The 68,133-nt window shown below is 42.0% G+C and overlaps 22 protein-coding genes across 22 annotated transcripts in view; 8 read left to right on the plus strand and 14 right to left on the minus strand.

The window, feature by feature from the left end:
• Positions 1-444: 444 nt before the first annotated feature.
• TOT_030000001 (hypothetical protein) lies at positions 445-630 on the minus strand (the record flags this gene model as incomplete). The annotated part of the gene is made up of 1 exon (XM_009692745.1): positions 445-630. One exon carries the CDS (start codon positions 628-630, stop codon positions 445-447), a length of 186 nt encoding a protein of 61 aa, XP_009691040.1.
• A 6-nt stretch (positions 631-636) lies between these two features.
• TOT_030000002 (hypothetical protein) lies at positions 637-1,890 on the minus strand (the record flags this gene model as incomplete). The annotated part of the gene is given in 5 exon segments (XM_009692746.1): positions 637-703; positions 752-1,062; positions 1,210-1,524; positions 1,543-1,653; positions 1,816-1,890. The coding sequence occupies 5 exon segments, from the start codon at positions 1,888-1,890 to the stop codon at positions 637-639; spliced, it is 879 nt and encodes a 292-aa protein (XP_009691041.1).
• Positions 1,891-1,909: 19 nt separating this feature from the next.
• TOT_030000003 (conserved hypothetical protein) lies at positions 1,910-2,594 on the minus strand (the record flags this gene model as incomplete). Its single annotated transcript, XM_009692747.1, has 3 exons — positions 1,910-2,077; positions 2,231-2,379; positions 2,456-2,594. 3 exons carry the CDS (start codon positions 2,592-2,594, stop codon positions 1,910-1,912), a joined length of 456 nt encoding a protein of 151 aa, XP_009691042.1.
• A 455-nt stretch (positions 2,595-3,049) lies between these two features.
• TOT_030000004 (hypothetical protein) lies at positions 3,050-3,208 on the plus strand (the record flags this gene model as incomplete). Its single annotated transcript, XM_009692748.1, has 1 exon — positions 3,050-3,208. The coding sequence occupies one exon, from the start codon at positions 3,050-3,052 to the stop codon at positions 3,206-3,208; it is 159 nt and encodes a 52-aa protein (XP_009691043.1).
• A 79-nt stretch (positions 3,209-3,287) lies between these two features.
• TOT_030000005 (hypothetical protein) lies at positions 3,288-3,491 on the plus strand (the record flags this gene model as incomplete). Its single annotated transcript, XM_009692749.1, has 1 exon — positions 3,288-3,491. The coding sequence occupies one exon, from the start codon at positions 3,288-3,290 to the stop codon at positions 3,489-3,491; it is 204 nt and encodes a 67-aa protein (XP_009691044.1).
• Positions 3,492-3,762: 271 nt separating this feature from the next.
• On the plus strand, positions 3,763-3,936 carry TOT_030000006 (hypothetical protein; the record flags this gene model as incomplete). Its single annotated transcript, XM_009692750.1, has 1 exon — positions 3,763-3,936. The coding sequence occupies one exon, from the start codon at positions 3,763-3,765 to the stop codon at positions 3,934-3,936; it is 174 nt and encodes a 57-aa protein (XP_009691045.1).
• Positions 3,937-4,215: 279 nt separating this feature from the next.
• On the minus strand, positions 4,216-4,416 carry TOT_030000007 (hypothetical protein; the record flags this gene model as incomplete). Its single annotated transcript, XM_009692751.1, has 1 exon — positions 4,216-4,416. One exon carries the CDS (start codon positions 4,414-4,416, stop codon positions 4,216-4,218), a length of 201 nt encoding a protein of 66 aa, XP_009691046.1.
• Positions 4,417-4,424: 8 nt separating this feature from the next.
• Positions 4,425-6,959, plus strand: TOT_030000008 (conserved hypothetical protein; the record flags this gene model as incomplete). Its single annotated transcript, XM_009692752.1, has 1 exon — positions 4,425-6,959. The coding sequence occupies one exon, from the start codon at positions 4,425-4,427 to the stop codon at positions 6,957-6,959; it is 2,535 nt and encodes an 844-aa protein (XP_009691047.1).
• Positions 6,960-8,497: 1,538 nt separating this feature from the next.
• Positions 8,498-17,947, plus strand: TOT_030000889 (conserved hypothetical protein; the record flags this gene model as incomplete). Its single annotated transcript, XM_009692753.1, has 2 exons — positions 8,498-9,156; positions 14,575-17,947. 2 exons carry the CDS (start codon positions 8,498-8,500, stop codon positions 17,945-17,947), a joined length of 4,032 nt encoding a protein of 1,343 aa, XP_009691048.1.
• A 26-nt stretch (positions 17,948-17,973) lies between these two features.
• TOT_030000010 (hypothetical protein) lies at positions 17,974-18,865 on the minus strand (the record flags this gene model as incomplete). The annotated part of the gene is made up of 3 exons (XM_009692754.1): positions 17,974-18,149; positions 18,237-18,453; positions 18,860-18,865. 3 exons carry the CDS (start codon positions 18,863-18,865, stop codon positions 17,974-17,976), a joined length of 399 nt encoding a protein of 132 aa, XP_009691049.1.
• A 2-nt stretch (positions 18,866-18,867) lies between these two features.
• Positions 18,868-23,424, minus strand: TOT_030000011 (uncharacterized protein; the record flags this gene model as incomplete). Its single annotated transcript, XM_009692755.1, has 1 exon — positions 18,868-23,424. The coding sequence occupies one exon, from the start codon at positions 23,422-23,424 to the stop codon at positions 18,868-18,870; it is 4,557 nt and encodes a 1,518-aa protein (XP_009691050.1).
• A 2,238-nt stretch (positions 23,425-25,662) lies between these two features.
• Positions 25,663-30,948, minus strand: TOT_030000012 (uncharacterized protein; the record flags this gene model as incomplete). Its single annotated transcript, XM_009692756.1, is given in 2 exon segments — positions 25,663-29,643; positions 29,659-30,948. 2 exon segments carry the CDS (start codon positions 30,946-30,948, stop codon positions 25,663-25,665), a joined length of 5,271 nt encoding a protein of 1,756 aa, XP_009691051.1.
• Positions 30,949-32,268: 1,320 nt separating this feature from the next.
• Positions 32,269-37,553, minus strand: TOT_030000013 (conserved hypothetical protein; the record flags this gene model as incomplete). The annotated part of the gene is made up of 2 exons (XM_009692757.1): positions 32,269-37,171; positions 37,459-37,553. 2 exons carry the CDS (start codon positions 37,551-37,553, stop codon positions 32,269-32,271), a joined length of 4,998 nt encoding a protein of 1,665 aa, XP_009691052.1.
• A 534-nt stretch (positions 37,554-38,087) lies between these two features.
• On the minus strand, positions 38,088-41,036 carry TOT_030000014 (uncharacterized protein; the record flags this gene model as incomplete). The annotated part of the gene is made up of 1 exon (XM_009692758.1): positions 38,088-41,036. The coding sequence occupies one exon, from the start codon at positions 41,034-41,036 to the stop codon at positions 38,088-38,090; it is 2,949 nt and encodes a 982-aa protein (XP_009691053.1).
• A 310-nt stretch (positions 41,037-41,346) lies between these two features.
• Positions 41,347-46,678, minus strand: TOT_030000015 (conserved hypothetical protein; the record flags this gene model as incomplete). The annotated part of the gene is made up of 3 exons (XM_009692759.1): positions 41,347-41,424; positions 41,451-41,591; positions 42,371-46,678. The coding sequence occupies 3 exons, from the start codon at positions 46,676-46,678 to the stop codon at positions 41,347-41,349; spliced, it is 4,527 nt and encodes a 1,508-aa protein (XP_009691054.1).
• An 874-nt stretch (positions 46,679-47,552) lies between these two features.
• Positions 47,553-50,269, minus strand: TOT_030000016 (uncharacterized protein; the record flags this gene model as incomplete). Its single annotated transcript, XM_009692760.1, is given in 3 exon segments — positions 47,553-50,022; positions 50,137-50,164; positions 50,176-50,269. 3 exon segments carry the CDS (start codon positions 50,267-50,269, stop codon positions 47,553-47,555), a joined length of 2,592 nt encoding a protein of 863 aa, XP_009691055.1.
• A 70-nt stretch (positions 50,270-50,339) lies between these two features.
• On the minus strand, positions 50,340-55,084 carry TOT_030000017 (uncharacterized protein; the record flags this gene model as incomplete). Its single annotated transcript, XM_009692761.1, is given in 5 exon segments — positions 50,340-50,428; positions 50,483-50,603; positions 50,614-50,742; positions 50,780-50,899; positions 51,059-55,084. 5 exon segments carry the CDS (start codon positions 55,082-55,084, stop codon positions 50,340-50,342), a joined length of 4,485 nt encoding a protein of 1,494 aa, XP_009691056.1.
• Positions 55,085-56,879: 1,795 nt separating this feature from the next.
• TOT_030000890 (conserved hypothetical protein) lies at positions 56,880-61,532 on the plus strand (the record flags this gene model as incomplete). The annotated part of the gene is made up of 1 exon (XM_009692762.1): positions 56,880-61,532. One exon carries the CDS (start codon positions 56,880-56,882, stop codon positions 61,530-61,532), a length of 4,653 nt encoding a protein of 1,550 aa, XP_009691057.1.
• A 225-nt stretch (positions 61,533-61,757) lies between these two features.
• On the minus strand, positions 61,758-61,916 carry TOT_030000019 (hypothetical protein; the record flags this gene model as incomplete). The annotated part of the gene is made up of 1 exon (XM_009692763.1): positions 61,758-61,916. One exon carries the CDS (start codon positions 61,914-61,916, stop codon positions 61,758-61,760), a length of 159 nt encoding a protein of 52 aa, XP_009691058.1.
• Positions 61,917-61,983: 67 nt separating this feature from the next.
• TOT_030000020 (uncharacterized protein) lies at positions 61,984-65,886 on the plus strand (the record flags this gene model as incomplete). The annotated part of the gene is made up of 1 exon (XM_009692764.1): positions 61,984-65,886. The coding sequence occupies one exon, from the start codon at positions 61,984-61,986 to the stop codon at positions 65,884-65,886; it is 3,903 nt and encodes a 1,300-aa protein (XP_009691059.1).
• A 408-nt stretch (positions 65,887-66,294) lies between these two features.
• Positions 66,295-67,112, minus strand: TOT_030000021 (40S ribosomal protein S5; the record flags this gene model as incomplete). The annotated part of the gene is made up of 4 exons (XM_009692765.1): positions 66,295-66,433; positions 66,465-66,698; positions 66,814-66,950; positions 67,041-67,112. 4 exons carry the CDS (start codon positions 67,110-67,112, stop codon positions 66,295-66,297), a joined length of 582 nt encoding a protein of 193 aa, XP_009691060.1.
• A 735-nt stretch (positions 67,113-67,847) lies between these two features.
• Positions 67,848-68,133, plus strand: part of TOT_030000891 (ADP-ribosylation factor) — a gene marked incomplete at both ends in the record, with an annotated part of 754 nt that continues 468 nt past the window's right edge. Inside the window, 2 exons of the mRNA XM_009692766.1 lie at positions 67,848-67,947; positions 67,986-68,095. Coding sequence (XP_009691061.1) covers positions 67,848-67,947; positions 67,986-68,095 — 210 coding nt within the window. The remainder of the gene's footprint in view (positions 67,948-67,985; positions 68,096-68,133) is intronic.

The following is a 68,133-nucleotide window of genomic DNA, read 5'->3' on the forward strand; positions in this document are numbered from 1 at the left end:
CCTAAACCCTAAACCCTAAACCCTAAACCCTAAACCCTAAAACCCTAAACCCTAAACCCTAAACCCTAAAACCCTAAAACCCTAAAACCCTAAAACCCTAAAACCCTAAACCCTAAACCCTAAACCCTAAACCCTAAACCCTAAACCCTAAACCCTAAACCCTAAACCCTAAAACTAAAACCCTAAAAACCCTAAAACCTAAACCCTAAAAAAAACCCTAAACCCAAAACCCTAAACCCTAAACCCTAAACCCTAAAACCCTAAACCCTAAACCCTAAACCCTAAAACCCTAAACCCTAAACCCTAAACCTAAACCCTAAACCCTAAACCCTAAACCCTAAACCCTAAAACCCTAAACCCTAAAACCCTAAACCCTAAAAAAGCCCTAGAGGTCATGTGTCAGGTTGTTCGAGTGATATCGGCTCGTTGGCTATGGTTATGTGTCTATTCGGTATGGTATTGGTGTGTTAAGTATGGTGTTGACATGGTTTCTGCATGGTATCTTAGTGTTTGGTACACTAAAGGAGTGATATCAGTGTGTTCGGTATGGTATTGGTGTGTTCTGCATGGTATCTTAGTGTTTGGTACTCTTACTGTAACATATCTGAAGGTTATCGGTGATGTTTGCATGGTATCTTAGTGTTTGGTAAGGTTTGGGCATGGTTGGAGGAAGATGTGTGACGTGTCGGTACCGTAGCAGCGCCTTACAGGTAATGTCAGTGTCGTATCAGGGTGTTATGTACCCTGTTACAATGATAACTGAACGTTGTGTGTGCTATCAGCATGATATACAACCCTTGCACATGGTGACGGTACCTTATGAGGGTAGTAGGTACCTTGATGGACTGATAACAGGGTGGTAGGTACCATGTCTGTGTAGTACCAGTGCCCTATGTGTGCTATCAGTGCCGTGTCAATGCCCTTGGTAAAAGTTATGTGTGTTGACGGTACCTTATGAGGGTAGTAGGTACCTTGATGGACTGATAACAGGGTAGTAGGTACCTTGTAAGTGCCGTACCAGGGTGGTAGGTACACTGTTACAATGATAACTGAACGTTGTGTCTGTTAAAGGTACCTTATCAGGGTAGAAGGTACACTGTTACAATGATATCTGAGTGGCAGTGATACCCACTCCATCACCCACATCTCCCTCGCTCACATAAATCATCAACATAAATCAACTCACACTCATATTATAATCACACTCACCAACGACTCCCTTGGCTGGGGTCCGGCATGTTTAGTTCGACTCAGGCATGTGTAGTTACGGTCTGGCATGCCCATAACACGCATGGCCCTGTGACACACCCTGGCTACCAGGTGCCATGACCACTCACCCGTATATACGAGGTGACAACATGGCCCTGACACACCCTGGGTACCCGGTGGCATATACATCAGGGTGCCAGGCGGCCATGTGACATGACATACCCCTTGTATATATATGGAGGTGGCGAGTAGCTGGTCGACCCTGTATATACACGAGGGTAAGAGATGGCCAGGGTGTATAAACATAACAAGGGACTTAGTGGATTAAGTTACGGTTATTGTGGACATAACGGAGCTGTTCAATGACATTAACAAGCTGATATTGACAATAAACTTTAGGATATCGACCATGACCCAGCCAGAGCTATCATGACTTAGCCAGAGCTATCATGACTTAGCCAGAGCTATCATGACTTAGCCAAAGCTATCATGACCCAGCTGATACGGTGGCAGACTGACTGTTGTTGACAATGGCAAATGGGCAGTTGAACAACAATTATTGAACGTTTAAGGGCAATTTATAAACGTTGTTAAGAATTGACAAACGTTGATAAGAATTGATAGACGTTGATGGTTGATAGGCGTTGACAAGCAATGATAAACGTTGATGTTGACAAACATTGATAAGAATTGATAAAAATTATGGACGTTGATAAACATGGAAGCCTGTGCTGGTGGCAACAGGGTCTACAAAGGTGACTGAAGAGGCGACGAGGGTCGGTGGTAGCTGATAAGGTGCCACCAGACCATAACACTGGTTGTGGCAGGGTAGTACTGGGTATGGATGGGCACGGAGTGGGCTTATGGCCTACCCGGTGGCACTATAGAACTGGCTACTAGGGTAAGCTGGACGGCAGGGCACCGACTACTAGGGACAGGGTAACACCAGGGCAGTTACAATAGAGAAACGGTAACACTATGACACTGACTACTAGGGTAAGGAGACGGGTAGGCAAGTTACAATATAAGTAAGGTCATCACCAGGGCACCGATTACTACGGTACGGTGGCCACCAGAACAAGTAGTAAAATACGACACGGAGAACGTTGAATAACAAGGCCTGGAAAAACGAAAATAGGACATGTAAAAGGGCATTTGTGGCTAGGTTTACTAGGAATAGTTAGAGAAAAAAGTAGGGGGGTCCACGTATTAACAGTGGTCAACGTAGTAGCAAGGGTTAACGTACTATCAAGGGTTAACGTAGTAGCAGTGGCCATAGTACTACCAAGGGTTAACGTAGTAGCAGTGGCCATAGTACTACCAAGGGTTAACGTAGTAGCAGTGGCCATAGTACTACCAAGGGTTAACGTAGTAGCAGTGGCCATAGTACTACCAAGGGTTAACGTACTAAAACTTTAGTAAGTTTGAGGTGTTAATGTTGACACATAAATGGGTCAGACGAGTATGCCTGATGAAGCTGGTTATAGGGGTTTTGATAGTAAACACTGACGGTACATTTTAGTTTTTTAGTGTTTCGAGGTTTTTAGGACGAGATTTATTATAATTTCATTGACAATTACTAATATAATAATAAACAGATAATAAATCAAAGTGATAATTGACCCCATGGTTGAGGAATCATAATACCCAAACACGAACTTCCATATTCAAATATACACGAATGTAGTTAGTGAACCTACACATCTAACTAATGTTATGTAAAATATATAAGTGTAGTATTTCTGTAGTTTTTTAGGACCTATTAAACATTATACACACCTAGTCCTAGTACTCACATTTCTGTAGCTAAAAAGTTTTAAAATGGTCAATACAGACAAAAATGGATTTAATAAAGCACTCGATTCAAATGATAATTTATGTCAAATTTCTAATTTTTGTATTTCTATATTCAATAACATATGATAATTTGACTATTGAATACTCCACTGATACATCGTCTACTGATACTCGGAGTAACGAATCAATTGATTCGAGATAGGTTGATAACAACTTACTACATGGATAATCGACTGATGATGTTGAACACAAATTGAAAGCTGTTGGACCGAGATTATTAGATGAAGTTGGACATAAATCAGAAACTGGTTCAACTGACACAAACCATGATAAGAAATCTAGACTCGAATCTGCAGGCGGTTAAAGCAATAAAACTTATGACACCAATGCGGATATGGCTTTCACTTCATCGGCTGGCGAACGTTCATGTTCTGAATTTTCCTCGTTGTTTAGAGGCCGTGCTAAAAGACCAAAGTGTTCCTTAATGAAATTTGTTTGCAAACTAGTACGTAATTGTAAAGAGGAAATCACTGATAGTTATAGTGAAGATGTGTCGCCAGGTTGTTCCAGTTGTTTTTGCTGTTGTTTTTGTTTTTGTTGATGTACTTGTTTTTGCTGTTGATCCTCAAAATCATCATGAAGACGCTATTGACTGTAAACAATAATTCTTGAACCTTGACATTCATGTCTTGACAAATTTGATTAATAAATCATTAGACAGTAGTATGTTGAACCATCAATTATTACATAACACCCATGTCCAGCACACATAAGGCCAGTATACTGAACAGACCAGTCACACCTAAGAACGGGTGTGGATACACCTCAACAAGGCGTCAACATATCAACCATGTCACAGAACAACCGGAGTGGATACACCTCAACAAGGCGTCAACATATCAACCATGTTACACATATCAACGGATGTAGATACTCATACATTAAGTCACAATCACTGCCATCACCGACTATCAACACTTATGTTCATAACACATCAATAACATGAACCTGGCCAACCATCATCAACAGGTTGGCCATCTCATAGCACCGATAAGCCAGACTATCACACATTATCCTGGGTAAAACCGACTAAAAACACTCTTCAACAATCGCTCATAACATTAACAAACGCACAGCAACTGTTAACATAACACAGCCGACACGGTATGCACTAATGCCTTGACCCATGCCATAGACAACATGTGTCATCTACTGGCTGTTGTAGGCGCCTGTCCCTATACCTGGTGTTTCGACAAGAACATGAATCGCATGAGACTCTGCAGGACCCTTTTTCGTAGTCGGTAAATGCAATACACTGCCAGTGTATGTACCTGTTAATTGGCGTAGTCGTAGTGGACTGACCCCAGCACCACCCATGGTTGAGCCCGGCGACCCTGATCTCAGTGACATTCTATACCATGAAGATTAATACCATTAGTACATACGTGTTGGTATACCTCTTGACAAACGGCCACTGGAATCTCATGGTCCCAGTCAAAGCAGATGGAGGTTCAACAGGCGGCAGTGATGCAGGCTCAACAGCCGGTAGTGATGCAGGTTCAACAGCAGGTAGTGATGTAGCCGAAGTTTCAACTTTGGGAACTGACGGTTCGTCAGCCAGCACTGATCCCAATGCCAATGCCAATCTTTCAAGCGGTACTGACGGTACTGTTGCAACACCAGCCAACGAAGCCGACGGTAGCTCATCAGCTGATGGAGCTTCGACTGATGCAGATGCCAGTCTTGCATCTGGATCATCCGGTGAATCAGCTGATGGAGCAGCATCGGCAGATGCCGATGGCAGTGTTGCTGTACCAGCTAAACCAGCTGAGGAGTCACCGTTGCTTAACGGATTGTACCCTGACTTATTTACATCAGGATTATATGGCCACAAAGATTACTCAGAAACAATTCCGGCCTTAGTAGCCCAAAGAGAAGAAGCTAAGCTTTTAGTCGAAGATGCGAGAAAAGCAGCAGACGAACTCATTAATGCGGCTTTAAAATTGTATAATGAAGCCCGGGAACTATCTGCAGAAATAGAAAAACCAGACAATCTTGATGAACTCTCTGCTAAAATTGTTGCTACAACTGCCAAGGTTAACGTGGAGATGAAACAAGCTGACATGATAGCCCATGAACACGACATGTTATACCATAGTGGATTCCCTAATGGTTGGCACGCTGAACATGATCCCGTGCTTGAAAAGGATGCACTGTTAAGGAAAACCTTGATGTATAGAGATAGTTTCCCTAATCCATGGCATGACATGAACTGGTCAATGTTAGACGAAGCAAATAAAATCAGAGAAAAGAAGTACAAAGAAGACAAAGAAGGAATGAAAGTCAAAATTGACGGCAAGGAGGCCCAAATTGTCTTGAAAGAGGAGCAAATTGCAAGTAAAAATACAGAATTGTTGGTTAAAAAGGAAGAGTTAGAAGATAAAAATGAGGAATTAAATGCCAAAAAACAAGAAGTGTCTGATATGAAAGAACTCATCAAAGAGCTCCAAAAGGACTTGAAAAAACTAGAGGCGGAAGCTAGAAATATCGCTTCAGAGCATAGTACACTTAATAGAGAACTCCTTGTACTTGATCTGGAGATGAGGAAGCTAGACGACGAACACGCAAAACTTAATAATGAATTCTTAAACTTGTTGGAGGATGATCGCAAGATCGTAAAAGAGTTTTATGATACGACAGGAAGTATAGGCCATTTACACGACAAACATGGAAAAGACAGATATGGATTATACAGTGAGACCGATCGTCCTGTTGATACTAGAGACACATTTACACCGTATAATGTCGATGTGCAGGGATTGAAACACTACGATCCAACTATTCCAACCGAAGTTACAAAAGCATACTTAGGTGATTTATATCCTGACATGGGCGGAAGCCTTGTAATTGTTAAAAAACCAAAAGAGCTTGAAGTACATAAGGATGTCAAATTTAATCCTGTTGACAATTTTTCGGAATATCCAGCAATTATAGGTAGGGGACATGAGGCAAAGGCATCGGAAAGTAGTGAAGTTGGTAATGATAAAACTAAAGTCGCAGCCCCTGCTCCTGAAGGTTCGGTTGCACCTCCTGCCGTACCAGTTTCTGGATCCACTGAAGCTAAACCTGTGGAAGAATCAGCTGAAGCCAAGGCCCCTGAAGATGGAGCCAAGGTGGAAGAGGCAGCTCCTGTCTCTACGGCTGCTCCCGCCCATACAGCTGGTCATGCCGCTGTTCCTGGAGCCAAGACTGAGGCTCAGGCAGCTCCAGCACATACAGCTGGTCATGCCGCCGTTCCTGAAGCCAAGGCCGAGGCTCAGGCAGCTCCAACTGGTGTTAAATTCTACAAGACAGGTTCAGATGGTTCCATGGTTGAAATGGTTGAAAACACCGATTTTGAAAAGAAAAACACTGTAGGTGATGATAGATTTGATTTTAAAACCAATGCCAAGTGCGAAAAGATAACATTTGATGGTCAAGATGTATGGAAGAAGGGAGATCAGGATGTTAATGAGCCTAGGTCTGTAACTTATAGAGACTCATTGAAGGTAGTTGTTGTACGTGACAATAATTGGACCGTGAATTACAAAAAGGATAACAGAGAGGGTGTTTGGAAGTTAGAAAGTAAGACACAAAGAGCTGCAAGAACTGGATCAGCCAAAACTGGATCAACCCCCTCCACTAGAACTGGACTAGCATCACCAGGAATGGCTAGAGCTGCAGGCGGATCAACTACGAACCTCGCAAGCAGTAGAGATAAACTCGGGGGATCAGTGACAAACCTTGATACAGCTTCAACAACAGGATCCGACGAAGGTAAGTCTACCGGATCATCGGACGTTGCTAATCTTAAAGAAGTTGAAGATGATACACATGTCTCAGGTTCATCTGGTTTAGCCGGAGCAACCACCTTAAGAGGCACAGGAACAGCAGCAGGAAAAACAGCACATTAGGACAATACACAGTTGTAGCCATGGAATAGCCTGTAACAACCAAGGTACAGTCAGTCATTAACAGCCATGGAATAGCCAATAAAAAACAATGGCTCTAATTGGTCAACATCAGCCATGGAGCAACCAATAACCACGAACAACCATAAACATTAATATAACCACTAATAACCAAAGGATAATTAACCATGATAGACTGGTGTTTGAGCATTAGAATGGTCAAACTCGTACAAGATAGGGCAATACCTATGTTATTGTAAAGCCTATGTTATTATTACAGCCATGTCGTGGTAAAGTCTATGTTATGACAATAGCCATGTTATGGTAAAGCCTATGTTACGATAACAGCCACTCGAAAATCAGCAGAAGGGACTATTATCCATACGGAATAATGGTACTTTTGGGGGCTTGATTAAGGCTATGTTTTCAGTCAGTAGCTACCACTAATAAAAGTACCATTAACATCCGTATGAGATAACAGCATCCCCTTGTTGTACGAGGCATCAAAGGAGTGCCTTTTAAGTTATTACATAATTACTCAACAATGTAGTAACAGTGTAATTTCAATGTAGTATTGTTTATATGTGTTAATAGCCTAGGATAATATGTGTGTTCGCAGTTGTGTGATAGAAGATTGACAGTTCATCGACTAATTGTTAAATGTAGCAACCTTATATGTTTGCACATATACTATTTTACTTAACAAATGAATAAAATTGACAGAACAAATACAAAGTAATAAATAAGAGATAGCAAATGGATGACGGTAAGATAATGTTAAATTATTTGGAGTAACAGAAACATGGTACAAAGTAAAAAAATAAACACCAATTTTTAAAGTAATAATAAATTATAATTTAAGTTTATTAATTTCACAACAATAAATGTTAGGAAGAATGGTAATTTCAGTATAATAAATCTACATATATAACCTGTTACACTCAATAATTTATTTGACATATGACATTAAATCTAGGGTTTGAATCACATTATTTACAGGCATTTGGAGATTTCACAGTATGGGCTTGTAATTCAAAATTGTTAACAAATTAAAAAATATATTGTATAAATCATGATATGAATTGGAGTGTATGTACAAATATGAAAAAGAGTATGGATTTAATTTTTCTTAAAATATATAAAAATAAAGTAAGTAAATAAATATATAAAATGGAAAGAGCACTTAAAAGGGTGTTGTAATACGACTAAGTTATAATGAATATGAGATTCACAAACGAATAAAATCGGAGGATGGACACACATTTGACCGAGTATGACATAAACAATTGCATAAAAAATCAAGGTGATTTTAAAGCATCGGATAAATAAGGTAGGTAGAGGCCAAAAGAATTTCTTAGTAATATTTGTATGAAAGAATCTCCCCATTGCTAAATTAAAAAACTCGATTTTTGAGGCCAATCAGTTACATTCAAGCACATAATGAACAATGAGGTTCATGGATAAATTTATATTTTGTAACTGCTTGATTGTAAACCTAAATAACGACATGGTTGGTTCAATAAGATAGGTTATCAATCTTTATGCGAAATGTTTGGATTATCGCATCAGTTGTCGTTGCAATTGCTATTTGTTTATCTATCGGCTTGACTGTTGGATTCCTGCTCAAGAAAAGGAAGGGTACAGGTGGTACAGTCGCTAATGTTAGTATTTCGCCTGTACGCTTAGCAAACGATGCCGACTTGAAAGTCAAGGATACTAGCGATGACATTATTAAGATTGACTTTTTAAAAAGAGAAAACTACTCCGTAGGTGGAAATAATGCCAGTGTCAACAGTTTTAATCACGATTTTCCCACGGCTAAACTCACTGGTTGGACTCACACCTTTCAACTCCCTCTCAGGATACGGAAATTTATTGTTGGATCCATTGAGGTTGCCGTTTCGAAAATTACTCCCATTTCTGGTTTCACTGTGTTCAATAATCAAGATGCAGGTGATTTTGTAACAATTTGGCATGATGGCGACTTTCATCACTACTCTAAATCAGGTGAACTTATTTCAGTTGGAGCCTTTCCATTTGCCAATGGAGATGAATCAATCCATCCAAGGAGTCTAAAAATACCATCAAGAATTTCTGAAGATGACCATTTAAACGTTTCAACCACTGATGGTATTGACAACGAACGTAATTTGGAAGATATAGGTGTATTAATTGAGTCAGAAGAACCAATTGTAGAAAAGTCAATAATCCCTAATCTCTATCAAGAATTAACATCAACTGAATGCTCTAGTGACGATTTAGATGTTGAAAAATCAAGCGTACATGAAGATTTAGAATTTCCTGAATCTGGAACTACATTGGAATGGGATGACAGTGTGTTAATTGATGAGCCAAAAGAACCAGAAATTGAAAGTTTTACTTTTAACCCTGTAAGTGGTTTTCCTACCGGATGGCACGACAGTGAGTTAATTGAAGTTCCAAAACCTAAACCTCAGTTAAATGGTCTATATCCAGACACTATTAGAACTGGGTGGGCTTTGGATGATTTGGATATTGAAGAACATGACCCACTTTTCAATGGTCTTTATCCAGATGCAATATCAACTGGTTGGGCTAGAGATGATTTGGATAAATCCAAGAAAAGGAAAACTGTGTATACCGACTTCGATCCCTCTATCGGATTTCCCTCTGGTTGGCATGATAGAAGTGACCTAGTTGAAATACCAGACCGAGAACCTCAGTTAAATGGTCTATATCCAGACACTATTAGAACTGGGTGGGCTTTGGATGATTTGGATATTGAAGAACATGACCCACTTTTCAATGGTCTTTATCCAGATGCAATATCAACTGGGTGGGCTTTGGATGATTTGGATATTGAAGAACATGACCCACTTTTCAATGGTCTTTATCCAGATGCAATATCAACTGGGTGGGCTTTGGATGATTTGGATATTGAAGAACATGACCCACTTTTCAATGGTCTTTATCCAGATGCAATATCAACTGGTTGGGCTAGAGATGATTTGGATAAATCCAAGAAAAGGAAAACTGTGTATACCGACTTCGATCCCTCTATCGGATTTCCCTCTGGTTGGCATGATAGAAGTGACCTAGTTGAAATACCAGACCGAGAACCTCAGTTAAATGGTCTATATCCAGACACTATTAGAACTGGGTGGGCTTTGGATGATTTGGATATTGAAGAACATGACCCACTTTTCAATGGTCTTTATCCAGATGCAATATCAACTGGTTGGGCTAGAGATGATTTGGATAAATCCAAGAAAAGGAAAACTGTGTATACCGACTTCGATCCCTCTATCGGATTTCCTTCGGGTTGGCATGATAGAAGTGACCTAGTTGAAATACCAGACCGAGAACCTCAGTTAAATGGTCTTTATCCAGATGCAATATCAACTGGGTGGGCTTTGGATGATTTGGATATTGAAGAACATGACCCACTTTTCAATGGTCTTTATCCAGATGCAATATCAACTGGTTGGGCTAGAGATGATTTGGATAAATCCAAGAAAAGGAAAACTGTGTATACCGACTTCGATCCCTCTATCGGATTTCCCTCTGGTTGGCATGATAGAAGTGACCTAGTTGAAATACCAGACCGAGAACCTCAGTTAAATGGTCTATATCCAGACACTATTAGAACTGGGTGGGCTTTGGATGATTTGGATATTGAAGAACATGACCCACTTTTCAATGGTCTTTATCCAGATGCAATATCAACTGGTTGGGCTAGAGATGATTTGGATAAATCCAAGAAAAGGAAAACTGTGTATACCGACTTCGATCCCTCTATCGGATTTCCTTCGGGTTGGCATGATAGAAGTGACCTAGTTGAAATACCAGACCGAGAACCTCAGTTAAATGGTCTATATCCAGACACTATTAGAACTGGGTGGGCTTTGGATGATTTGGATATTGAAGAACATGACCCACTTTTCAATGGTCTTTATCCAGATGCAATATCAACTGGTTGGGCTAGAGATGATTTGGATAAATCCAAGAAAAGGAAAACTGTGTATACCGACTTCGATCCCTCTATCGGATTTCCTTCGGGTTGGCATGATAGAAGTGACCTAGTTGAAATACCAGACCGAGAACCTCAGTTAAATGGTCTATATCCAGACACTATTAGAACTGGGTGGGCTTTGGATGATTTGGATATTGAAGAACATGACCCACTTTTCAATGGTCTTTATCCAGATGCAATATCAACTGGTTGGGCTAGAGATGATTTGGATAAATCCAAGAAAAGGAAAACTGTGTATACCGACTTCGATCCCTCTATCGGATTTCCCTCTGGTTGGCATGATAGAAGTGACCTAGTTGAAATACCAGACCGAGAACCTCAGTTAAATGGTCTATATCCAGACACTATTAGAACTGGGTGGGCTTTGGATGATTTGGATATTGAAGAACATGACCCACTTTTCAATGGTCTTTATCCAGATGCAATATCAACTGGGTGGGCTTTGGATGATTTGGATATTGAAGAACATGACCCACTTTTCAATGGTCTTTATCCAGATGCAATATCAACTGGTTGGGCTAGAGATGATTTGGATAAATCCAAGAAAAGGAAAACTGTGTATACCGACTTCGATCCCTCTATCGGATTTCCCTCTGGTTGGTATGATAGAAGTGACCTAGTTGAAATACCAGACCGAGAACCTCAGTTAAATGGTCTATATCCAGACACTATTAGAACTGGGTGGGCTTTGGATGATTTGGATATTGAAGAACATGACCCACTTTTCAATGGTCTTTATCCAGATGCAATATCAACTGGGTGGGCTTTGGATGATTTGGATATTGAAGAACATGACCCACTTTTCAATGGTCTTTATCCAGATGCAATATCAACTGGTTGGGCTAGAGATGATTTGGATAAATCCAAGAAAAGGAAAACTGTGTATACCGACTTCGATCCCTCTATCGGATTTCCTTCGGGTTGGCATGATAGAAGTGACCTAGTTGAAATACCAGACCGAGAACCTCAGTTAAATGGTCTATATCCAGACACTATTAGAACTGGGTGGGCTTTGGATGATTTGGATATTGAAGAACATGACCCACTTTTCAATGGTCTTTATCCAGATGCAATATCAACTGGGTGGGCTTTGGATGATTTGGATATTGAAGAACATGACCCACTTTTCAATGGTCTTTATCCAGATGCAATATCAACTGGTTGGGCTAGAGATGATTTGGATAAATCCAAGAAAAGGAAAACTGTGTATACCGACTTCGATCCCTCTATCGGATTTCCCTCTGGTTGGCATGATAGAAGTGACCTAGTTGAAATACCAGACCGAGAACCTCAGTTAAATGGTCTATATCCAGACACTATTAGAACTGGGTGGGCTTTGGATGATTTGGATATTGAAGAACATGACCCACTTTTCAATGGTCTTTATCCAGATGCAATATCAACTGGTTGGGCTAGAGATGATTTGGATAAATCCAAGAAAAGGAAAACTGTGTATACCGACTTCGATCCCTCTATCGGATTTCCTTCGGGTTGGCATGATAGAAGTGACCTAGTTGAAATACCAGACCGAGAACCTCAGTTAAATGGTCTATATCCAGACACTATTAGAACTGGGTGGGCTTTGGATGATTTGGATATTGAAGAACATGACCCACTTTTCAATGGTCTTTATCCAGATGCAATATCAACTGGTTGGGCTAGAGATGATTTGGATAAATCCAAGAAAAGGAAAACTGTGTATACCGACTTCGATCCCTCTATCGGATTTCCCTCTGGTTGGCATGATAGAAGTGACCTAGTTGAAATACCAGACCGAGAACCTCAGTTAAATGGTCTATATCCAGACACTATTAGAACTGGGTGGGCTTTGGATGATTTGGATATTGAAGAACATGACCCACTTTTCAATGGTCTTTATCCAGATGCAATATCAACTGGTTGGGCTAGAGATGATTTGGATAAATCCAAGAAAAGGAAAACTGTGTATACCGACTTCGATCCCTCTATCGGATTTCCTTCGGGTTGGCATGATAGAAGTGACCTAGTTGAAATACCAGACCGAGAACCTCAGTTAAATGGTCTATATCCAGACACTATTAGAACTGGGTGGGCTTTGGATGATTTGGATATTGAAGAACATGACCCACTTTTCAATGGTCTTTATCCAGATGCAATATCAACTGGTTGGGCTAGAGATGATTTGGATAAATCCAAGAAAAGGAAAACTGTGTATACCGACTTCGATCCCTCTATCGGATTTCCTTCGGGTTGGCATGATAGAAGTGACCTAGTTGAAATACCAGACCGAGAACCTCAGTTAAATGGTCTATATCCAGACACTATTAGAACTGGGTGGGCTTTGGATGATTTGGATATTGAAGAACATGACCCACTTTTCAATGGTCTTTATCCAGATGCAATATCAACTGGGTGGGCTTTGGATGATTTGGATATTGAAGAACATGACCCACTTTTCAATGGTCTTTATCCAGATGCAATATCAACTGGTTGGGCTAGAGATGATTTGGATAAATCCAAGAAAAGGAAAACTGTGTATACCGACTTCGATCCCTCTATCGGATTTCCCTCTGGTTGGCATGATAGAAGTGACCTAGTTGAAATACCAGACCGAGAACCTCAGTTAAATGGTCTATATCCAGACACTATTAGAACTGGGTGGGCTTTGGATGATTTGGATATTGAAGAACATGACCCACTTTTCAATGGTCTTTATCCAGATGCAATATCAACTGGTTGGGCTAGAGATGATTTGGATAAATCCAAGAAAAGGAAAACTGTGTATACCGACTTCGATCCCTCTATCGGATTTCCTTCGGGTTGGCATGATAGAAGTGACCTAGTTGAAATACCAGACCGAGAACCTCAGTTAAATGGTCTATATCCAGACACTATTAGAACTGGGTGGGCTTTGGATGATTTGGATATTGAAGAACATGACCCACTTTTCAATGGTCTTTATCCAGATGCAATATCAACTGGTTGGGCTAGAGATGATTTGGATAAATCCAAGAAAAGGAAAACTGTGTATACCGACTTCGATCCCTCTATCGGATTTCCTTCGGGTTGGCATGATAGAAGTGACCTAGTTGAAATACCAGACCGAGAACCTCAGTTAAATGGTCTATATCCAGACACTATTAGAACTGGGTGGGCTTTGGATGATTTGGATATTGAAGAACATGACCCACTTTTCAATGGTCTTTATCCAGATGCAATATCAACTGGTTGGGCTAGAGATGATTTGGATAAATCCAAGAAAAGGAAAACTGTGTATACCGACTTCGATCCCTCTATCGGATTTCCCTCTGGTTGGCATGATAGAAGTGACCTAGTTGAAATACCAGACCGAGAACCTCAGTTAAATGGTCTATATCCAGACACTATTAGAACTGGGTGGGCTTTGGATGATTTGGATATTGAAGAACATGACCCACTTTTCAATGGTCTTTATCCAGATGCAATATCAACCGGCTGCGCATTGGATGATTTGGTATATGAAGAACGTCCACCATTGGTTAATGATCAATATCCAGATTTAGTATTTACTGGTTGTCTCACATATGATTTGCAAGTTGAACCGGATCCTGAGCCAATTTTAAATGGGTTATATCCTGACACATTGAGAACTGGGTGGGCTCGAGATGATTTGGATTTAGATTACATTTTTACTTTTGTTAACGTTCTTCCAGAAATGAATCTTGGCAATAAGGATTTAGTATTTGATTTTTCCGTTATCACTCTTGCTACTGAGGATACTCCATTCAAGATTTTACAGGGTGATGATGAAATGGTTATTAAGAAGCGTAGGATTGATGATGTTTTTAAGAAGTACAGTTGTACTCTTACTAATGAAAGGTCTTTTAGACCACAGATTAGGTATTTACTTTCCAATTTCCAGCTTGAAGTTGAAGACATTTCCGAATTTGAGCTCTATGTTGGTGAATTCGATGAGCCTTTGTTGATGAGAATGAAAGATTCGTCCGGATTTAAGACCTTTGTGCATAGAGGGCGCAACAAATGGGAAACTCCTTATATTCCATACTTGGATATAAACGTTCTCGATAAACACTATCTTTTGTTAAGGGGTGATATCACAACGATTGATTTTTCTAAAAAATCCGGGCATTACGAATTTGGTAAATACAAAATAAAAGTAACTGAACCTGACTCAAGTGATAGAGTAGTACAAGAAGGTTTTAAAGCATATATTCACACGATTTACTATAATTCAGAATACAACAGCGACTTCGCCAGTGTGAAGGTTCACAGGTTTAAATATGACAACGTTGGTCTTTCAGGTTTTATACGTTACCACTCAATTCGTAAGGTTTACGTGTTCTTTTGGGAACACGATTTAACAAAACCCGTTTATATTAGGGCTTGTGCAGATCATGGTTTCGCAAACTACTTTGGTTATCCTGATTACATTATGCAAACCGATGTTTCTATGTTCCCTTATTTCTTAACCCTTACTAATTTTGAAGTGAATAATGCTGTAGTTATCAACCTAGCAAGACACGAATCATATGATTTTGAGGGTGGCATTTCAGCTCATTTAACGAGAAACCTAATAACAGTCAAGTCTTACGAAAATTCTCCTATGCAGCATTTCAGTAGATACGTTCATACCCTTACCGTCCGTGATACCAATAAACCATTTAGCGTTCTACGTTTCGTCAACGAGATTAACCTGAATGTTGATCCAACCAAAGTTTCGTCCGTGGAAGCCTATTACCACAATAAACATCTAAAGAAGCCGCTTTTGTTCATTATGAATGGTTCAAGCAAGCAGACCTTCTATAAGCTCGAGAATGATAATTTTGTCTTGATCGATAGACTCATCGTCAGTCTTGAAATAACCTTAAAATACTTGGCATATTATAATTACAATTATGTCACAATTGATGTTTCAAAACAATCCACTTATCATTACACGGGAGCCCAAATTCCATCCTCTATGCCCGATTCCAGTATGTTAGTATCTGTGGTTAAGGAAGAAATAAGCGAATTCATCAAGTATTCTCACATCATTAAGGTGAACAACAACCCATTGAAATTCAAATTAATGGCTCTGGACGGTGTTGATATTAGTTTAGATGCTCCCGAGGTCACGAGTGTGGACGTCTACTTCTTTAATGAACACAAGGATATTCCTATAGCACTCGTTCTTAAAGGAACTACCGATGTCGTTTACGTTAAGAAAGACCAATTCGTTAGGAAAACCGTCGGAAACTTGGATCAATCATTGGAAACTTTGAGAAGACTGACTCAATTCAATCTGGGCATTGTGTACTTGAGATTGGACCTAAAGTCCAATTACTACAACTCTCACGACGATGGATTTAACATAGAAGTCTCTCGTGGTGACAAAAGGCAGGACGGATTTGCTCACTACGTTCACACGTTCCCAAGTCACAAGGAGGTGAGATTCCTCAATGGGAACGAGTGCTTTCATCCCAAGGTAGAGGCAGGTCAATACGAAAAGGCAGACGTTTTTTTCGAAAACAACTTCCCTTCTATTGTAACTCTGACTGACACCAAGGGAGCTTGTTGCCATTTTATTTTCCAAAACGACGGTTATAAAAAGGCAAAGGCTGAAAGTGTAGATTCTAAACTTTCCCCAGGAGGCAAAACACCAACCCAACCTCAAGCCGCAACCCAAGAAAAAGAACAATCGCAAACGCCGCTGTTAAAACCAGCTTCAAAGCCAATTGAAGAACAAACGCCAAAACAAGAAGAGCCATCACACACACCGCTGTTAAAACCATCCATTAAGCCAATTGAAGAACAAACGCCAAAACAAGAAGAGCAATCACACACAACATTGCTGAAACCATCTCTAGCGTCGACTCCTCAGGTTTCACCACTCCCGCAGGTAACACCTCCGCCAGTTCCTGAGTCACCGGTTTCACAGTCGATAACGCCTCCGCAAACCGAATCACATACACCGTTCCCAAAACCATCTCCAGCGCCGACGCCTCCGGTATCACCACTGCCGCAGGTAACACCTCCGCCACTTCCTGAGTCTCCGGTTTCACAGTCGATAACGCCTCCGCAAACCGAAACACACACAACGTTACTTCTGAAACCAGTGTTAAAGCCAATTCAGGATCAAACCCCAAAACAAGAAGAAACACACACAACGTTACTTCTGAAACCAGCGTTAAAGCCAATTCAGGATCAAACGCCAAAACAAGAAGAAACTCACACAACGTTACTTCTGAAACCAGTGTTAAAGCCAATTCAGGATCAAACCCCAAAACAAGAAGAAACACACACAACGTTACTTCTGAAACCAGCGTTAAAGCCAATTGAAGATCAAACGCCAAAACAAGAAGAGCCATCACACACACCGCTGTTAAAACCATCCATTAAGCCAATTGAAGAACAAACGCCAAAACAAGAAGAGCAATCACACACAACATTGCTGAAACCATCTCTAGCGTCGACTCCTCAGGTTTCACCACTCCCGCAGGTAACACCTCCGCCAGTTCCTGAGTCACCGGTTTCACAGTCGATAACGCCTCCGCAAACCGAATCACATACACCGTTCCCAAAACCATCTCCAGCGCCGACGCCTCCGGTATCACCACTGCCGCAGGTAACACCTCCGCCAGTTCCTGTTTCGCCGGCTTCACAGCCACAGTCGTCGACTCCATCGCAACCTGAATCGCAAACATCACTGTTAAGACCGTCTTTATCGACTAAACATGAGCAAATACAATCGCATACACCTCCACCGCTGCCGAAAGCCCCTCCGTCACTAGATCATACGCAAGAACAAACGCAATCGCAGACACAATTGATTAAACTATCGCAACCGCAGGTGGACACTCAATCGCAAACTAAATTGATTAAACCATCGCAGCCGCAAGCGGAAACACCAGCACTATCGCATACTAAATTGATTAAACCATCGCAGCCGCAAGCGGAATCACAATCGCATACACCTCCACCAGTGCCAAAACTTCCTGGTGAATCTAATGACAGTGACTGAGTCAGGACTCCATCTGATATCAGTTTTTAAATTGTGCAGTTACACACGGCACATCCAGACCACCTGGATTTCCACACACTCTGGATTACACACCAGCCTATAATCGATAAAGCGTTATCGAGAAATGTAAAATAGGATTTAATTTTGCAATGCAGTCTGAGAATTTGGATCATAATGTGTCGTTGGCTCTTTCCAATATGGACTAGGGCCAATAATACACTTATCACGCCAAATTTGTCAAGAAGTCACAAATTTCAATGTAGTAACTATAAATATGTGTTAGTTATACTCAGGTGTTTATGTTGGACATGTGTAGATAGCAGATTTTGTGCAATGGCTCTGTATACCACTTTGTTTTCCGAGTAGGAAATTTCATATCTGTCGTCTGATAACACTTGCAGGTCCAGTGTGATTAGGCTTTTGTCAGCCGGTGGCACTAAGTTCACTGGTGGTTGAGTTGGTCTGTGCACTTCGGCTTGGAAGTTAATGTGCTGCTGCTCTACCTCCTAGGGGCTTTATAGTTTAGGATACAGTATTAAAATAATAGGAATTAGACAAAATGTCAAAAAAGTTAATACATATAGACAAAAATTAATAAGGAGATAAGAAGATTTTATAAGATATCTTAAGTTTAATATTAGAAAATATTAGTAACAGTCTGATGTGTTTTATAAAATATAATAGATTTTTATACATATTCAAAGATTATTATACTTTATTTATTGTTAATTAACAGGAATAATGGTCAATCATTTATTTGTATAGCGCCACACATTATTACATAATAGTCAGAATATTTACACACTAACAGTACTTATATTACATAAAGTGCAATTAAAAAATTACAGTCAAAGTACAATAAACCGTAGAAGCATTCCATTAAACTTTGATCAATGAATAACAAAATTTAACGACCATAATTAAATCCTTTTCACGTATTGCTCTATAATTGGTGCAATTGACTCATTTGCTGATACATCACTGGCTTTACAAGTTTTAACTACACAACCCTCATGTATCACCCATACAGAGGTACAAGATTTTAATACGTTAACATCGTGTGCTGTGACGAACGTGGTACAATGGCTAAAGTTTTTCGGCAATAGATCGTAAATTGCAACTGAAAGGTCATCCTTTCTGACATTTGCTTTTTCGGAATCTTCCTCGGGAGGCTCATCTACAATAATTATTCTAAAAAAACGCCTATATAGAACTAATCTGGCCAGTGAAAGGGTTCTGAGCTGGTTGTTTGACAGTAACATGTCACTATCATCTCCAGATTTAGCCAATTCGAGGGACTTGGATTTCCTAAATTCCAACAATCTGAGTTGGAAAGCTTTTGATTTATTGTAGTATAGAAGAGGTTGCTCTGGCGATAGAACAGTATCCAAATTTTTACCCCCAGGAAGGCCATTAACGAATTCAGAAAGTCCACATTTGCTCAATGCTACGTTAATCTGATCGTCTGTGAACAACTTTCTGGGATCGAGGAATCTACGAATGGTCCATCCCTTGAAGACGAAAGGCAGTTGTGGTAACACACCTATAACCTGTCGAAGGACAACCTTGGGAATATCATTTAAATCTTTACCATCCAATAATACATGGCCAACTCTATTAGAAACCGTGTTATTAAATACTGACAACAAAGTTGTCTTACCAGCACCTGTTCTGCCAACCATGCCGATTATTTCAGACCGATGGGCTGTGACCGTGAGGTGTTTCAAAATCATACTCTCTGGAGTGAGAAGAGGAGAAGTATATACACAAACATCTTTCAGCTCAACACCGGAATGTTCTGGAGACAGGTAGCGACCAACATCAAGAAGAGTCAACTTAGGACTAAAGAAAAGCTTCCTCAATACATAGAACTTTTTGTTTTCGGCCTTGAACTCAATAGCCCTTCTCCTTAACAATTGTTTCTTATCCATGTCACTAACCTGTTTATTCACAGGATTAACTAGGTATTCTTCATGAGTGTTGGGGCTTTTATCGAATTTAAGTTTTTTACCCAGAGGAATGAAATATCTAAACCGATCAATAGAGCTGATGACCATTTGAGTGCAGGCGTACATAAACGAAAAGTTGCTGAACGACTTGATCACGTTAGTACACAGCGATAGCGCTAGGCCGAAATAGCCGACAGTCATCTTGTAATTCGTGTACCTGTCAAGAATAATAGGTAGAACCAGTATAACGAATGTGGTTAATGAGAAAATCCAAGTACACAATATTGTTGACCACGAAACGGCGGCGGCAAAAAGGAACTTGGTTCTAGCATTATAGTCCCTGTGTTCCAGGAAATTTCCTAGCAAATCTGAATTTCTATTGTAGCTTCTGTACACAGACCATCCTGAAATAGAACGCTCAATCACAGAGTTCATTTGGGTGAGCGATTCCATGAACCCAAAGTTCAAATAGACTGCAGTCTGAATATACCTCTTTAAAATGTAAAAGTATATAATGACCACAGTGAGAAGGATGAACGGTATGGAGATGGGAATCAAGTAAAACAACGTAAAAATGTTTATGATAGTCTGAATTAATGAAAACAGCAACAATGAAATGCAAAATCCAGTAATATCATCAGTCATCATAAGGTCTCCGTACAGGAAGGTGATAACTTGACTAAATTGCTTCTTTATTTTAACTAAGGCTGAACTGTAGTTGAAAATTACGTTGAGGGAATACTCGTGAAGCTTGCGACATGATACGATAGAGCCTGCTGTAAGTGCTACTGTGGCCAAAAACGACAATGTGATGATAACTGAAACAAACATTATCGTCACTTTCAGTGCCGAATTACTACGTGATTTAATCTCTGCGAGGTCGACTATGATCCCCTTGTTGTGGTCGTTGATGTTTTTGGTGATGTAGTCTGATAAGTTGGTCGACAAAACTAGTTTAACGTAATCCATGGTATTTAATGCCACCGTCAGTAATATGTAAATTGCGAAAGATACCAATGCGGGCTTCATGAACACAAAATACGGGTTAAACCTGGCGTTTCCGAAGTGTTCTTTGACGTATTTTACAAATGGCTCTTTGTAGAGCTCTTTGATAACTTCGGGGCGGCCTGATCTGGCATTTGAGCCTGATGCGCACAGAGTAAGCATATCGTTGTTTAGACAGCTCAGGGTGTAAGGGCCGGCTTTAGCAGACGTTAGATACTTGAAGTCGCCTTCGTGCTTCTTGTTCTTGATAAAGTCACTAAGATTAGATAAGAAGTGCAACTCCTTGTTTTTAACGTTATAAATTGCTACGTTTGGGAATTGGGCTGGGTCACAAGACTGGGTGCACGTATCCAGATTCTGTTTCGACGAGGTCAAAACAACGGATAAATCTTCTTTCACTAGTAAGCCGGATTTAACGTTAAACAGGTTATTGAATATAGTTTTGGACACGTAGGGGTCGAGACCATGGAACGATGCGTCCAAACACATCAAGAACGAACACTGGCTGCCGTTGTACTGTTTGTTGACGTGATGGAACACCAAATAAGCATATACTGCACGAGCCAACTCCATTCTTACACGTTGACCGCCACTAAGTGAAAGTGCATTATCAGATACAGTCCTAAGGTCACGCTTATCCCATGTAGATATGTCGTTATCAAGTTCAACTGCACTCAAAACGGTGTTGTACAAATATTCATCAAAACGATGACCAAATACAATGTTGGATCTAATAGTACCCTTTTGTAGAAATATATCCTGTGAGGCATAAAATATGGGCATTGATGTGTGTAATGGTACAACAGCCATAGAACCCCCAACCAGGGTCATCTCACCAAGCATTGATTTGATAAAATTTGATTTACCTGATCCTTTGGAACCGGTGACAATGGCTATTTCGCCCCGTTTCAACTCAAAGTTTATATTTTTCAAATGTGTGTCAAAATTTTTGTTAATAAGGTCATCACGTGTGTAGACCCATGTGAATGAAGCGTCCTTGAAGTAGACTACAACGTCATTGGGGAGCTCGTTAGTGACCTGAGCTAAGTTTGAGCTGACATTGGCTGAGCCAGTAAATTTATTATCAGCGACATAGAAATTAGGTGAACATCCAGAGAGATACTTGTTTAACCTTCTATAGGAGGCGTATGCCATTCCGACAATGCTTATGGCCCTCGGAATTAAAAACATTGAGGTGACAATTCTCGTGTATATATAAAACGTTGTCATGAATCCTGCAGTGTTAATATCGGTAACAACACCCGCATCATTAACGGACTTCACAAAGTACATTTTAATAATGTAAAATGAGATGTTAATGGAGGTGCTGTACAGACACATGTTGATGAACGTGATTAGAATCTTAATAAAAATTAACGAAAGCTCGTCGTTCCTGGTCCGAGTAATAATATTAAAACCAATGTCGTCTAACAACATCTTCTTAATATTACTTAGTGAGCCAAGGATATTTGTGTACTTCGTTACTTTATAATCTCTCATGAACAGGATTAACTTGTATATGTATGCGTTAAAAATCTCGAGGAAAACCATAAAAACAAGGAACAAAGCCCCGGTGAGGTACAACATCCATAAATTAGCCTTGACGTGTCTCGATAGGAGATATACTCCGTATATGAAATTCGCGAGGAATTGTACTATGAACTTGGTGGACTCGAATGCCATGGCGATGTAATACGAGTCGTAGAACACGTACGTGAATATTTTGGGTGTCATTTCCTTGTTATGATAGCGGAGCGATGGGCAGAACAATGGGTTTTTCGGGCACTGTGACTCTGGCGAACAGCTGTGTAGTACCTCGTTGCACGTGTTCAACGGGTTGGAGCCATTTACATTGTTAAAGTACAGGCGCCTGTGAGAAATAGCGTGTCGATAAGGGACGATGCCGTACAGGTAATGCAACGTGTATATCATCCTGTACACATAGAAATTAACATTTTCGAGGAGAAGTCCGTCCAATATCTGAAATCCCACGATGGCTAGCAGCAACAATAATGTTTTCGCCACATGGATTGAATGGCTGTTTACGATATGTAACAATTTTTCGATTAAAATGGATATGCTAAGGCTCAAAACGTTTCCTACAACGAGTGCAAAAAACAAAACGAACGACTTTTTCCACGACGTTAGTAGAATTGCGCGGAGCAGAAGAGACCTGTATGGTTTAACGGGGTTCTTACTGGACTTCGTGGCCTCGTACAGGTCCAATCGCGCCAATCCGTCGCTAACATGTTTAGAAAAAGTTGGTTCCCACTTTAAAATCTGGTCTGAAGCCTGCAAAGGGTGTAGCTTATAAGGCTCTAGATACTTTATTGAGAGTGCCAAGGCCCATTTGTCAAACCAGTGGTAGAACAAATACCTGAAAATTGTCGCATCATCATAATAACTGTATCCATTTTCCCTTTTGTTCTTAAAATCTGATTTGAGATAAGGTTCACTCTCCCAGAAAGTGGGATTCGGATCCTCGTCGAGCTTTACGGATTTATCTACAGAAGGTTTGTTCATCAGTCTTTAAAAAAAATAAAAAGCCTTCCTGCAAATTCTAATTAATTAAAAATGTGTTTTTATTGATTTGCAAAACGTTGAATATGAAACCTGAATAATCGGCCATTTGGATAGTGAACTAAAATTTATATCTCAAAGTATCGAATATCGAATAAACGCTACAAATTTTTTACATGATTTTTAATTCACCCTGGCTCAAGTTTGCTCAGATTCATAATGGCAGATGATGTGTTACGTTCCCCATTTATAGGAAGACCTGCTACAATAAGGTAAAATATTTTATATTATTTGTTCAAATATAAGGTCCTTTATTATTATTTTAACAAAAATTAAAGCAATTTTCGAGTGTTTTGAAAATATGTGCTGGAGGTTCCCGGTACGGAATACAATTTTCAACTTCTAAATGAAATACTTTGTTATCTACAACAATATTATCTATGATATACAACAATTGAACGGCTAATATTTAAATTAAAATCGACTTGTCTATCCAGTGCGTTATTTCAAATTTAATTTGGGATTTAACGCACTGTAAATTCAATTATACTCGAATTCTATTAATAATAACCGTTCAATTTTGTCGTTTACTTAATTATTCGCCTATCTTTACGGTTTAGAATTGTTGAATTCCATTTCGCTTGTTGTAAATAGGAATCTTCTCCTTTTCCTATGTTAACCTTATATTTATTTTATTATACATTTAGACCATGTCTAAAGTATTCAAAACAACCTATAATCATGGTACATAGATGGAATCATATCCCATAACACGTCGCCCCATGTTCCTCAAACGTAAATATTTATTATTATTAGCGCATTCTTTTTATTTCCGATGATATTGGAAATATTGATTTAATAATTACGTAAACGTTCCAAACATGGTATAATATAAACATCATCAGACAGTATTACTTTTTAAATCAGTGGGCTTACATGGGAAAAGGAATAATATTTAGTTAGACACTATGCAACCTTTAATGGTCCAAGTTTGAAGATAGAAAAGTTAAGAATACATAAAAAGATATATTAAAGTTCTATTAAAACACATTTGTATCCAAATACCTCCTTTGATTTTATTGTTACATTAAGATCCCCTAATATTCCCTTTTTATTGACTATCCTATAGCTTTTCAGTGATGAGAATAATGTAGTATTTCATAGATTATATTTCATTCTTTTTCTTAGTAAACTTAATTGGCTCAATAAAATAGGATTTATCATACCAATCACCATAAATATTATTTACCCATTAAGAGCATTAATTTGAATTACTATAACCTTAACGGTTAATTATATAATTATAATAATGCTTAAATAAGAGTCAACACAGATTAACTGTTAATATATAAAAGTATCACAAAATACGTTTTCACCGGCCACATAGTTAGCAAGATGCCCTTACTTTGCTTCGTTAAGCTGTTTAATTTTGGTTACCGATAATTTTCCAGAATCTAATAATTTTTGTTTTATATGGAATTTATAATTGCTTTTATGTGTGTATGTTTGCTATAAATCATGGGCTAATGAGTTATAATGTGAGTTAATACACCATTTAAATACTAACCACCTAGTTGAATAAATAATTGTTTCATTCTAGTGGTTTTTAATCCTGTATTTACAGTATACGGTAGCCTTCCACAATTAAGACCGACATTTACATATATTATTGACAATTTACTATCTTCTTTTTAAAAAACCTTTTAATCTAGTTTTTATACTACTTTTTTGTTAAAAATATTAAAATTTCTCCTTGTTTGTTTTTTTAATCATCTTCCATTGTATTAACATTCAGGCTTATTCCACTTTGTTTCCACATTATTTTGCCTTCAACTTATTTTTATTTAAATTGATCACATATCGCTGTAATACTATTGGTTATTAACTTTAAATAAGTATGTAGAAGCAGTATGAATAGTAACTAATTGGATAAGAGTTTAGTTTTTAAAAGATTGAATTACAAATTCTATGTTACAAACAGCTTGGTTAGTGTGTGTGAACCATACTGTTACAATAAAAGTGTGTCTCAACGGTACACATTACATAATGTGTACAACAAATTAATAACTCAAGCTCTGCAAAATTCTAATCAGTCGATGGATGAACTCAATACTGTGCGTGTGTAGAATTTAGATTCGGAAATGATGACTGTTGACTTGGATCGCACGGATGGTGTTGATGTCGAGATTCGATGGTTGGCAAAGTTCACTGCAGACTACTGTGTGTGGCTGCATAGGCAAACTATCGTCGTTCGCTTCTTATTTTTCCCAGAATTGGACTCTCGTCTGTTGGGAAAAACACCTTCAGCTTATCCTTGCCGTCCACCTCCTTGTAAATTACTTTATAGGGATATTCGTTTCGGCTTGCCTGCCATAGAATATCATTGCCGCTCTTAACCATGCGGAACAAATTGGGAGCCCTGGCTCTGTAAACAACTTTGTTTTCCGAGTAGGAAATTTCATATCTGTCGTCTGATAACACTTGCAGGTCCAGTGTGATTAGGCTTTTGTCAGCCGGTGGCACTAAGTTCACTGGTGGTTGAGTTGGTCTGTGCACTTCGGCTTGGAAGTTAATGTGCTGCTGCTCAACATCCTCAGGAGGTTCTGGCATAGAAGGGATTTGGAAAGATGGGTGTTCATTCAAGAGGGGCTGCACTTCGTCCGTAATTATCGCCATTCCAGGCAGGTCGTCCGGCTTATCAATTTCGTTTTTGCATACGATTTTCCACATTTCGACGCTGTACTCGTAGACGTAGTACCAGTTGTCAGTGAATGACACTATTAGGTAGCCCAGGTGGTCAAAGTAGAGTTTATTAGGGTAGCGCGTTCCATACCTTATAATCTTGTGCTTCCACACGATCTTATCGGCGTACTCGACCTTAATCAGTTTTTCGATGAAGTCGAAGGTCGACACGAGGTATCCTTCGAGCAGGGTGAAGTGAGTCAGGTTGTGCACGAAGGGCTTATCTCCAATCATCGTGGTCACTCTGATGTTGGTCACGAGAAGCGGGCACGAGAGGGCGTAAGTTTTCGGGGTCTCAGGCTGCGTCTTCAGGACCGTTGGGGTCGCTTTAGCGTACTTGGCTCTCGCAATGTCCATGTCCACGAACATCCAGCGGTCGAAGTACTTGATGTAGAAGCCGTTGTTCGCGATGTTCAGGTAGATCCCTCTCGGGAAGCCTCCGCGCGGGTTGTCGCTGTACTTCCAGATCGGGAGGTTGCGGTACCTGATTTCCAGACACTCGACGCCAGGGTTGAAGGTGTACCCGTAGAGGAATGCCAGGGAGTTAATCTTGAACTCGCCCGACTCAATTTGCCTGTATCGGCCGTTCATGTCCCGGCCCATAGTGTACATCTTAAGGTTCAGGAGCGAGTAGCGCGTGTCCGTAGTGTTTCTCCAGTCGACGTAGTCCTCGAACTCTTCGAAGAACGTGAAGTTGCCGTTGAGGAGAATCAGGGCCATGCTTCTCTTCTTGTAGGGGTTCCAGGGGTTGTTTCCCATCACCACTCTGTAGGCGTACTGGTATGCGTCCGCTGCGTTCCAAATCGCGACGTCGAACACGTTTGACTTGAAGACCACGTTGTCGAACACGATGTTGTGTTTCGGGACGTACGACACGATAGGGCCGTTGACCAAGTAGTAGAACTCGTTGGTGTTCTTCTTGTTATCGATGTTGAGCGTGACAGGAATCTTCAGGCCGTCGGTCATACGCAGCGACAGGTACTTGTCGGTGACGACCTTGTCCATTGACTCCTGGTCGAGGTCGATTCCGTACGTCTTGAGGTTGTTAAAAGAGGACAGGTTCGTGGACTCGTCACGCCAAATTTTTCCCTTGTGCGACCTATAGAACAACTTGTAGCCTCCGCCTATGAGGTACAGGAGAAGGTACTTTTCCGCTTTTTTGGTGCTCTTGACGACTGCCTTCCTTGCGAAGTCGCACTTGCTCATGGCGTTCCAAATGTCCACGACTGACTTGTTAAGTCCAGTTAGTCCCTGGGTCCTCTTGACTCCCTTGAACAGGAAGTGTCCCCTCGGCGTGAATGTGACAATGTCATTCCTTTCGTCCTTTGCAACATCGTACTCGTAGGTGGATTGCGTCTTCGAGATGTCAAGCAGCGTTGCCGGGTCCACCTCAATCCACCTGTCGTTAAGGAGCGTGAAGTGCTTCACGTTCCCGTTGACGAGGAAGAGCGTCACGTTGAACGTGTTCGACAGGATGCCGATCAGATCGATGAAGACCTTGGAAACGTACTCATCTTCTGACTCTGGGCACCAAATCTCCACGTCAGAGCCGATCATGCGTCCGGCCTTAACCAGCTTGAATATGAAGTTGTGCTTCGGCGTGTACATACCACACTCTGAATTCCTTTTCGAGTACTCGTACTGCTCTGTCGAGTCCTTCTTCTTAATATCGACCAGAATTGGCATTTTCTTTTGGGTTGAGTCCTCTTGCTCGTGAGGTTCCTGCTCAGAAGCTGGCGCTTCAAGAGGAATCAAGACGTCGTCTGCTTCGGGTGGTCCACTGGGCTTTTGACCCGTACGCTCAAAGATCTCTTTCTCAATAATTTGTGCCTTTTCTTCGTCCGCGAGGTCTTCCTTTTCGGGAATGAACACCTTAAGAAACGGCTTATTGTTCAAGTTTTCGATAAAAATGACTCCAAAGCCGTAATTATCGTTGGTCGCCTTCCAAAAGACGTAGTCGTCCATCTTCACTTCACTAATGGAATATGACGGTTTGGGCGTATAAATATGCGTTTTCGTGATTACGTCGTAGGAGTAATTGATGAATCTCGTCGTTTGCGTATCTTGGATGTCGAGGGACACTAGTTTAACAGGCTGCCTGTGTACAAAGAGTGTGTCTTCGTCGAGGTCTTTAGGCTCTAGGAGGAATTCATCGAAATCACCCTCTTCCGGGTCTCGTTTGGGCCGAGTAGGACGACGCAACTCTGTAACCTCAATGTCGCCAGTGAGATTTAAATCTACGCCGTCTTCGTCGAATGCAGTAGTTGTGGTAGGTTGTTGTACTTGAACAGGCTTTATGAATGGCGCTCTTTGCCTTCTAGGCTCAGCTGGTTTTGGAGTCTGTATAACGGACGCAGAATCAGCCAATTCAATGTCACTTCCAACATCTGTGTCTGGTAGATCGTGTGTCGATCGAGGAGGGGCAACCGAGGCCGGACCTTCCAATTCAGAATCGACGATTTCAATTGTTTTACCGGAGGAAGCCAGAGGAATCGACTTTAGGGAAGGAGAACTGGGTGTTGCTGGCAAGGTAGACGGCAGAACTGGCGCGTCCTGCATTTTCATAACCTCCTCAGGGCTCTTCCACTCATCGTTGTGATTGATAAAAACGTGCGGAGTATTTTGAATGAAAACACTCATGATGATCGGCGAAATTACATCGAAATAGAGAACCGTTGGGAAGTTGTCTCCGTATAGAAGGTTATCATAGCTCCAGGCCACCTTATCGTTGTACTTTACCTCCGTGCACAGGTGGTTGTGCTTAAATCTGTACTCAAACATCAGGCCGTAGTGAATGACGTCGTAGGCCTTGGAGTTGTTGGTGTACAATTGTCCGTAGTGCTGAGTAATCACTTTTATCTTGTTGTACACGGCATAGAACTCGTCGTAGTGTATGAACTTGAACTTGTTTTCTACGCACCCGTAGAGGTAGTAGCAGCCTTCGAACTCGAACAGAATCACAGGGGTGTCTTTACGCAAACATATAGACTTAGGATAAACGTTTTCAGGATTTGCGCTGTATTTCCATACCTCCTTACCTCCGTATTTAAGTTCCACGCATCTGTTATTGTTGGTGAACTTAAACAGGAACCCATACGTGTACTCTTCGAAAGAAAATTTGGTTCGGTCGTTTACAGAAATTAGATTTGTTGGCGTGGAAGTTGTAATTTCGACAGGTTCTGAAATGTTAAGCCTGTTTGGTTGAAATTGAGCGGCTATTTGTGGATGAGCTTGAGGTTGCGCTGGTCTTGCTTGAGCCTGGGGCAGTTGAGCTTGAGGTTGAGCAGGACGGGCCTGTGCCTGAGGCTGTTGGACTTGAGCTTGAGGTTGCGGTGGACTTGCTTGAGCCTGCGGCTGTTGAGCTTGAGGTTGAGCAGGACGGGCCTGTGCCTGAGGCTGTTGGACTTGAGCTTGAGGTTGCGGTGGACTTGCTTGAGCCTGCGGCTGTTGAGCTTGAGGTTGAGCAGGACGGGCCTGTGCCTGAGGCTGTTGGACTTGAGCTTGAGGTTGCGGTGGACTTGCTTGAGCCTGCGGCTGTTGAGCTTGAGGTTGAGCAGGACGGGCCTGTGCCTGAGGCTGTTGGACTTGAGCTTGAGGTTGCAGTGGACTTGATTGAGGCTGAGGCTGTTGAGCAGGACGGGCCTGTGGCTGTGCCTGTTGGACTTGAGCTTGGGGTTGCGCTGGAGGACTTGGAACTGAGAGGTCTATATCGCTTCCAGCATCAGATTCGAGTGGAGCTGAGGCAATAGTATCAATTCTCGACGGCTTAACAATTGGTTTTTTAGAAGGTGCTTCAGGTTGGGGTACTGGGTCTCGCGTTCCTTTATCAGCCTTGGAATCCTGTTGAGCCTTAGCTTCAGTGGGACTAGCAGGAGAGTGAGTATCGTGAAGGTCAATATCCGTCCCGCTTTCCGCATCAGTTGTTGAGTCAGTATCACTCAAAAACTTAATGGTTTGAGGAGAACTTGTAGAAGGAGAGGCAGTTGCAGATGGAGTTGCAGTTGCAGTTGGAGTCTGTTGTTTAGGTTGATTGCCGATTGGAGCTGCTGCAACCGGAATGGCTTTAATTTGCCTTGAGCCCTGATCTGGAGCCGGACCTTGTTTTGGTGGCTGTTGTCTAGGCTGCGGGGTAGAGGTAGCAGATGCATCAACGGGGACAGCTTTGACCTGTCTTGTAGCTTGTGCCTGTGGTTGTCCTTGAGGTTGAGATTGATTTTGAGCCTGAGGTTTCATATCTTCGTCATCGTCGAGTGATATTGAAACTTGTTTTGGAGCACCTTGAGAGGCTCCAGTTTGAGCCACTCGTTGTCTAGGCTGCGGGCTAGAGGAAGCAGATGCATCAACGGGGACAGCTTTGACCTGTCTTGTAGCTTGTGCCTGTGGTTGTCCTTGAGGTTGAGATTGATTTTGAGCCTGAGGCTTCATATCTTCGTCGTCATCGAGTGATATTGTTACTTGTTTTGGAGCACCTTGAGACCCTCCTGTTTGAGACACTCGTTGCCTGGGCTGTGGATTTGGTCCTGATGTTGAACCACCCCTAGGTGCTGCCTCTCGAGGTTCATCGTCATCAACCAAACTAAAAGTAGTTGAGGACGATCCAGCGCTCTGATTAGAATTTAAATGAGCATGAGGAAAACTTAAACTTTGTTTTTGCGATAAACTTGTAGAAGAGTCTTGTTGCGATAATACTTTGGTTTTTTGGCTTTCATTTGCGTCTATGAATTTCTTTCCGTAACATAACAACAAAAATAACAATAAGGACTTAAAAATGATACATTTGTCCATTCATTTGTTGTTATGTTGAATTTATATGGTTAAATCCTGTCTCTATAGTAAAGGAAGTATCAAAATCTCATAATTTACAGCAAAATTTATGCATACGTCTAATAGATTATATAGAAATATCAATAATGGATATAATCAATAAAATTTCTATAATAACCCTTTATCAATTTATTTTTACAAAATTCGTTATTTCTTAAGGGGAAATCGAACGTAAAAACATGTAGTCCACCACATGCAAGGATTCCTAGTTTTTATTAAGTTAAATCTTTGAATATCGTTGATGTAAGCTCATTAATAAATTAAATTAAATAAATATGCAATGTTCAAATGACTGATTAAATATTAATGTGAGCCTGTTCTGTGAGCAGGTCATTTGATTGTGCTACGTATATGTGTTAGATTGCCTACGGGTACGCCTCGTACAAATATTTTATAATGATTGACTTTATATGCGTTTATATTTAATAAAAAGCCATTGACGTCCTTTACAACTGTGTACTCTGGTTTAATATGGGCACTACATGGGTGACATGTATATGTCAATTTTGCCTTTTTTTTCATATTAATTATTCATTAAAACCACTACCAATATATATGATATATTTGTTTATGTTTATTTGTTAATGTTCCACTGCCACATAGTAACCATAAACACAACTTGATTAAGTGTGTTAAGTGTACCTATATACATAGATTCCTCTTATCACATACATTTATGTATTTTAATTTATGTATTTAACCCACCCATGTTATGTACTCAATCAACATCCTATTTCACCTTGTGTGACTGTACGGTATTGTTGATAATATCCATGTTGTATATCATGATTCTTATTACTCATGGGGAGCGTATATACATATATTACTGTATTCTACGCATATTATTCATCTAACATATATTGCTGTACTCTTAATACACCTCATTCAACATTATTGTTACTCTACTCTACACATACCACTCATCTAACTTGTTTGTTGCTGAACTCTACACATACCACTCATTCAACTTAATTGTTACTGTACTCTTAATACAGCTCCATCACACCGACTACCACACCTACTTGCTAACTTACGCATCAAAGTCTGCTACTCAATATAACTACCTACGTGGACGGGAGCACGGATGGTAACTAGTGGATAGGGTTAGTTTTACAACATTGAGTTGCACATCTATGGTACAAACAGCGTGATTACTGGCGGTGAATCTTACTGTTACAATTTAAATCCCGAGTTAAAACTGCATTTGGTTCGTTCTGCTCACATTCCACTTTACACTTATATCGATCTTCCGTGATTTAATCGATTTACAAAGCTACATTTTTAATAGTATGACGGTGTCTTATCTTCGATTACGAAGTTGTAGACATCGTCGGAGAACTCGAAGAAGTACTTGTTCGTCTCAAGGTTAAACGTGATTTTGGTCGGGTGGTTTCCGCTGAGCTGCGGGTCGACGTTCCACAGCTTTCGGTTTCTGTGTCTCACTTTAACGCATCGCGCGTTTTGGTAGAAAACCACAACGTACTTGTAAATTCCTCTTAGGTTAGAGCCTGGTTTCTCGACCTTCCAGTGTGCGTAGATGTCGAACTTGTTGTTGTTGTTCAGCTCGTAGTTGCCGAATTCGTCCATGGTGATGATTTCTATAACATCGGCAATTTCAGAGGTCGTTTCCGACCATCTAACTTTTGCGAATGGCCTCAGGATCATCGTGCTCAGGTATGTCACTTCGCAGCCGTTGATGAAGTGGATCGTCACCTCGGTATCAGTTGATATTTTGCTGAAACGATTTACCACAACTCTGTCTGCGTAGTTCGTCGGGTTATCGGTCGACCAAATATCCGTCGACATACAGCGGTACTTGTTCGCGTACGAAATTTTAACCTTGTTGAAAAGGAATCTATCCATGGCCATGTACGTATCAACGTTGTTCTTTCTTGAGAACAGGAAGCTGTCGGTTGAGCCTTTTTTAAACACGTCAAGTTCGGCGATTCTTTCTACGGAGGCCCTGATCCTCTTCCACTTGTACCCGTTAAACTTGTAAATGTGGAAGTGGTTCCTGTTGAAGACTAAGGAAATCATTAGGATGTCTGAGTAAAACTTCGCCGATTGCGGATATGGGTCGTCCGGCTGTCTCCTCCAGATAGTGGATCCGTTACACCGCACTCCTGCCACCTTTCCTTGGTCGTAGTCGTACTGGATCTTGAACGGCTGCGAGGGATCATAGAACTCGGCTGGAGGCTCTTCGCGCCTGTGCGTTCTCGGCTCCATGGACTCCCTAGGCTCCCACGGTTCTCTAAATCCATATTTGGACGGCTCATGTGATCTGTGATGCCTGTGTCTATCTTGGGGCATGTCATACCCATCGTGGTATCTATCGTCGAATCTATCGTATCTTTCATGATACGTATCTTGGTGCTTATGTTGATATCTGTCGCGAGACTTATGGTAGTGTCGGTCTGCAGGTCTGTGTCTCTCTGCACGTGTGTGTCCTCTGTGATGTTTGTCATGTGTGCGTGGATCTCTAAATCTTGCTTGATCAAGATCTGAGTCGAATGACTCAGCATACTTTGCTTTACGTTGGGCCTGGGGTGCTCTTGGGTCATGCTGGGGGAAGTATACTCTAAACTTGGATTCACCGTATTTGTCCGTCTTCACCACCACTTGGTCTGGATAGTTTCCGTCCTTAGAGAACCAAACGGTATCCATTCCTTGCTTAACCATATAGAATAGGTAAGGTTTCCTCGCGGTGAAAATATTGGCGTTCCTGCGGTGGTCGAATCTGTGCTTGACGATGTCAGTTCCACGTCTGTTATTCACATCAAGGATAATTAGGTTATCGTCGATTCTTCTATGGCTCTCGTCTTCAGAGAAGCTGGATAAGGCCACGTCTTGAACGTGAGGGGCCATAACCACGGTCTTGGGAACGCCTGGGTCCTTAATTTCAAAATCGGTGCCACTAGCTTGAGTCGGTGAGTGTGCAGGCTGAGGTCCGGTGAATGGTCTGGAGTCAGAGACATAAAAGTCGGCTCCTTGTTGCTGAGGCCCTGCTGCATGTCTATGTGCGTCGCCTTCGCCTTCAGATTGGAGCGGAATTGATAACACAGACGTTCTGCGTTGTCCCGCTCCTTCGGGACCACTATCCAAAGGAATGCCCGCGGGTTGTGGCCCTCTGGCTGCTCTGGGTATATGTCCCTCGCGATCCGAGTCGAGAGGAATCGCTGTGACATCCTTTTTGACAGGCGCTCCTTCAGAATCAGTTCCAATAGGGACGCTGAGTGGTCGAGGCCCCCCTACAGATCTGGGCGCCCCTGCTTCGGTATCTGTATCAAGGGGAATTGCGGTTGTCCTAGGGGCTCGAGGAGCATGTCCCTCAGTGTCAGTATCCAAAGGAATTGCTGCTTTAGCTCTAGCGATCATAGGTGGAGCTCCCCCCTCGTTATCGGTCTCAAGTGGATGTGCAGCCCTGGGTCTTGCCATGACCCTAGGCGCGGCACCTTCGTTATCCGTCTCAAGAGGTATTGCAGATTTAGCTCTGGGGATAGCTGCTGGAGCTCCTCCTTCGTTATCTGTCTCAAGTGGATGTGCAGCCCTGGGTCTTGCCATGACCCTAGGCGCGGCACCTTCGTTATCCGTCTCAAGAGGTATTGCAGATTTAGCTCTGGGGATAGCTGCTGGAGCTCCTCCTTCGTTATCCGTCTCAAGAGGTATTGCAGATTTAGCTCTGGGGATAGCTGCTGGAGCTCCTCCCTCGTTATCAGTCTCAAGGGGATTTGCTGCCCTGGCTCTAGGCATTACACGAGGCGCTCCTCCTTCGTTATCGGTCTCCAGAGGTATTGCCGCTTTAGCTCTGGGCATAGCTGCTGGTGCTCCACCTTCGTTATCAGTTTCTAGTGGCACAGATACAGCTTTCGGTCCTTCAGACTTACGTCTTCTTCTTCCTCCGTATTCGGCCTCTGACATAACCTCCTCAACTTCCATTGCAGAACCGTCGGGTAGTGCGACTTGTTTTACTGAAGCTAGAGTCTTAAGTTTTTGTCGAGACCCGCCCTCTTCAACGTCAGAATCTAGGGGAATGCTAACGGACTTCGGTCCTGCAGTAGGAGAGGACCTTGGACTTCTACCGTGCACAATTTCAACATCCGTCTCCAGAGGCGCTGTAGTTTTGGCCCTGGCGGTTCTCAGCATAGCTCCTTCATTGTCGGTCTGTATTGGGGGAGCAACAGCTTGCTGTCCTTCAGCCTTTCGTCTTCTTCTTCTACCGGCATCTTCGGCCTCGGACATTACCTCCTCGACTTCCATTGCCGAACCGTCGGATAGTGACACTTGCTTGATGACGGATGTAGTTTTCATACCTGCCCTGTTTCTACGTACTCGTCCTTCTTCGATATCGCTGTCGAGCGGGGGGTTGGGCTGACCCATTTTAGATAGATCAACCAATCTATTTGGGTCGGGCTGATTCTTATCGCCAAAGTCTACAGTGCGGGACTGTAATGCGTTCAGGTCTTGCGGCGGGTTGTTTTGCGATGTTTCTTCGTCGGTTTGCACGGGGGGTATGTTTGCTGGTTTATTGGTTTCATCTTTGTGCACAAGATACCACTTGTCGGCCTGTTGATCAAAAACGTACACATAGTACCAGTTTGGATCGAAATCGACAAAGAAATTTTTAGTTTTAATGTTATACACAATTGATTTTGGGAAGTGCGATTGGAAGTCATTCCTGCGGGCCCATACAGGCTTTTGTTGATACCTTAAGGAGATGCACATTGAACCAGGTACAAACTTATACTGTCTCAAATAATAATGCTCTATGACTCTGTACTGTGACGCATCGTTTACGTTGGCCGTATTGTTCTGTGAGTCGTACGTCACCAGTTCCAGCTGGTCATCATGGAAATCCTTGATGACTTGAGAGTCAAATTTCCACATGTTATCGAACTTGTACACCAGGTAGAACGAGACAAAGTCCACAACCACCATCATGACGTCTTTGTGGAAGTAAATTCTTTTCGGGTAGTAGTTTCCGAAATTCGCTGCGTACTTCCACAGATACTGATTTTGGTAGATGACGCCAGCGCAGAATACATCTGGATAGAATTCATAGTAGAAGATGTTCAGTTCATCAAAGGTTTTAATAGAGTATTTGGTTTCGTCCGTTAATGTTTGAGCACATGTTGCGTCTGTTCCAATTTCAATTTTCACGTTTGATGGGTCCATCTGACTCTTGACGTTGGTGATGTGGGATCCCAGTTGCCATTTCCTGTTAACCAGCCTGTACGTGTATGTCTGGTTTTTGGTTGCGATAAGTACGTGTGGTGGCGCTGTAATACTGAACTCGACATTAGTTGGGAAGTCTTGCATTTCTCCCATCTTCCAAATAGTGTTGTTTACAAACTTTACTTCTACACATTGCGCCTGGTCGGCGAAGTTATATATGTAACCGTCCTGGCCTACGTATATGCTGTATTGCGAGGTATCGTCCACGTTCATCACCCCGTTTGTCGTAGTGACAAAGTGGAGGTTTGCGTGGAAATTTTGATGCGATGGTCCAAGGCGGTCTTGTGTAAATACTTGCCCTGGTGCTGTGAATGAGGTTACTGCTAAACGACGATCTGGTGCTAACGATGCTGTTTGAGCTTGGCCGAGTTGCGGGAGTTGCGGTTGCACTTGCCCTAGTTGCGGCAGTTGAGGTTGAGCTTGGCCTAGTTGAGGCAGTGCGACCTGCGTCCCTCCTGATGAAGCTAACGGCTGTTGAAACAGAGGAACGGCTGGTCGGGCTCCCATCTTAAAATCCTCGCCTTCTGTGGACGCAGATGTTGCATATGGATACACCATCCTGTATCTATCCGCTCCAGCAGCCATTGTGTTGACTATCATCTGCTTTCCGGCCGGCCCACCACCCGAAGTCCATACTAGTTGGCCTCCTTCGTATGCTTCAGTAAACACAAACTGATCATTTGCAGTGTATGTATCTATTCCGTTTTCAGACTTATACAGGTATTGATTCGTGTTGAACTTATTGTCTATAATTAGTTGTATAGCAGTGGGAATATTTTGAGCAGTTTGGTTAAAACTTTGAGGAACTGAACCTTGTGTATATACAGCTCCTCCGGGATTTAAACTGGGTTGAAAAGCCCCTAATTTCGGGACCGCGGCACCTAATGTAGGAAGGCTGGCTAATGGAACATCGACTGCAAATACTGCAGTTTTTCCGCCATGCCCCCAAAAACTATAAATTAATAAATAGATTAATATACTACATAGGCTCATTCACTGTCATATGCGACATTTAAATATAAATATGAATTTTCGGTTAAGATGGGGGTGGAAGTCAAGAGATTTGCAAAATTTTACAAATAAGAAGTGTTCGAATACATTTCTATGAATTTTGGCTGTATAAATAAATTTAAAATATTTATATGCCCATACTACCACATTTATTTATTAATTTTCCCCTCGAAGATATAACAAAAAATTTCTTAATTGCCTTCATGCCTACCTTCCTACCATATTTACACCTTTTGGCTCTTTATCCTTGAATTCCAACCGGTTTTTTGTATTTTTATATATTTGCCACATAGAACCTCCTTAAGATCAATCTGTATTCTCATTTACTCTATTACACAGTTTTGCATTAGACATTTATAAAAAATAAACCTGATGATGCCATAACTTCGATCCATCTAATTAATTCCGACTCATATTAACATTATATATCAATTTCATCTCTAAATTAAGGGGAAAACGGCTTATAATAGTACATAAATCGACACATCTACAATATTTATTAATGCAGTTAAACAGATATAATTTTAAAAGAAATTAAAAAATCTCTTAATGAAATTTACGCAAATGAATTCTTCCTAAATTTCCAGTGAATTGCGAATGGATTAAATTATCAACTGATTAAGCCCAACATGGCGATACCTTTGCATCCATGGAATCCCTTTCAAGATAATCATTTCTCGACAGCCATTTCTAGAGACGAACGACTATAGTGGTCAATTGTCCTAGCAATAAGGGTTTTGTCTAACTTTCGAAATGTTGAAGGAATTAAACTTTTGGCGTTTAAGTCCACATTTTAGTGTCAATGTGGATTAAGTCGCCTTTCCTCAATTTCTTTGCTCTCAGTATCGTATGATGGGTTAACGTTTCAAGGGAATCCAATCCGAATGTCCTGAATGGTGTTCGTAGTCGGAGTCCTCGCTCATCGAGGTTCCGCTATCTCTGTAGGTCACTGTTGACTCTTCGCTCTGGACTATTTCGCGGGGGTCGCGCGGGACATGTTCAACAACCACCTTTCTGACCGTCTCTTGAGTGCTCACAGGCCCCGAAGGACCGGCACTTCTTCGCGTGAACTGCACAGGCTCTGACGCCTGTGTCATATTTCGAAGGTTTGGCGCTGTGTAGTTGGCGTTAGGGTCGCCTGGTAAGTGGCCGTCTAGACTTCCGTGCACGACTTGAATTCTATCACCGCCCAGGCTGGGGTCTCCGGTGCCCTCGGTGACGGACAGTTCTGACACGCGGGTGCCTTTCTTCTGGCCTTTACGGATTCCGTAGTACTTATCGTCGGAAATGTCGACGCCCAGGAGCTTAAGGTTGCTAACGGTAGACGGGATGTCTGACTCGTCTTTCCACATTGAGTTCTTGCCTGATTTGTAGAAGAGCTTGAAGGTGCGGTTGAGAAGGAACATGGCGACGTACTTCTCGGACTGCTTGCTGGTGACGACCACAACCTTGGTGCCGTACTCGAGCGGGTCGTTAGTCTCCCAGATGTCGATGTCGGCCCTGGTACACGAACTTCCGACGCTCTGCTTAATTCCCTGGAACAGGAAGTGGCCCTTGGGGGTGAACGTTTTGATGTGGCCCTCAGCGAAGACGTCGAACTCACATGTGGTCTTCTTGCTCTCGATGTTGAGGATTACGGTCGGATCAATTTCAACCCACTCCTTCTTCAGGATTGTGAAGTGCTTGATGTTGCCGTTGGCCAGGAACAGAGTTGCGTTGTTGACCTTGGCATTGAAGCTGACGCCGTCGATGACGACCTTGGTGACGTACTCATCTTCGGAATCTGGATGCCAGATGTCGACTTTGCCGCCAATTCTCGTAACGCTGCCCTTCACGACCTTAAAAATAAAGTTGTGCTTAGGAGTATAAGTACCACAGTCGTCGCTCTTCTTGGAAAACTCAAATTCGTTGGCAGACTTTCTAGTATCGATGTCAACGATAGCCGTGGCTTTATGGGCCAGAGGGGTCACGTCGCTTTTTGGCTCAACTGCGTTGCCTACGTCTCGGGGATACGATTGGTTATATTTGACGCCCAGTTGGTCGTTTCCGGCACTATACTGATGCGTAGCGTTAGTCCAAGTGTTGCCAGTCTTTTTGCAGTGAACGTACGCAGTACCAAAATCGATGACGAAGGTGTTATCGGATCTGTTGAACGCAACAGAAAGTGGGAAATGTTGCTCAGCTTTCCAAACAGTTTCTCTAAGATACTTAACCTCAACACACTTGGCGTCGTTAATGAACTGGTACTTCAGGATGTTCAAGTGTCTCGTCAGCATGAAGTGATTAAAATCGTTGACTCTCAAAGTACCTCTCATGTCGAGAGTTAAAATGTTAACATCAGGTGCAAAGGTTTGACTTTGGGCATGTTGTGGTTGAACATGTGGCTGAACATGTGGATGAACAGGTGGATGATCTTGACGTTTGCTAACATGAACTGGAATCGCCTCAACATCACCATCATCCTCAACAGGCTCCTCATGAATGAACACTTCGTAGCTGAGTTTGTTATCCTTTTCGATTTTAACAAGGACTTTGTTGGCATAATCGCCAGGGTTTTTAGGCTCCCAAACGACTTGATTGCCATTCTTGACCTTGTTAAACAGGAAGTTCTGCTTGGCTTTGAAAATGACATTATTAGGATTTTCAATCATATCGTAACCCAGGTTGTCTCCTATCCCAACGTCTAAGACGATTATATTCCTAACTTCAGAAGTGACTGGACCATGTTTCGACGGCCTCGGAATTCTACTCCTACGACCTCTGCTCCGATCGGAGCCGTCGCTGTACCCGGAGCTATACAGAGGTTCGCCCTGTGATCCTATCGTAAATTCTTCGTAGTTTCTTCCACGACCATTTCCATTATAGCTCCCGTCAGAGGAAGCTGGTCTTCTTTTTGGACTGTGGTTTAGGAATTCCATGTCACTAGTCTCGTTATCAATGCCGTAATTTTCAGAAACATAGGAAGAATCAGAATTGCCACGTCTAACTTCGACGTCATCGGAATCAGCGGAACCAGGGGAGTCGTTGCGGTCTACGATAAAAATGTCGTTAAGGGCAATATCGCTATCAGGAACAGGGTTTTCTTGAGACGGCATAGGAGTATGGAACACTTCTTGGACAGTGTGCTGAGGAGGCTGTTGTTGGAACAGTTGTTGTTGCTGACCCTGGGGATGTTGTGGCTGGGCAGGTCGGGCCTGTGGCTGTTGAAATTGAGCGGGCTGAGCAGGTCGTGCTTGAGGCCGTGGCTGTTGAACTTGAGCAGGTTGAGGTGGTGGTTGAAAGTTCTGAGGTTGACCGAAATCGTCGTCATCAATGAGGGCTGTTAGCTTAGGCCTTCCTTCATAGTTCTCGATGAATACCATTCCATAGGCATAAGCACTGGTCTTGGGTACCCATACAACAGTGTTATCCTTTGTCACCTCATTAATTAGGAATCCTTCCTTGCAGATGAAATTGTGAGTTCCATCTTGTAAGCTGTAATTGACCTCATTTGTGCTTCTCCTAATGTCAAGGTTGAGAGAGATGAGATTAATGGATTTGCAACGCGCAGTTCGGTTAATCTTAATTTCAGTGAAGTACTGAGATCCCTGCTGTACCCCCTGGTTTGGCGCAGATTGTTGATGGAATCCTGTAGATTGATTCAACGGAATTGATTCATTCCTTCTTACAATCTGTGGTGGGATTATACCAGAATTTGGTTGCGATATTGAGCCCGGTTGGTTCCGTTCGTTCGCGTCTACGAACTTTTTGCCATAACATAACAACAAAAATATTAAAACGGACCTAAATACGGTATATTTGTCCATTCATTTGTTGTTATGTTAAATATATAAGGTTAAATCCGGACTCGATAATCAGAGTGATATATCTCGATATATCTTACCGTTACCAGAGAAGTATGTGCATAAATCCAAATTTTTACATAAAACTATTCATAAAATTCATATTAAATTATTTTAAAAAATTAAAATTATTTATATATTTATTTATTGGTTCTATTCGCCTCTTAGCCGATTCTTCGTGGATTCTCATGTATGTGACCCCATGCAAGGATTCCTAGTTTTTATTAAGTTAAATCTTTGAATATCGTTGATGTAAGCTCATTAATAAATTAAATTAAATAAATATGCAATGTTCAAATGACTGATTAAATATTAAGGTGAGCCTGTTCTGTGAGCAGGTCATTTGATTGTGCTACGTATATGTGTTAGATTGCCTACGGGTACGCCTCGTACAAATATTTTATAATGATTGACTTTATATGCGTTTATATTTAATAAAAAGCCATTGACGTCCTTTACAACTGTGTACTCTGGTTTAATATGGGCACTACATGGGTGACATGTATATGTCAATTTTGCCTTTTTTTTCATATTAATTATTCATTAAAACCACTACCAATATATATGATATATTTGTTTATGTTTATTTGTTAATGTTCCACTGCCACATAGTAACCATAAACACAACTTGATTAAGTGTGTTAAGTGTACCTATATACATAGATTCGTCTTATCACATACATTTATGTATTTTAATTTATGTATTTAACCCACCCATGTTATGTACTCAATCAACATCCTATTTCACCTTGTGTGACTGTACGGTATTGTTGATAATATCCATGTTGTATATCATGATTCTTATTACTCATGGGGAGCGTATATACATATATTACTGTATTCTACGCATATTATTCATCTAACATATATTGCTGTACTCTTAATACACCTCATTCAACATTATTGTTACTCTACTCTACACATACCACTCATCTAACTTGTTTGTTGCTGAACTCTACACATACCACTCATTCAACTTAATTGTTACTGTACTCTTAATACAGCTCCATCACACCGACTACCACACCTACTTGCTAACTTACGCATCAAAGTCTGCTACTCAATATAACTACCTACGTGGACGGGAGCACGGATGGTAACTAGTGGATAGGGTTAGTTTTACAACATTGAGTTGCACATCTATGGTACAAACAGCGTGATTACTGGCGGTGAATCTTACTGTTACAATTTAAATCCCGAGTTAAAACTGCATTTGGTTCGTTCTGCTCACATTCCACTCGTAAACACATAAAACGAAGCTTGATCAGGTTCAAGCTTTACTACATTCAGCTGGACACTAAATATGAAGGAATTTTTTCTTCGAACACATAGTTGTAGACGTCGTCGGAGAACTCAAAGTAGTACTTGTTCGTCTCCAGGTTGAACGTGATTTTGGTCGGGAAGTTTCCTGACAGGTTGGGGTTCGTCTTAAAGATCTTCCTGTTTCGCATTCGCACCTTCACGCATCGCGCGTGCTGGTAGAAGACGACTTCGTACTTGTATATTCCCTTCATCGCTGATTCGGGTTTGTCGACCCTCCAGTGGGCGTAAATGTCAAACTTGGTCACGTTGTTTATTTCGTACCCTCCATGGTCGTCCAGAGTCATGATTTGAATGTCGTCCGAAATCTTGGACGCTGTTTCTGACCACCTGTACCTGTAGAAGGTCTTCATGAGGCCAGCGCTCAGGTATGTCACTTCGCACCCATTGATGAAATGGATCGTCACTTCGGTTCTGGTCGACAGTCTTCCGAAGCGGTTGACAATGATCTTGTCCGCGTACTCTGTGGGCACATCTGTCGTCCAAATGTCAGTTGACAGGGTGTGGTAGCCCTGCAGGTACGAGAGCTTCACTTTGTTGAACAGGTATTTTTCGACTGCAATGTACGTATCAACATGGTTCTTGCTTGCGTAGTAGTAATTTTCCGATGACGACTTCTTGCTGATGTCAAGCTCAATAATTCTCTCAACCGATGCACGTATCCTGTTCCACCTGGTTCCGTTGTACTTGTAAATGTGGAAGTGGAACTTGTTGAAAATGATTGCAATCATCAGAATGTCCGATATGCATTTCGTTGACTGTGGATATGGATCGTGCCTTTGTCTTCTCCAGATTGTGTACCCGTTGCAGAGGACTCCTACAACTTTACCGTGGTCGTACTCGTACTGGATTTGGAAGGGTGCGGATGGGTCGTAGTGTCTCGACGACGGGTGACGGCCCATGAACTGCTCCGACTCACTGAAAGATTGTGGTTCCTTGTGACTATACATTGGCGAGGCGCGAGACCCGAACTGTTTGTACGCGTCTGTGGGCATTTCGTAGTAATTGTGTGCGGGCACGTGTCTCTCCGCACGGTTGTAATAGCGATGATGTTGTGTGTGTGTGTGTGGACCTCTAAATCTTCGGTGTTCCGTTTCGGAATCTACAGTTGATTCATCGTATGCTTGCATACGCTTATAATGCGATGTTTGTTCCTCCTTGGGGAAGAAGACTCTGAACCTCGACTGTCCGTACCTATCTGTTTGCACCACTACCCTGTTGGGGTAGCGACCTCTTTGTGCTTGCCACTTTAGTTGACCTCCCAGCAGAACCGATGAGAAGAGGTAGGGCGGCCTGCTTGTGAAAATGTCACAGTGACTGTGGCGGTCGTATATGTATGCAACGAATCTGTTGCTGCGCTTATACATGACGTCAACATGTACCAAATTGTTGCCGCGAGTACCAAAGTCGTATGAGTCGTATTGTCCGTGAGAGGAGTGACCGTAACCGTCAGGGACGTAACGTTGGCCTGGCATTCTCCTCTGCGCGTAGGTCTGGTATTGCTGGTGCAGGTTGTGGGTGTGGTAGTCGTAGGGGCTTCCGTAGGTTGGATGATGGAACTGACCTGGATCGTAATATTGATCTCGGTGACGGTGGTGATGATGCTGGAATCTGTGACCGCGAGCATCATGAAGTCCTCCATGAGTGTAGTGATGACCGTGACCTCCATGAGCGTATTGATGACCTTGAGGTCCTCGTGTCTTGAAGTGCGCCTCCGAAGCGTCGGAGTCGAAGTCTCCGTGTCTCACTTCACGCACCCTCATCCCTGAGGAGTCCGTGTTGGAGCCATAACGGACCTCCTCAACGTCAAACTGTGATGCGTCCGAGTCGTATGCTCCACGTCTGACCTCTCTGACGTCAAACTCGGATGCGTCTGAGTCGTACTCGCCGTGCCTCACTTCTCTCACCTCCATGCCCGATGAGTAGGAGTCGTAGTCTCCGTGACGCACTTCTCTGACGTTCGACATTCCGCGGGCAGAGTGACCTCCTCTGTCATCAATTTGAAAGTCTGAGTCGTCGGAGTCTTTCTGGCCTCTCCTAATCTCCATCACATCGATGTCAGACTCGTCCGAGTCGTACTGGCCGTGCCTCACTTCCTCCACGATTACGTCAGAGTCGTAGTTTCGCTTCCTTCCCACTCTCACCTCCTCTACGACCATGTCTGATCCCAGGGAGGTGTGTCCGCCCATCCTGACTTCCTGGACTTCAATGTCCGACGTGTTTAACCTTTTTGTACCCTTGACTGTGGGAATGTTCACGTCGGCAGGGCGCCCCTTTTGTGCTTCCTTTCTAACGAACTCCAGATCCGAAGCGTCAGAGTCGGCAGCTCCTGCTCTGACTTCGTGCACTTCTATGTCTGAGCTTTCAGCCTTCTTCCTTGGGACTGATGCCTCTTGTACGCTCACTCCTCGACCGATTGACCCGTGGCTTCCACTTCTTCCTGCGCGCGCTCCCTCTGCTGGATCCGAGCCCATGGACCCTGATCTCATATCTCTTACGTCAATGTCGTCGCCTTCCTGGTCACTAACTCTTGTATTCGGGTTCGCGTTCTGAGATTGGTTTGCTTGCTGTGGTGGTTCAATACCAACCGCCACTTCGGGCAACTCTGCAGGCTTTTTTGATTCGTCCTTGTGGACTGGGTACCATTTGTCAGACTCTTTATCAAACACATACACGTAGTACCAGTTCGCGTCAAAGTCAACGAAGAAGTTGCCTGTATTGATGTTATAGACAATGGATTTTGGGTAATAATTTCCAAAGTCAATGTTGCGGGCCCACACTTCCTTCTGCATGTACCTCAGGCTAACACACTTAGCAATTGAGCGAAACTTGAACTGGCGCAAGTAGTAGTGCTCAATCACTCTATACTGCGTGAAGTCGTTTATTACCTGCGAGTTATTCATACTCTCAATGGTGACAATCTCAATCTGGTCTTCTTTGAACTCGTTCTTATCGACTTTAGAGTCAAATTTCCAAGCCTGATCGAACTTGTAGACTAAATAAAATGCTGCGAAATCTACGACCACAGTCATGACGTCCTTGTGAAAATATATTCTTTTTGGATAATTGTTACCGAAGTTTGCATCGTACTTCCACAAGTACTGATTATCATAAATAACAGCGGCGCAAAATACGTTGGGCATGAAGTCGTAGAAGAAAATGTTGAGTTCATCGAATGTTTTAATCGTGTATTTATTTTCGTCAATGACCACTTGTGCGCAACTTGCGTCCGTTCCCATATGAATAGTGATCTTAGAAATGTCCAACATACTCTGGGTATTGGTGAAGTGCGACCCCAAGAGCCATCGGCCGTTAATAAGTCTATACGTATAATTCTGATTTTTGGATGCGATAATAACATGCGGTGGCTCGCCAATACTGAACTCCACTCTATTTGGGAAATCAGCTGGCTCACCAATTCTCCAAAGGGTGGCGGTCCCGTGTTTCACTTCCACACACCTTGCTTCATCTTTAAAACCATAAATATAACCGTCCTGTCCGATAAACACTTGATATTGAGTCGTATCGTCCTGTTTGACATCGTTATTAGTAATGGTTGAGAAGTGCAGGTTGGCTGCGAAGTTTTGATGCGATTGTCCCAGGTGGTCTTGCGCGAGAGCTTTACCTGGCTCTGTGAATGATGAAACTGCTAAACGACGTGCGGGTGTTAAAACTGTAGATTGAGATTGTGTAGGTTGAGATGGCTGTGGTTGTGTGACTTGAGCCTGTTGTGTTCGAGCTTGTGGAACCGGTGCCGACATAGTCGGACTTGCGGTATGTGTTTGAGCGGGTTTTCCAGGGTCTTCAATTTCCGCATCTGAGGCTTCTGTAAGACCAGAGGTGGGAAACAAAATACGTAAATCTTCCTTATCGTTGTTTTTCGTGATCGTCACCTTGTAAGGATACTTGGGGCTTTCAAAAGTATGTATTACACCCGTACCCTTACGCAACTCATTAATCAGATAGTTATCCTTAACCGTATATGTACGATCATTTCCGCTTTGTTCAAACGTAAATTGATCGGAAGATGTATTGCTGTCTATATCTAATGGTACAAGAACTACATTAGGAGGATCACTTGGGTTTGAACTCTGCGTAGTAGAACCTTGTTGGCTTACAGATCCTTCGGGACTCGAACCTGTTTGATTTGCCCCTGATTTCGGGACAGAATCACCTGATGTAGCAACAGTACCGGCTTGGGCATCGTCTGCAAATACTGCAGTCTCTTTGCCATGCCGTAGGTAAATACAAATCAATAAATAGATTGATATACTACATAGGTTCATTCACTGTCATATGCGCCATATAAAGATAATTATGTGTTTTCGAATCCAATGGGGGCAAACGCCTATTCGTTTCAAAGACAATATCAATTTTTCCTTCCTTACGACATTTATATTTTTTAAAATATTTTAATTAGGCTACAAATATTTATATGCTTCTATTAAAATATTTATTTGTGTTTATTTAAATCGATATGAACGCAAACATCTTAATTGAATCTCTTCATTAATTTCTTCCTTCCGTAAATTTCCCTTTCAACTTTATTTTTTTGTGTTAATCATTTATTCTATATTTTTACTTATTTATTACGCGTCCACGGCAACTTCATGCATATCTATATAACTTTTCTTTTCATCTTATGTTTCTTACAGTCTCCACCCGTATTTCTCGTACATTTACTGAATAAGTACTTTATATTGATTTTATTTCACATATTTCACATTTACAATATACTTTCACCGATGTATTTCCACTCTGCATCTCACCTACACCTATCATACACGCTCACGAACACACTCACGAACACACTCACGAACACACTCACTTTTAACTACTGCATACTTATTTATGGTTACATTTTATTTTACATTAAAATGAAAATTGTTCAGTCCATCTCTTTGAAAAAATCGTTATTAAAACCCAGGTGATTACTCGGTTGAGGTTGCTATGTAGAGCATCGCTTAGAGGCTAGCGTTAAATCTTAAATCTTAGAGGTTCGAATGAAATTGTGTGACTTCTTCTTCTCCTTCTTTCCTTCGCATCATTCGATTCACAATAATTATACATGATCTAGAGTTTTAACTCGATTACCGATATGCAGAGACCGACTTGATAAAATACAATGACTTCATTTTAGTTTACAACAATATATAACACTTATACGCTGACCACTTCGCACCACTTTTTGTTTCTTCCCACCTTCACAAATTGCTTCTGCGTTCCGTCTACTAGATGCAGGAGCACGTCGTTGATGTATCCTGGGTCGTCGCTTCTGTCAATCTCCACCTTCGTCACGAACTCGTCTATGTCCTTCGCTACATAAATCTTATCTTTGTCTCCTGGCGACGCACCCACTTGTACTGATTTGAATTTATGTTCCTCCTTGACTTTGTATATCTCCTTGTCGTCCTTTCTTCTGAACGTGAACTTGTCTGTTGACTGTTGTTTCGACAGATCCAGGACAATGCCCTTCACCTTCGCCTTGTCATCTTCGACGAATATGTCCTCTTCCTCCTTCTTCTTCTTCTTCTTCTTCTCTTCCTTCGGTACCTTCGGCTTAACTTCCATCCAAGGTTGTCCTTCGTCGCTTCTATTGAATTGTCGCACTTTACCGTTCTGTGAGAACACAATGACGTCAAGTTTATCATTCAGTGTTAACACTCTTACTCCGTACTCTTTCGGGTTGTCTGTGTGCCAAATGATTCCGTCTTGTATCACAGATCTCATGAGGAATCCGTGTTTCGTCGTGAACGACTCTGTCTTCTTCTCTGCATCAGCTTCGTACTCGACGTAGTCTGTCGAGAACGTATCGTCGAGATCTAACTCGAATGGTGGGAAGCCTTCTCCTTTCACCCATCGTCCTCCCTCTCTGTTAAAGTATAATTTTTTTCCATTGTCCAATACGATTGCCATTTTCGTTGCCGGTATTGTGTTTCCATCTCCGTTCATCATGACCATTTTTGCGTACTTTTTCTTCTCGGCTCTCCAAATGTCCACCGAGGACTGGTGCACTCTTGTGAACACAAAATTGTAGTTTGCGCAGTATGATCTGATTTCGTCGTATCCTGCGTAGTAGAACTCGTAACAGCTGTCCTTCTTGTCAATGTCCAACTCTAAGTACGGCTGCGTCAGAGTCCAGAATGACCCTCTCTTCTCGTAGTGGTTGATTTTGTTCTTAGACATGTGCACTGACACGAAGCTAGGTCTGTTTGTACATAGGTTTAGGTATATTACCACCTTCTTGGCGTACTCGTTTTTTGCTGCGTTCCAAATGGGCGTCATGTTGTCTGAGCAGAATGCTGCACAGCAGAACGGTCCCACGTACACGTCCTGGAAGACATTGTCAAATTTTGCTGTGAATGTTCCCACATCGTGGTGCTCCAGGTAGTCGTAGAATAGCGTCGGGTACCTCTTAGCTACGTCGAGGCGTAGTTTAGTTCCTTGTAACGACCATACGTTTTGTGTTCTTGATAAGTGCCTGAAAGTTCCGTCAATGAGCTCAATTGACACATTTTTCACTGAGGATGTCAGACCGAGCCCATCAAAATGCACCTTTATTGCAATTTGTGTTTTGTCCTTTTGCGACCATATCCTCTCTTCGTTTCTTGACACGGAGCTGAAACCGAACGACTCTGTCGCTGTGTATGTTCCTATGTCTCCTTCCTTCGAGAAGGTGTATTGTGAGTTTGTCTGCTTGGACTTAATGTTGAGTGCAATCGGCATTCTTTCCTTCAAGAGCTGCCGCATATCCTCTACTACTAATCCAGGGAATGCTACACCCTCTTCTTCCTCCTCCGACATTTCTTCTGCCTCTTCCAGGATCTCATCCTCATCGCGTTCCTCCTCCGTCACCACTCTTGCTGGAGGTGCTACTGGCGCTTCTGGGAAGAACACCCTCAAATATGGTTCATCGTTTTCATCCTTTAGCACCAGGGCTTTATTGGGGTACCTGCCATCTTGGGTCTCCCACACTACGTGCCTGCCTTTGTATACGATGCCGAACAGGTATGGGCGTTTAGCGGTATACGTGTGTACATCTTCTACTGAATCGTAATCATAATCATACTCGTCAGTCGTCTCTTTATTTTTGACGTTGAGAATGATAAGATTCTCGGTATCAACCTCAACGGGTACATGCTCCTCTCTTTCTGGAGCCTTCGGTTTACCTTCGTCTTCGGTTTCCGGGGTATCTGCTGCGAAGTATACTCTGAATCTTGATTCCCCATCCACCTTCCTGATTACTACCTTCTTACCGTACTCTTTTACATCTTTGGCTTTCCAAAATGTAACTCCGCGTTTTGTTGCGGCATTAAACCAACAATTCTCTCTAGCAATAAATCTATGAACATCGTTGTGTACAGAATATGTGTATTGGTTAGTGTTTTGTTTTGCGTTGACGTCTAAATTTATAAGTTCTGACTCAGATCCGGGAATTGATTGGGAAGAACCTTGTCTAGCCAGTTTTACACTGCTTGGGCCTTTAGTTTTACTATACGTTGTGCTGGCCACTGATTTCGTGGTCTCTTGTTCAGTTCCGGACTCGCTAGTATCGGAATCGGCATTTACTACTGTACCAAACCTCTTCCCATGCCATAGAATAATATATATCAACAAGTAGGGTGATATACTACATAATTTCATTCAGTGGCGCATAGGACAAACAAAGTTTATTATAAATCTTCGACTTCCATGGGGGGAATTAGACAAACCATAATTATTGTCTACCTAGATCTTAACAAACCCTTTTTTCATTACTTTTTGGCCTTCTGCTAAATTCTACTTTTTCTTATGTCCTTAATGGTCCCGTTATTTCCGATTTTTACCCCCGAATTGTCATTAAACCGTCCTACAACTTTCGACACATCTTCCTTCATCATAATTCCTTTTACCAACTTTACACTATCGAGTTAAAGGGTTTGACTATATTTTTATGTATTTATGATATTATTTTAATATGTTATTCCATATCGGCCCATCTTTTCTTTTTCTTGTGTGCCGCTTACACCCTTCCCACTTACCCATCTGCACCTTTACTGTGTATACAATATACATTAATTTTATATTATATTATGTTAATTTTCATTAACATTTTGCGATTTCATGGATTAACTCCATCTGTGCGCGCTCACTTTTTGCGATACACAGTATCCTGTGTATCTTCACTGGTATCGTGGAATTCTGGATTCCATTAACCAACATCGACCTTTCCTCATTTTACAGCCGTTGATCTAATTCCTCTGTGTGATTTATGTTGTAAACTCGGTGTTCGGTCGATTCGACTGAAGCTGATCCGACGATCTGCTTTAGTCACAATTTTCCCTGTTTTGTACGGCTTGAAACAGCCATACTGTTTAAATCTATATAACAACTTAAATCTTTTTTACCCTTGATTCTTCGTGTGTGTGAATCAAATGAACTTTACGAAGCCCGCTGCGTTGACTGTTATACGGACCACACATAGTTTTAGTAGGATGCTTTCTCCCACGCTTCATTTTCGTATACATCTCTTTACTACATTTTCAGGCTCTTTTTGCGGTGTTTTAATTTCAAACATCCGACGGCCTTATTTACACAATTGTTGACTTACAAATCCTTTTCCTTCGGTCTTGAGATTAATTCTTGTTCAGGTAGTTACTAGTGCTTTAGTTTCGTTAAAATGCCACTTCCTTCCACGTTTTTTCGTCCGTTTTTGTGAAGTGCTTCTTCTTTCCGTTCACGAGCTCTATGTACACAAGCTTCGCGTTCCTCGCAGGCTCCACCTTCAGTTTCAGGATGTAGTTGAAGAAGTCGTTGGTGTCATGTATTTTCACGTTTCCGCACTTCAGCGGATTGATCGAGTAGTGATGTTTCGGCTCGTAGGTCGCGTACGACGACTGGTCGTTGTACTCGATTTCGTCCATCGGCTCGAAGTCTTCCAGGTCGACTTCCAGCGGCACTGGTCTTCTGCTGTAGATCAGGTTCATTTCCTCCTTCGGGCCGTATCTGAAGAGCAGACCCGCGATGTCGAAGTCCACTATTACCAGGAGCTTACCCTTCATGAAATGTATCTTTTTCGGGTACAGTTCCCAGTACTTCTCCTTGTCGTATTTCCACAGCGACCTTGCCCCGTACTTAACCTCCAGGCACTTTTTGTCCTTCTTCAGCTCGTATATCTTGTCTTCTCCTTCCTCTTTCACTTCATATCCGCTTTCTTCTCCTTCACTCAGGCCTTCCACTGTTATATGCACCTTTTCATGGGTGAACGTCTTCAGGAGCTCCTCGTGCATTCTCTTCATCTCTTCCATCTTGTTTTCGTCCAGGTTTTTCGTCACGTCTATTGTCTTTATTGCTGATTCGTCTGTTGCTTCCACCCACGGGTTCTTCTTTCCCTGTTTTCTGAATATTCTCGGTCCTGATGGCAGGTACAGCGTCAGCTCCTTGTTTTGCGTCCTTGCTCCTCGCAGCATTGCTCTTTTGCAGTAGTTCGGCGTCTTTGCTTCCCACAGGACCACGTTTCTGTCCACCACCTTCTTTATCTTAAAGTCGTGGTTCGCTACGTAGTATTGGAACTTTCCTTGCAGCGTGAAGTCTATTTGGAGCGTGCTTTCTATCTTGCTTATGTCCAGTGCCACATCCTTCGAGATCTCTCTCCACTTGCTGAAGAAGGTCGGCCTTGAGAAGTGTCTGATCTGTCCGTTGACCAGGTATATTGTCACGTTGCTCGGCGTCGAGTTTGCTCCCGTTCCGTCGATCACCACCAGGATTGCGCACTCTTCTTCCTTTTCTGCGTTCCATATCACTTCTCCTTCGCTGAACTTCCACACGAGCGGACTTTGGTATATTCTTTTGAAGACGAAGTCGTACTTCGGCGAGTACGTTCCCGTGTCGTAGACCTTGTATTCGTATCTGTAGCACGTCTCCTTCACGTTTACGTCCAGGGAGATTTTATGCGAGATTTCTCTCCACGGGTGGAACCTCGACTTTCTGTAGAAGTGCTTATAGGTTCCGTTTTCCAGGTACATTGAGACGTGCTTGATTCTCGCCATGAACGCCGTTCCGTCTCTGATGACCTTTTTCGAGTACTCTGCTTTATCGTGCGAGGTGTGTATTTCCTTTGTTGTTGGCGTGCACCATGAGAGTACCTCGTTCATTGCCGTGTTGTCGCTGATTCCCTTGAATATGAAGTTTGACTTCGGCGTGTATGTTGCTTCGTCGAAGCCTATGTTATAGTCGAACTTAAAATCTACTGAGGTTCTGTTTATGTTAAGCTGTATTTCCGGGTCCATTTTCCTCCAGCCCTTCCGCGTCTTATTGAAGTGTATGATTTTTCCGTCCGTCAGGTACACGGTTACATTTTTCGTTGTAGTCATTAGGCTCAATCCGTCCATTATGACTTTGTTTGCGTACTCCTCTTTCTCTGACTTCCTCCATATTTGATCATTTCCTGATGTTACTAGTTTAAATGCCTTTCCAGCCTTTGGCAGGTACGTTGCGATATTATCTTGGACCAGGAACCCTAATTCTTCTGTTGTTTTCTTCGTGGTTATGTCGAGTATTATTGGCTCGGGTGGCTTCTCTTCCTCTTTCCTCTCTATGATCTCCATATCTTCTTCAGGTTCTACCTTTGGCACTTCTGGTGGTGGCTTCACTTCTGGTTTTGGCACCACTTTCGGCAGTTCTCGGGGCGGCAACGCTTCCGGCACCTCTGGTATCGGCTTCACTCTGGGCACTTCTAGCTCTGGCTTCTCCTCCGGCGGGTAGCTTACTCTAAACACTGGCTTTCCTCTTCGGTCGTACAGCATCATTATGTTGTCAGGGTACCTTTCCTCTTCTTCCTCCGGTTCTCTGTACCTTTTACTCAGCACGTACATTTCTTCTCCTACTGCCATTTCTACCTTTTCTCTTCTGCGGGGGTCTATGATGTGCAACGTCAGCTCTTCTCGTGGGCCCAGTGTCGGCGGTTTTGCTTGTTCCAGCTCCTCTTTGATACTTCTTACTATTGCTGTTGTTGCGTGTTCGTACTCTCTTTCATAGTCTCGTGGGTAATACACTCTCAGTACTGGACTTCCTTTTTCGTCATGTCTTATAAGCACTTTGTCTGAATAGATATTATCCTTCGCCTTCCATAACACCTTTGTACCGCTTTTAACTGTATCTATTAGGTGTGGGCTAATTGCTGTGTATATGTTTCTATTTCTTCTAACATTTCTTATGAATACTATCCTCGAACTACTTCTTTTTTCATTTATATCTACTGTGACATATTCTATTGGTTCTTGTCTTCTTGTCTCTATGTATTCATATACTTCTGTTAATTGTGGTGGCTCACGATATTCCTTGTAAAATTGTACATAGGCATTTTTTACTCCTTTTTCGTCGTAATACAGCACAACTCTATCTGAATACGGCGGTTCTTTTCCTTCCCACACGTATTTACTTCCTTTTGTTATTTTACTTATTAGGAATCCTGGTCTACAATTGAAGGACTCTGTTCCGTCCGGCTCTACTAGGTATATTATCTCCTTAGTTGAGCTGGTGTATGTTACGTCGAGTGCCACTAAGAGTTCGTCTCCTGGGAACCTTATATCTACCACCTTTGCTCCTTGGTAGTTAACTCCAATTATCACCCTATATGGGTACTCTCCTTCTTGGTGTTTCCACAGTTCTGTATCTCCTTCTAGCACCTTATATATCAAATATCCCATTTTACACGTCAGTGTCTGCGAGCCGTCGATTTCCACCTTGTGAATCACCTTGCTCGTGGTGTATGTTTTATTGACGTCCAGGGCTATGAGTTTGACCGACTCGTCTTCGGTGATTGCGCTCAGTGCGTCCAGATGCTCTTCTATTGGTGCTAGGTATCCTTCGGTTTCAAAGGTTGGGATTGGTTCTCCCGGTTCTGGTGTGGTGTCTGCTACACCAAATCCACTCGACGTCTCACTCACTTGCTCTTCTAACTCTGGATAATATACTCTCAGAATCGGATTTCCTTGTTCGTCGTGCCTAATAAGCACCTTATCTGAAAAGATACATTCGTTGGGGGTCCACAACACTTCGTCACCGCTCTTGACCATATCTATCAGGTACGGGCTCACTGCTCTGAATGTTTCCGTGTTATTCAAAGCATCCCTCTCGTATACTATATAGGGGCTGCTTACTTTAGCGTCAATGTCGACCGTCAGGAAATATTCTGAGCCTCTTCTCTTCATCTGGCATTGTGACCCCTTTTTGGATTCTTCTGAGCTTGAGTGGCTTGTTTCGTCCGAGGGTTTTCTTCTATATTGGCTTCGTCGCTCTGACTTACTGCTCGTTGTATATGAAGAAATTGAAGAAGTTTCTGCTTCCGAATCTCTTGACCTTTGGCTGATTAAACTATCTTTTTTACGGTTTTTATCTCCGTGGTGTCCGTTGTATAATATGTGTTTGTTTGTGTTATTGTTTTGGTTTTGGGCTTGTACTAATAACCCCTCCGGGATACTGATTCTACGTGAATTTGAATCGTTACAGTGATGTGATAGTTGTGTTACATTTAAAGCTGATTGATGCGATCGTTCATTATGTGAATTTGAACGTTGTTGATTGGATGTTAATGACTCTTGTGATAGTGAAATCCGTTTTCTTTTATCAAATTCTTCCGCATCAATGAACTTTTTGCCGTAACACAGCAACAGATATATCAATAACGATCTAACTGTCCTGCGTACGTACATTCATTTTTGCTAAAAACAAAAAATTAAAAGAATTTCTACTTTATGGTGGTGAAGTGGTCTCAAACCCTAATAAATAATGCGATAATGGGCATTTTATAAATCTAATCTCTCAGTTTTCTCATAGAAAAGAGTTTATATATGAGTTCCATAACCTTTTAAAAGAAATATTAAACAATATCTTCAAAGATTAGAAATGCACTGTCTGAATGAGCTGAAAATCGGAAAATCCGTGATTCCAGACAGGCATTTCAATTATGGAAAAATTTTCTCTTTAGTATAACCTCGTTTGATTCTATTAAAATGAAATTTTATTTACGTTTATGTCCATCGATCACTTCGTTGCGATATCGTTGAGAAAGGCGTGTATATTCCCTATATTTTTAAATTAATAACATTTTGTGATATTTGTGACTTTATTTGTAACAACAACTTGATAATTTATGGCTATTTTATATCCTATATTTTACAATTTTCTGTAAATTTGGGCATTTTATTGGCTGTGAGTTGATTCAAATAGATTACTCTTGATGTTGAATATCATAATGTTTTGAATATCTATATTAGTGTAATAGTTGCCAATATATGACCGTACATATTAATTTATCATACTATTGATTGTCTTGATGCATCCCCCATTTCATAATAAAAAAATTACAATTAATTCATTATTTTTATAACTTTTATACCATATTTTTCTTTTTATGGCTATAATTTATTTTTTGTCTCAAATTAATTCACAAAAACTGTGTACTTATTATCAATTTCATTTTCATTTCTCTTATAAGATTCTCAACACATTTCTTCTTATTTCGTTGAGAAACCATTTTTTATATATTTTATTTTATAGTGTTTTGTAAAATATATTTTTAAATATATTTAATCAATTTTTTTACAATTAATTGTATATTATTCTTATTGAAGAATTTATTATTTATATTTGTATAAACCTTGACCTTTCATAAAATATATTATAAATGGATGAAATATATATAATACACATTATCAGTTCGTTTAAAGTTTATTTTTAATATAATTATATTTTGTAATGTGATTTAATTATACAGATTCGACAATTAAATTAAATAATTTATTAGACCACAAAAAAACGTTAAAATATTATATAAACCATAAAATAATGTTTGTCAGATTATTCGTGTAAAAAATATCAACTTTTAACCCTTAACGTGAAACAAATAAAATCCACAATAAGGTAAAATTATTTAAGAGGATAAAAATAAAATTAAATTAAAAGGACCGACATTGTTTATAGAATGTTATACAAATCAAATTATATGACATATGAATGGATAAATTTAACAAAAGTGTGTATCAATACTAATTATTCATTACCTCTCCCTAGTGGGGACTCGAAATGATGAATTATCCTTATTTTATTTATATTAGTTTTTTATTTATAATTTTATTCCTTAAAAATTGGGAATTTGTGTAATTTATTATAATATGGGTTTAAAATAATTTTTTTATTTTGATATTCCCCTATTTTGGGTTTTGTTTTTATTATTTGGGCTTATTAATTATCAATCGCCCATGGATTTATCGGAAATTTGTTTATTAAACAAAATGTAGTCATTTTTGTTCAATAAAAACTTATAATTTATAATGTGTATTTTGTTTTAATATTATTATACTTTAATTTTTATCGCACTGTAAATTATTTTAAACCTATCTGTTACTCAAATGTAATTGGTTTTATCAAGATTTAATCAGAATGCATTTTGTTTTATAGGATAGGACTCTCATCACCTTGTAACATATTTAAACCCATTTTCAGTTAATGCCATCGTACTCTCAGAAGGGAAATTCCCTTTTCACTTCTCATTTGACCTTTTTTTTCTTAGGTCTGAGTTCAACCATTGTTTATCCCCTACTACACTTGGATTCTTTTCTGTTTTTGAGATTTCTCGGGATAACCATTTACGATGCTGAGAGCATATCCTTTCTCCTGAGGAGGCTAAACCTTTTTGTGGGACTGGCTACCTGTTCTATGTGTTTGTTGGTTGGGAAGACCGCGGACTACAGCAACTGGAGCTGGTTCCTGTTCGCCTCGTACTTTTTCACGTCCTTTTATGTTTATTCCTTATCGCACAATCTACTGTTTATAAACAGCATTTCAGTTCTGGCTGTGTTTTTTATTTCGCTATCCTCCCATGGTTTGCTTTCATCAACCATCAGGCTCATGTTTTCTAAAAACATTGGTTTTACCGACAATAATCCCTCGCTTAGGTTTTATATATTCACTTGTGGCTGTTTTAGCTCCAGCTTGGTGGTAAAACTTTTGATTAAGTTTAGCGCCGGCGACGTGTTCACGGACACTGACAACTACAACACTCTCAAGCTGTTTAACAGGCTATTTATTTCGTTTACTGTTATAGTACTTGTTACCTGTTTTCTCTTGTCGACTCTTAATCCGGCTGATGAGGAGTCCCCAAAAGTCAGTTCTAACAGCTTCAAGTCAACGTTTTCAGGGAATATATGGGTTTTTACCATTTGTTATTTCAGCTGGTCGCTCTCGCCCTTTATGAACAACTTGAGCTTGACGGTTATGCACTCTATAAAGCGGACGCAGCTCTTTCAGATGGAATACTATCAGTTCGTCACTTCTCTGATCGTTTCCGCCTTTATATACATAACTGACTACTTTGACGTCATTTCATTCAGGAGAAAGGGCTACATCTATAACTCACTATATAGATCGCTCTGCAGCATGATCAGATACAGGTCCAATAAACCTCTCACCCCTGGATCGAACACACATCAGGACGTCAGGGAGAACTTGGACAATCTGTCCACCGCGCTGAGCATAAGGCTGTTCAGAGACATTCAAGCCTGGCAGTCTCTTCCCTACGGGTTTTGGATAGAGTGGGAGGACTACGACAACTTTGACAACAACCGCATGTTAAACGTGATGACGATGTACATGACGGTCAACAACATTTTGAACGAGGACCCGTTCGACCTTGAGGAGTACTATCACCTGGGATGCACCCACAAGACCCATCCAGTTGAGCATTTTAAGACACTGAAGGACCACAAATACACGCTTATATGGCTGGCCTGTTCATACGTGAATTACTGCAACAATTTAATCTGTCGGCTCAACGACATATTCAAGTGCGGAGACGGAGACACTAAGTGTTGCCTAGAAGCCTTCAAAGACGATAAGATTAAATGCTTAAAGGACGGCTGTAAAATTGAGAATTTTATCTGCCAGGACGAGTGCTGTTGCAACAAAAGCACCTGCGAAGTTCTTAAAACTTACATCAGAGGCGCACTCTCTGGCTGCGTGGAGGATTGCAACGCCCTGCTCTATGACATTAACGCTTCACAGGAACTTTCCGACTCCTCGGTTGCCAACTACGATGACCTGATGCGAGCTCTGCGCGCCTTTGAGGGCTTTTTAATGCGATTTCTCGTAAGCCTGCTCTACGGAAGGCTGATCGACGAGTACCTGGCGATCCACTCGTACATGAAGCCATTTTGTTTGAAACTAAGCGCCGAATTGAAGAAGTTTGCCGACTACTGCGGCTGTAAAATGCAGTGTTTGGACACCAAGTCTAGCAAGGGCAAAAAGTGCTGCTGCGGAATGTATAACAAGATGGTGGAGGCAGTGTGTAGGCTCCACGCCTGGCAGAAGAAGGCCTGCGACATCATGAAGGGCTCGAGCATTGATAGTCTCATCGACACCATGCCCCCGATCTCTTTGTCGAGATCAGTTTTCCTGCTGGCCTCATTTTTCCACGACTTTATGATCTCCGAGCTTCTGTATGAGAAGGCGACTTGCAAATGTGCTGGAACCGGAGAAAAGGATGAAAAAGGAGATAAGACAAAAAACGAAGAAAAACCTCGAACTGAAGGAAACAATGGAGGCAGACAAACTCCGGTAAATGGATCAAACACGGGATCTGAAACAAACACAAGAAGTGGACTAACGACCGAAAACGGAAAAACGACTGAGCAAGGAGAAAAGAAGGAAGATAAGTGCTGTTGCATCGGCGGCCTTTCTTGCTACTGCTGCAGGTACAACTCCAGAGTTGACGATATCATGAATCTTCTGCTATCGGCTCTCAACCGCCTGACTGACTGCGACTCGATCCTGGCCCACGTGATATCTGTGTTCTCGAGTTTTAGTTCGTTCAGACACCCTGCCAACTTCCGAGAGGCCGTGTACCCGGTGAAGGGGATCTCGCCGTTCGACTTTTACGATGCCAAGGACAGGGGCAATGGCAAGGACAACGTGCTGTTTGTTTTTTCGAGCATTTACACAAACTTCAACGAGTTGATGTCCACCATTTCTCTCCCGGGGCACTTCGGATTGGGGTCCTCTTGCACGTGCTCCCAAAACGAGTCGGGGCTGTGCCCCTGTCTCAGGGAGCTGATTTCAACGATTAAGGAAGTTTGCACCATGATAAGTAAAATTTCCTCTGAAATCGGCCCAGTGGTTTCAACGGTGTATTACATAACGAACTACCCTAGGGTGCAAAAGTACCTCAAAAGACTTTTGTGCTCCTCTAATAAGTTGAGGTGTCTGGCAGGGTCAGTCAAAAAATGTTCAGGCGGCGATTCAAAGTGTTGTGGAAGCACCCCAAATGTCTGCGAGTTTGTTTTTAAACTGGCCGATTCATTGACACACACGTTTCAGCTCTTGGAAAAAGTGTACGAACAGTCTGAGTCGAGCATAAAGGCGATGGACTGTTTACACACTCAGTTCTCGGATCTGAACAAAGAAAATGAGAAGCTCTACAAGTCCATACGCGGAACCAGGATGGGCCTGTTGACTGAGCCGAGCAACCTGTTTTCTAAGCTGATAACGTACTACAAGAAGACGATCATCGGGCGCGTTCCCGACTACAAGAGGTGGGAGTTTTACATGTTCATCACGTTCACCTTCTCCTGCCTCGTGCTCATTTACCTCGCCCGCCTTTTGCCGTACCTAAGGAACGTCCCAAATGAGAAGAAGTTCAAGTACCTGATCATTCTGTACTCGCTGATGACCGCCTACTACTTTAACTCTTCCTTCGGCTTCATGTCCTCCTTCGGCGAGGACAGCAGCTACTACATCAACCTGGCGATTATCCTGGGCATGATTCTGTCGATTATCTACTCGTGGCTGACGCAGTGGTTCACCTATCGCATGCTGCTGTTCGAGCAGTTTGTCGACCTCTACTCGAGGTTCAGGCTCCTTTTCCCCGGGTCAAACTACTCGCACTCCCCGAGCCTGTTTTGGTGGGTCGAGGGCTTCGTGTCCTTCATCAGGATGGACATGCTCTCGATGTTTTACTTCGTCACGCTCGCCAAGACCTCGGACAAGTACAGTCCCTACAGCTTCGGGTTCAGTATGCAGCTGAACGTCGAGTACGACCTCGTGGAGTCCGACCCTCACATCTTCACCGAGGAGGAGTGCATGAGGAACATTAAGAAGTCGGTTTTCGAGACTCAGTACACTGAGCTTTTCAACCTGCTCGACTACCGGTCGTTTTACCACGTCTACGAGACCGACTACTCCTTTATGAGGCAGCCGTCCCCCAACAAGACCGCCTATCCCTTCGACCTGCTCTACCACGGCTGGTCGATGGGATACACGGTCAGTGAAATGTCTGACCGTCTCTACCATTTGAGGGAGTTGGCTCTCAAGGCCATCGAGAAACGGGTGCAGGAGGAGGCAATTGAGAGCAACTACGACATCACCTCGATCACGAAGCTGAAGATCTTCTTCGAGTTTCAGCACGAGTGCCTGCTTGAGGCTCCCAAGCTCGCCGTGAAGGACTCCTTCAGGAAGAACCACAGCTTCCTCTCCCTCCAGTCTCGCAAGCTCGTAAAGCTGTACGAGAAGCTGTACCAGGACCAGTGGCTCGCGTACTTCCAGGACCGTAACTCCGCTGACCAGAGCCGGGACTCGAAGCCCCCGCCCAAGGAAATGAGCGCCGTCGAGCTTCTCGAGTACTTCGACAGCTGGCGCAGGGTCAAGATGCGCAACTGCGACATGCGGTACGGCCGCAATGACGTCTGCAAGGTCGCCGTCAGCCGGACCTGCAGCGAGTTTGAGAAGCTCGCGTACCGGCCCGTCGAGTCCCACCAGATAATCAGCGACTACTCGAAGCTCGTCGCCACCTCGTTCACTCTCAAGGACATTCCCAAGAGCTTCGAGGTCATCAAGTACCTCTCCCGGCCCACTCGCGACAACGAGAACCGCCAGGTTCGCCCCGTGCTTGACAAGATTGCGAAGCTGATCCGTCGCCACTCCTTCGGGGTCCGCTCCTCCATCCTCATGGACTTTATTTCCGTCTGCAAGAACATCGAGTTTGAGAACACCATGGCTCACAGGGTCTACAACATCGACAAGTTCCTCATTGGCGAGTGGATTCGCTGGCAGGGTCTGCACATCTCCGGGGATCTTGTAACTCTCCTCGTGGAGTTCCTACTATCCTAAATTTCATTTTCAAATTCATTTCACACGATTACATATCACACATACACACATTTCTTGAGTATCGGCCGGAATGGCCTTCGGATCTGGTGCATCACAAATGAGGTAGAACGTAGATGTGTAAATCAACTAAACTGATAATGGAAGATCTTGGAAAATAAGAACACATTGAGCCATAATCGGCAAATTTTAGGGAAGTTTAGGAATCTAAAGTGATGAAAGTAATTTTTATGTAGATTCTAGATCGGACGCTAGAGTGGCGTAAACGGCCTCAAAATCAAGTAAAAATCGAGAGTGTAAAAATTTATTTAATGATCCTCTAATGTCACATTTAACATTGAAAATTGGTTGGTTATCCATGGAGATAATTCCGTTTGATTTGGCCATCTCCCCACTAGATAGACAAACTATGCACATTTAAAGAAGGATCGAATCCTTTAGTATCTATGTTTTTATGGCTTCAAAAATTCGGGGCCTTATCTTAATTGCGGCCAGTTATTGTTTAATTTCAGCTGCTATCGATCCTACAATTTTAGACATTTGTAATTATTCTGTCAATGATAGAAGAGTTTCTTGTAGACCCGAAAAGTATGGGTTGCTAAAATTTAGCCCTGATGAGGGCATAACTTTCAAGAGTGCCATTTATGGCCCTATTAATATTTGGGATGGAAGATCTTCTCAAAATTGGATTAAACTTCTCGAATTCGACACTTTCGATGCAATTCCTCAATTGGTGACCATTCATATTACCGATGGCGTAAACTTCGGAACGCTGTATTATAAATGGGAAAAAGGTGCTTTTGTTATAATAAAAAGTGAAGCTAGCCTTCTTTACAGGACTGCACTTACTCAAAATGTTATAGTCGACAACAGCGTGTACCTTGATCTTAAGAAGGAGCTGAATAGAGTCATCTTTGACTGTGAGGATAAGGAATACCACGGAGTAAAATTTTCGATCGTGTACCCAAAGATCACCTACAACTTAGTTGGAGTTTTCTATGGGACGCAAATGGTGTTTAAGTCAGACAAAGTGTACAACGTGGTGGTTAAGAAGTTCAAAAACGTCCCCAGGCTAATCATGGTCAATTCCGATGACAGCAGCGACCTTCAGATGTTCGTCCTCAGGGAAAAGTGGGAACAGTGTGACAGTGCAGAGGCGCAAAAGTTCATCAAGAAAATTATCGATTATGAAAGGGACCACCCTCCGATTGTGCAGACCTACGACGAGGTCGTTTACACGTCGCTCCAGTGTCCGCTCTACATACCTGAGATGTACAGCGAACAGAGGATAATATCGATGAGTCTGAACACCCTATGCCCAACCTACCCGATTTACTATTTTCCGGGCACCTCCCCCGATCCCAAAACGGTGTTTCTAGACCTGAACGATGTGACGCAAGAGTTCATAGAGGCGACGATGAGGCACGAGGACTTCGATATACTTCACGTGAGGTCGAAGAGCGGAATCAAGGTCTCATCGATAATAGAGTCTGGATGCCTTGTTTGGGAAAATGAGAGAGAGTACTCGATCAAGGAGCTCTTCGTGTACAAAAGGAACGAGCTCCCAGTGCTCATGAAGTTACACCTGTACAGATCTGGGGATAAAACCTTTTTCTTTTACAGAAGGTTCGGCAAGTTGTATCCCACTCCGAGGGAGGAGTTCCACAGGCTTTTCGCCAAGTGGAAGCGCGGAGACACCTACGACAAGACCATCGCATATTCACTCTACGGGTCAAACAACAAGTTTCTGTTCAAGGAGATCCACGACGTCAACGATGGAGTGTACAACCTATCTGTGTACCCTCACGAGATGTTCGAGCTCGTCAGGATAGTCAACGGAGCGAATGAACTCATCAGGCCCAACGATGAAAGGTGGCCAACATTCACAGTCACACTTTTCGACTCCACACACAAGATATTATCACTTAACTACATAAAAAACGACGTCGTCGACATAAAATTTTACAAATGCACTAGCTATTTCACTGAAATTGAGCAGAAGATGCAGCAAAACCTGTTTCACCAATACAAATCACAAATACACACACAATCGGAAGTTTTCTTCGATTTAGCGAAGACGAACATACCCAAATATAACAACTTGACGGAAAAGGCCAGTGAGCTCATACCATTGAGTGGCTTCTATGTGAAAATGATCGTACACGGCGATTTCGTGTTATGGAAATCGTACAAGGCCAGATGCACGGCGGTGATGGCCCTTAAAACAGAAACCCTGAACATGATTAAGCTAAAGATTCTTGACGAAAATAGGACCTCTGAGTTGTACTTTAGAGTACTCAAAGACAAATTTCTCAGGCTTGAAATGGACGAATATAATTTTATTAAAAGAAAGGCTGTTGAGAACATTAGGTATCCGGAGGCAAAGGCGATTATAGAGAGGTCAAACGTGTACAGGGTGCCGATTAACAACTACAACCCCTTTGATGCAGCCAGGCCCACGTCTTTCTCAGTGTCGTACACGGACCTGGATAGCCTGCTCCTGGATACCACCTATAGTACCAGGGAAGGCTACGGCTTTAACAACATAACGTACGACGATAAGCCTTTGTGGAAACCACATAACTCAACGCACTTTATCACCAGATTTAACTTGCACTTTTTCGAATCGAAGCCAATTCTCGGCAAGTTTGAAGGCAAGGTAAATTATCAGCAGATAGTTGAGTTCTATGATTTCTCAAAGGGGTACCCAGTATTGCTTGATAAGCAAAGCTTCGACAAGTTCTACAGCGAGTACTCAGACGAGGTGCAGAAGACAGTCCTTAAAAACAATTTGAAGTACACGCTCGTGTTGGACCTGCTTAAGTATGACAACTTTAACGCAACTGGGAGGAGGTGGGACGGTATGATCAGTATCGAGTACGTTCACAAGGAGCAGCTGACGGTCGACGCTGTCTTCTTCGGCTACGAGATCCTCTGGGCCTCAGTGAACGGAGAACGCGCCAAGAAGGTGACGGCCATTTACTACGAAAAGTTCCCCATGATTATCCAGTTGCACATGACTGGCACGAACCTCATCAAGTACCTATCGCACTACAACAGTCTGTGGCACGAGATCAACCCTGACACGCTGAAGAGCGAGATGCAGACGCTCCTCGACTTCGAGCCCAAGAGAATCCGGTTCACGCTTCCCGAGTTAAACGAGGAGACTGAGTACGACGACAACTCATTCAAGGGTGGCCACTTCACGGCCCGAAAGTTTATATCGAAGAATAACCTGGTCACGACCATCCTCGACGGACGCAACAAGCTGTACAGCCCCGACGCCTTCAGCTTCATCGAGTGCATTCTCCTTTACTACCACGGCAACACTCCGCAGCTGCTCTCCTTTCGGGAGAAAAACCTTTTCGGCTACTCCTTTGACCACTACTTCGCGTACAGGAACGGCTGGAGGCCCGTCGCCTTCTCCCTCTTTGAGCAGTTTTACAACTACTTCGTGAACCGCGTCCCGAAGGAGCAGTGCATCCGCAACTCCTTCGTGTACGACATTCTGAAGAAGGACAGCAGGGTCAACGCCACCGTCGAGCCCAACAAGGAGTACCTCATCAAGTTCGAGGTCACGGACCAGGACTACTCCATTTCTGCGATTCGCAACGGCGACGAGGCCATTTGGGAGGCCCCCAAGGACAGGATCTTGGAAACCTTTTACATATACCGCGACCGGAAGACCCCCGTCATTGCCCGCGTCATTGAAATTGACTGCAACCAGCAGAAGCAGGACATTTTCATAAAGCTGTTCAAGACTGAGTGGAAGGAGATTGACGTCGTCCAGTTCAACGACACTGTCACCGGCCTTAAACAGAAGTTCGACTCTATGAGGCCCGCCGCCACTGAGACCGAGTCTCCTGACTCCTCCGACGAGCTTCTCCAGGGTCACCAGCGTCGCCGTCGCGTTAGAAAGGCTTCTTCTTACACTTCCCTCACTCCCTACTTCGACTGCACTTTGGACTTGGCTCAGACTATTGACATTGATAAGTTTAAGTTCCTCACTGGGTTCTACGATCGCGTCGTTCCCTTTAACTATTACGAGCCCAAGCTTGACATTGTCATAAAGGGTGTTAGGATCGGCGAGAAATTTGTCTGGCGCACTTCCAGCGATGTTCTTTCCTGTGCTTCCATAAAGTGCTACTTCAAGGACAACTTTCCTGTTCTCTTCGAGATCCTCATTGCCGACTCCTCCAGGGCCCGTTCCAAGAAGTTCAAGTACATTACTTACGACCAGTCTGAGGACAAGTGGAAGAATTGCGACCAGGCTATCTTCGACGCCACTCTCAAGGATCTCGCCACTTCTCTGTCTTCCAAAACCATACCTGTGTCTGCTCCTTCCTTCCAGATTTGAGTCTAGTCTCAGCTTTTCCTTTGTAACATATGAATCTATGATCGTGTACCATATTAATGTAGTTTTCATGTTTACTCTTTTCCTATTTTATTTACCTATGTATCTACACTCGTGTATGTTATATATAGTATATGTATATCAATGTACTTAGTCCACGTTATATATAGTATATGTATATAAATGTACTTGGTGTATGTATATTACTTGTACTACTCTACTGTATATACACTAATACATACCATATACATACATACCATATATATACATACCATATATATACTACCATGTATATACTACCATGTATATACACTAGTGTGTATGCACCAATGTACATATGCTACTGTGAATACATACACATATACAAAAATACATATATCTCATGTGTATGTTTGTAGTGAGAATATTTATTTATCTATTTGCCTTTGCTACGCGCTCTATCTCGTCCTTCTTCTTAATTGCGTATGACGAGGGCGACTCCTTTGCGCAGTTGATGATTTCGTCAGCCAGGCACTCCGCAATCGTCTTGATGTTTCTGAATGCTGCGTTCCTACACGTTTTTATTTGTTCCATTCTCTTACCTTGCTCCTGTGCAGATAAGGTAAATTGCTTGGTTGACTCTTCTCAGAGGCGACACGTCCACAGCTTGGCGTCTCACCACTCCCGCTGAGCCTATTCTTGTCGAGTCTTCTCTCGGTCCTCCGTTTTTCACTGCGTCTACGAACACTTGTACTGGGTTTTTGTCCGTCATGACGTGTATGATTTCAAATGCGTGGTTAACTATTCTTATTGCCTTAAGTTTTTTTCCGTTGTTCCTACTCGTTCGTTAGTTTATTTACATAAATTTATATAATCAGATAGGGGCGAAAGTTTAATTTCATTGCCTTTTGGCTTATTTGTGTTCAATCATCATTGTTTTTATTCACTTACCTTCCGTGCATCATCATTGAGTTGACCAGGCGCTCCACTATTGGGCATTGTGTTTTTCTGAATCTCTTCTTCTGGTATCTTCCTGCTGTATGCGGCGTGAACACTCGTGCTTTTCCTTGTATTGCTATGCAATCCACCTGTACGTTAATTTAGCCAGATTTCAATTTTACTTTACTTTTCACATTATGGCACGACAACTACCTATACTCTTCTGCTTATTCACTTACCAACGACAGGTCTGTGAGGCTTACGTCGTCGTAAGTCCACTTACGGAATAACGCTACTTCTGTGTTTGTCATTCCTACTATTAAATATGCGAATCTCCAATTATTTTATGTTATGCTCTTTCGGTTTGGTATGCTACTAATTTTGCATAAGCCCAGTGTAACACAATTTCGAGATTAATAACTTTCTTAACTTAAACTGTCGAAATTCCCAATACTACGATTCCGCTTTTACTGTTCAGTTGAGCTCGAATCAGATGTGAAATATTATTTCCAATACTTTCAAGGATCGACTATTAAATAATCAATTGTATGCTCCTTCGATTTACTGTAGAAGATTGATACTGTTCTGCCCAATTTCCTACCCTACATTACTTCAGCACATAAAAATTAGATTTCGCTATTGTTTGTAAACATTTTAATTTTCTTTGCAGTTTTAATGTTAAATGTTCAAAACAAGTCAGTTTCTGATGGTCATTTGCTTTACCATAATTCTATATTAAAATTTCCTGAAATTTCATTAATTTACCTCCATGTTTCCCAAACACATAACTGATACATTTTATAATACTTATGTTTATTTTGTCTAATTAGTATTCATTACTTTTAGTTTTATTTTTTCATTATTTTCTTTACCACTACATACACATTGTTTATAAACTTCTCATCTTATATATTTATGTTTTTTCCTTTTATTACATATATTAATTGACTTTTGTTTTTTATTTTTTACATTTTGTTGTATTTTTAATCAATTTTTATTTTGACTACATAGCCTTATACACATGTATTTATTAATTAATTTTCATTATGATTAAAAACAATAAAAAAAACTCAGTTTTACACGTGTTATTATGTGGGCTGCGTGGTTCTGGGAAGACTCTATTGTTATACAGAACCCTTATTCCGGGTTTGTTTAAATACCCTTGAACATACACTAACTCGTAGAGTGGGACACCGCCAACTCAGAAATTACTCCTACACCTCTATATCATTATGAAGAACTTAAATACAATGGGAAAACTTTAGGATTATGGGATTTCAGTGGCGACTCTACTGTATGATTATGCACATTAGATACATACTTGATTCACAT

The sequence above is a fragment of the Theileria orientalis genome, chromosome 3 (assembly GCF_000740895.1).
Source record: "Theileria orientalis strain Shintoku DNA, chromosome 3, complete genome".
NCBI lineage: Eukaryota > Apicomplexa > Aconoidasida > Piroplasmida > Theileriidae > Theileria > Theileria orientalis.